General features: G+C 36.6%; 3 protein-coding genes and 1 long non-coding RNA gene across 5 annotated transcripts; 1 reads left to right on the top strand and 3 right to left on the bottom strand.

Annotated features, from left to right (window-relative positions):
• Positions 1-9,915: 9,915 nt before the first annotated feature.
• On the bottom strand, positions 9,916-18,936 carry LOC121382951 (zinc finger protein 2-like). Its single transcript, XM_041512643.1, has 2 exons — positions 18,740-18,936; positions 9,916-15,187 (listed from the first exon to the last, which is right to left on the bottom strand). The coding sequence occupies exons 1-2, from the start codon at positions 18,801-18,803 to the stop codon at positions 13,371-13,373; spliced, it is 1,881 nt and encodes a 626-aa protein (XP_041368577.1). The 5' UTR covers positions 18,804-18,936; the 3' UTR covers positions 9,916-13,370.
• A 7-nt stretch (positions 18,937-18,943) lies between these two features.
• LOC121382934 (zinc finger protein 404-like) lies at positions 18,944-37,315 on the top strand. 2 transcript variants are annotated; one of them, XM_041512630.1, is made up of 3 exons: positions 18,944-19,106; positions 29,334-29,624; positions 33,613-37,315. In XM_041512630.1, exons 2-3 carry the CDS (start codon positions 29,400-29,402, stop codon positions 36,322-36,324), a joined length of 2,937 nt encoding a protein of 978 aa, XP_041368564.1. In that variant the 5' UTR covers positions 18,944-19,106; positions 29,334-29,399; the 3' UTR covers positions 36,325-37,315. The 2 variants fall into 2 exon arrangements, with proteins under 2 accessions (XP_041368564.1, XP_041368557.1); XM_041512623.1 differs by lacking the exon at positions 18,944-19,106 and adding an exon at positions 25,082-26,620.
• A 7,137-nt stretch (positions 37,316-44,452) lies between these two features.
• LOC121382920 (TP53-binding protein 1-like) lies at positions 44,453-68,629 on the bottom strand. The gene is made up of 11 exons (XM_041512603.1): positions 68,446-68,629; positions 67,848-68,048; positions 62,607-62,731; positions 61,907-62,146; positions 60,776-60,910; positions 58,534-58,683; positions 57,162-57,253; positions 56,637-56,762; positions 56,364-56,437; positions 54,814-54,953; positions 44,453-45,571 (listed from the first exon to the last, which is right to left on the bottom strand). The coding sequence occupies exons 1-11, from the start codon at positions 68,508-68,510 to the stop codon at positions 45,390-45,392; spliced, it is 1,530 nt and encodes a 509-aa protein (XP_041368537.1). The 5' UTR covers positions 68,511-68,629; the 3' UTR covers positions 44,453-45,389.
• On the bottom strand, positions 65,240-67,816 carry LOC121382929. The gene is made up of 2 exons (XR_005959237.1): positions 67,303-67,816; positions 65,240-66,073 (listed from the first exon to the last, which is right to left on the bottom strand). It is a non-coding gene; the product is annotated as an uncharacterized LOC121382929 (long non-coding RNA).
• Positions 68,630-72,089: the final 3,460 nt, after the last annotated feature.

The raw sequence follows: 72,089 nt of genomic DNA, 5'->3' as shown, positions 1-72,089 counted from the left end.
AATGTTGCTGTCCAGATTCGGGCATTTTCGTTTAATTCGGGCAATAACAAGCCCGATCCCCTGCAAAAATGGAAGCCCGTACGCCTATGGCCCAGAACTACATGTATGATCACTCCCTTTAATAATGAACATATTTATGAAAAATTAAACACACTACCTTCTTAAAAAGTGTATCATTACGAATCACCGCCAACACACCCATCCCCTGTTAAGAGTAAAGGTGTAGTTGTCCTTAAACGTTTTCAGCAAAAGGTATTGCATAAGATATTGCATCCCATTTCATTTTTGTCAATGATGCGTCGTCATATCATTAAAATGACATCTACATGTTGGCCGTAAAACGTTTTGAAATACTAGGAAATAACCGGCATGATAAAGCAACTTCTATACCAAATTGACTGAAGAATATTGCTTGATATATGTCGAAGCCAGTGTCGACTTGAATATCTATATAAAGATCAAGGCATGAACAGGATTATTTTCTGTTGCTAACATTTTATTTCTAACTTCGGTTGATAAATCAATGGAAGGTGAACTGCTGGTATTGTCATCTAATATTATCGAAGTCTACGAGGTCATCAATATAGCAGAAAATACTATTAAACAATTTTGCTAGATGTAGGTTCCTTTGTTTTGAGTTTGCCCGATTAGTTAGAAATTCTGAATCATGTACACTGCAGCTTTATTGTAACGGAGTGCTAAATGACGAAGACAAGAACCCCCCTTAAATACGGGCCCGTAGTAGTGGTAGTAGTAGTAGTAGTAGTAGTAGTAGTAGTGTAGTCGTAGATGCTCGGTCGGTCTGGGATCGATTCCCGTCGGTGAGCCCATTGGACTACTTTTCATTCACGACTGGTATATCAAAGGCAGAGGTATGTGTTATCCTGTCTGTGAGATGGTACATATAAAAGATCCCTTGCTACTAATGGGAAAATGTAGCGGGTTTCCTCTCTGAGACTATTTGTCAAGATTACCAAATATTTAACAGCCGATGATGAATAAATCAATGTGCCCTAGTGGTGTCGTTAAAGAAAACAAATTTTAAACTTAATTGGGAACAGATACTCCCTCCCCAGTTGTCACTGTAGATAGTAACAGTGAAGCCCCCCCCCCCCCCCCCACACACACACCACACCTCCCACACACACACCAGTTGTGTCATTGTAGATAGGACCGTAGGAATATGAAGAGGCGGGGCAGCACAGGCCTACCCACTTGAAGTCCAAACTGTTTTTTTGTTTCACCCTGCTCTATATAAATAAAAATAAAAATCTAACTTGTGCCCCCCACCCCACCCCCACCCCCTCACAAGTAGAGACTGACCCCAACGTCAGATTTCATTCTTCTCGGCCTGGTTCCATCACTGTATTCGATAGGTCATAGGATCAAATCCCTCAGCAGGCCTATTGTGGTAGAATACCCCCTTTAAATCCGACTTGCGTATAAAGTCGGTCAGTATTATATGCATGCTTTTGTTTCATGTGGGGCGGGACGTGGGCCAGTGGTAAAGCGTTAGCTCGATGCGCGGTCGGTCTGGGATCGATCCCCTTCGGTGGTACCATTGGGCTATTTCTCGTTCCAGCCAGTGCAGCACGATTGGTATATGAAGACCGTGGTATGTGTTATCCTCTCTGTGGGATGGTGCATATATAAGAACCCTTGCTGCTTTAAAAATACATACTCGAAGCGGGACTATAATACGGTAAAAAAAAAAAGATGTAAAGAAAGAAAGAAAAAAAATATATATATAAATTTTTTTTTTAAATAAATCAATCACATTTGGAATATCCTAACAATGACAAAAATGTTTCAAACAAACATTTAAAAAAAAAGAGTAAAATAAATGAAATGACAATAGTAATAAAAATAATATTAAAAAAACCCAACAAACACAACGAAAGAAGGTTGTTCTTTCTTTTGTGTCTGTATGTGTGTATGTGTGTGTGTGTGTGTGTGTGTGTGTGTGTTCTAAGATAAAAAGGTGCCTGCCCTCGCTCCACGCGACAGATTGTGCCTCCCATCAGAGCTGGGGGCTGGACGTAGCTCAGTGGTAAAGCGTTCGCTTGATGAGCGGTCGGTCTAGGATTGATCTCCGTCGGTGGGCCCATTGTGCTATTTCTCGTTCCAGCTAGAGCTCCACAACTGGTGTGACAAAGGCCGTGGTATGTACTATCATGTATGTGGGATGGTGCATGTAAAATATCTCTTGCTGCTAATCGAAAAGAGTAGCCCATGAAGTGGCGACAGAGGGTTTCTTTTCTGAATATCTATGTGTGGTCCTTAATCATATGTCTGACGCCATATAACCGGAAATAAAATGTGTTTAGTGCGTCGTTAAATAAAACATTTCCTTCTTCTTCTCATCAGAGCTTGTGTCCATCTCCCATTCTGATATGACCGGCCTCTGTGGCGTCGTGGTCGGCCATCGGTCTACAGGCTGGTAGGTACTGGATTCGGATCCCAGTCGAGGCATGGGATTTTTAATCAAGATAACGACTCCAAACCCTGAGTGAGTGCTTCGCAAGGCTCAATGGGTAGATGTAAACCACTTGCACCGACCAGTGATCCATAACTGGTTCAACAAAGGCCATGGTTTGTGCTATCCTGCCTGTGGGAAGCACAAATAAAAAATCCTTGCTGCTAATCGGAAGAGTAGCCCATGTAGTGGCGACAGCGGGTTTCCTCTCAAAATCGGTGTGGTCCTTAACCATATGTCTGACGCCATATAACCGTAAATAAAATGTGTTGAGTGCGTCGTTAAATAAAACATTTCTTTCTTTCCCATTCTGATATGATTCCTACGGGCCTGCTCAACGTTCATGCGTGAGGGGTTAGTGCAAATGTCTATAGCGAACTGAGTCACCGTTACTTGATTACTTTACTAGGTGTTTTTTTGGTTTGGGGGGGGGGGTGGGTTGCCGGGGTGGGGGTGGGGGGGGGCGGAGCAGTGTGGGGATGAGGAAGGTTTTTTTATTGTTGTGTTTTATAAATTTATAAATATTTCGAAGATTTTTTTTTATATATAACATGGACGTGGTTAATTATTTCTAAATGTGGAACTCTTTCTTGTTAAATGTGTTTAAATATGGAGAAGTGTTTGAAATGTTTCACATTGTTAAATTTCATAGTTTCGTTTCGCAGCATCAAAGGTATACAGGTGTAAACATGTAAAACCATTTATAAGCTGATAAACATTTATATGAACTCGTCTTCATACTGAATTAATACTCGGTCAGGTTTGTGCTGAAGAAGAAAATCTATGGTGCATATAAAAGATCCCTTGCTACTAATAGACAAATGTAGCGTGTTTCCTCTCTAAGAGGGGCGGGACGTAGTCCAGTGGTAAAGCGTTTGATGCACGGTCGATCTAGGATCGATCCCCGTCGGTAGACCCATTGGGCTATTTCTCGCTCCAGCCAGTGCTCCACAACTGGTGTAACAAAGGCCGTGGTATGTACTACATCATGTCTGGGATGGTGCATATAAAAGATCTCTTGCTGCTAATCGAAAAGAGTAGCCCATGAAGTGGCGACAGCGGGTTTCCTCTCAATACCTGTGTGGGAACCACATGTCTGACGCCATATAACCGTAAATAAAATGTGTTGAGTGCATCGTTAAATAAAACATTTCCTTTCTTCCTCTCTAAGACTGTGTCAAAACCTTATGTTTAACATGCAATAGCCGATGATTAATAAATCAATGTGCTCTAGTGGCGTCGTTAAACAAAACAAAACAAACTTGCTGAACCACTTGACTGCCACGTGACGTGCCCCCATGCCACTTTTTTCTTCAATTTTGTTTTATTAATAATATCGATTTAAAAAGAAAAAAAATAGAAAGATCCCCAGAAAGAAAGAAAAATCGAGGTCTTGTAACCCCGAAATAAACTGTTCCCCAAAAGAGAGATCGTTTTATCGACACTGTGGACCCCCCCGCAAATTAGCCTATTTCTCACTCCAGCTGGTGCACCACGAATGGTATATCCCCCGTGGTATGTGCTGACCCCCACTTGGGATGATGCATATAAACTTGTCCATTGCCTACAAATTAGAATAATATAGCGGGTTTCCTCTCTAAGAATATATGTCAATATTAAATAAATGTTTGACATCCAGTAGCTGATTAATAAATCAATGTGTACCCCTGGTGCCATTAAACAAAACAAACTAACTTTTATTTTAACTTACTGTAATTTTAACATATAGTTAGAGAGGAAACCTGCTACATTTTTTTCCATTAGTAGCAAGGGATCTTTTATATGCACTAACCAACAGACAGGGTAGTACATACCACAGTTCTATCACTGAACATAGATAGGCCCATAGGAACCAGGAAGAGGTGGGGTAGCACAGGCGACCCCCACCCACCCACACTTCAGATATCATTCCTATCAGCAGGTACCCCCCCCCCCCCCTGATCCCCACTTGAGATGTCGTTCATAGTCTGTGACCACCACTTCAGTATTCACATACCGTTGGTATCAGCTTGTAACCTCCTCCACACACACACATACACACACCAACTAGAGGCTATAACCCCTCACTTCAGATATCGTTGTTGTCGGCATGTAACGTCCCCTCCTCCCCCCACAACTATAGACTGTGCCCCCCCCCCTCACACTTGAGATATCGTTGATATCGACTTGTAACCCCCCTCAAATAGACTGATCCCCACTTGAGATATCGTTCATATCGACTTGTAACCCCCCTCAAATAGACTGATCCCCACTTGAGATGTCGTTCATATCGACTTGTAACCCTCCTCAAATAGACTGACCCCCACTTCAGATGCCGTTCCTATTCTGTATACGACCCCCAGTTCCACCACTGTAGATGTTCGATGGATCATAGGATCAAATCTCCCGGCAGACCTATTGGTGCAGGATACCCCGTCTGAATCCGACCTGCGTATAAAGTCAGTCAGTGTTATATGCATACTGCTGTTTTCATGTGTACAACAATTCACAAATAGTGCACAAAATAACAAGACATTTTTAACAATACATATTTATTTGATTACAAGGCATACAAAGTGCTTGATTAATTACTGTTACACAATGCAACAACGTGTAAAAATGTGGTCTGTACATATTTACATATCTCACAGTTGACGTAATTATTTTACCAGGCCCGTCTGACAGATTAAAACAGTAGAGTAGGGGGATCATAAATGTAAATAATGCAGGTCCGTACCTAGTCTAAACTAAGAGGGGTGTCAGTTCAAAAAGAGTCGGTGTATAGTAATAGAGGGTCTGTGCCCAGAAAAGTCGCCTGTTGATTAAAAATAACATCGATTTTTTAGGCGTGCAACCGACTCCATATCCCTTGCCCATAGGTATTGATGCGGGCACTGATTCATTTGATAAGTACCCAGATCAAAAGAGATCAGATAAAAACATTATTGAGCTGTTAGAATTAAGCCGAAAAGGAAATGATTTTGAGTTTGATGGAGAAATGTATCAGCAAGTGTGTGGTTCTGCTATGGGCAAAAGTTTTAGTCCAAATTTTGCATCTATCTATGTCGCCAAATAGGAAGAGGCTGCTTTAAAGAAATCGAGTAAAACATCTCTTTTGTACCTCAGATATCTCGACGATATACTTATCATTTGGCCACATTCTAAACAAGAATTTTGGAACTTTTTTGAGCTATTAAATCAACAGGATGACAATATCAAACCATATCAGACAAATCAGTTGACTTTTTGGATGTAATAATTTATAAAGGTACACAGTTTGAAACATCAGGTTACCTAGACTACAAAGTGTTTTTTTAAACCCACAGACACACACACCAACTTCTCCACCGCAAGTCTTTTCACCCACGCCACACCTTAAAAGGCATTATTAAATCTCAGATTATTAGATTTCACAGAAATTCGAGTAACAAACAGAATTTCAATGAGGCTTGTTCACTTTTATTTAGTGCTTTAAAACCTAGGGATATTCAAAACGGTTTTTAAGAAAAATTAAATCTGAAACTGTTCGAGAATTAGAAAATCCCCTTAGGGCAACTGAAGACTATAAACCATACAAACTTCAGCATAACCAATCACCCTCAAATAAGCACTGGCTCCTCTACTACTTGTGACAAAACAAGGTGTAGACTTCACAACTTCTTTAAAACGCAGTCGACTTTCAAAAGTCAACAGACCAAAATTGAATATCAAATTCGGACAGACATAAACTGTGATTCGAAAAATGTAGTATATCTAATCACCTGTAATTTATGTAAAAAAAAAAAAAAAAAGAAGTACGTAGGACAAACGCAAAACCAACTGAGAATTAGAGCAGTTTGTCACAAGTATGATATTCGGCATGAAGTTGACACCCCTGTAGCCAATCACTTCAATCTACCTGACCATTCGTTAGATGAATTTTTAAAAATAATTCCAATTGAACAATCCCCGATACTTGGTTCAAAAGACGAAACAGACCTATTGAGACTTGAACGAGAGGCCTTCTGGATTCGTACATTACAGACAAAACATCCATTCTGAATCAACGTTGAATATGGTAAAACCGTAGGAAGAGATAAAATAATTTTTCTAATAATTTCACAGTCGACGTAGCGTTGATATTGGTAAACTTATGAAGGAGGAGTTTTTTAATCTGCAAACTGTTATGAAAAACCCTATTACAGCATGTCCGGTTATTGCATAGGATATCAAGGATATCTTAGTCTCCACACGACTACCAGCCGCCTCAGCCTGCGTCTAAGCCTCTAAAACAGTCCATTTTTCAGCGGTTGGTTTGTTGTTATCCCTTTTCCTAAAAAAAAATAAAAAAAAAATACATCGTATCTGGCTGATAAACAAAACATAGTACTAAGCCAAATAAATTTAAAACAAGACTGACCGAAAAAGTTATATTTTGTATATCACAACGGTCAATTTAAAATCAATTTTGAATCCCTACAGCAAAATTAGAAAATAATAATGTTATATATATATATATACATACATATATACATTCATACACGCACAAAAAGTTTGTATTTAATTATAAAATACAAGCCCCATATTTTTTATCGTTCTAGGCTTGGTACCCTCAATTGGCGTAGGCAGGATTTTATATTGGGATTGGGGGCAACCCACACTATGTATATACATGTGTATGTATGATTTTATAAAATTTAAGTGGGTTTTTTTTTTTTTTTTTGATGGGGTGGGAGCGTTTCCGTGGGCCCCCTCCCTATGCCACTGCAGGGACGGCGCATGGCCGCAACACTTTTCAAAGAGGCACTTTTGTGGGTTATGTTTGTTGTATCTGTGAAAATGTCCTTCTCAATTGAATTTGAAAGAAGTCTGGCAACCTCGAGCCGTACAACTATATTTTACACTGCCACCCCTGCTCGAGCCGTACAACTATATTTTACACTGCCACGCCTCACTCTCACCCTTTTGAGCTCCAATTTAGCTCGTGCTCGTCGTTGTTTCTTGTTTGCTGTATCATGCGCAATCGTAGAACACGTGCCGATGGGGATACAGGCTTGGAACAGCTGTTTAAAAAAAAAGAAAAAAAAGAAAGAAAAAAGGTGTCGTATTGATCGACCACCTTAAATAATTGTAATTCCCAGAGATGAAGGAAGGAAATGTTTTATTTAACGACACTCAACACATTTTATGTACGGTTATATGGCGTCGGACATATGGTTAAGGACCACACAGATATTGAGAGGAAACCCGCTGTCGCCACTTCGTGGGCTACTCCTTTCGATAAAGCAGCAAGGGATCTTTTATATGCACCATCCCACAGATAGTATAACACATACTACGGCCTTTGGTATACCAGTCGTGGTGCACTGGTTGAAGCGAGAAATAGCCCAATGGGACCACCGACGGGGATCGATCCCAGACCGACTGCGCATCTAGCGAACGCTTTACCACTGGGCTACGTCCCGCCCTCCCAGAGATGAAGTGGTCACTGCAGATCCTATCCCATCTTGATGGTCCTTTCCATTACGCACGGGTTCTGTTTAAGAACCACTTCCATGCAAACCCTGTGACTGTCGGTTTGTTTAAAGTTCGGAAAAACTGCTGCTTTGATACATCCAAACACTAAACAATGGTTCACCATATTTTACATTTGAAAACTATCTCCAAAAGAATATTCCATCCATACAATTCAATAGGATTGAATTTTCGCGTTTTTTAAAAATACACACATTCCCAGTAAAATGTCTTAAAGGCTGCGAATCACGCTTTCATGTTATGCCGGTTAGCGCGTCACGAGGTCACATGACTTAACTCTTGGGAGTCGACAGGCGTTTTGGCAAGCGATGGAAAAAAACGCGACTTTTTATTGCGAATATATTAGAAACGGGTAAAAAAATATATATATATATTTTATTGATACTTCATATATATTGTAAAAGGTATACGTAGATACCAAATAGTGAATTACGTTTTTGATCAACGTGGATCTTTAAATAACCCCTTTTACTATTTATTAGCGAGATTACCTAGCCATCTGTGAAGCTAGCCATCACTACTCCAAAACTAAATTAGTCAACTCTTCCAAGATAACCCAAATAGAAAAATAACAACATGGAGACATGTCCACACAAAATTGTATTTATAATCTTACATGTCACATGTAAATTATATTCAAAACAGAAATGTGCTTACTACAACAGATTAAATTTGTTTTAATGACAACTGCAAGATTTAGCGACTTGTGTATATTTAACAAAACCATTAAACGACACGTTTACAATATTTCTAAATAAATCACCATATACAAATTACAATACTGCTAAAGTGTTTTATATTCATGTAGATTATCATTAACAAAACATACTGAATAACGTGAAGACAAATTACACTACCTATGTAGGCCTATACATAAAATATTTTAACAGTTTCCTGCATTTAATAAAATTGTTAACACAAATTACACATCCTATGTATACATGAAATGTTTTAACTGTTGCCAGCAATTAATCAAAATGTTAATACAAATTACACGTCTATGTATACGAAACTCTCCGTCTGTTTCTCCGTCTCTCTCTCTTATATAAATATAAACATTTGGCTTGTGCCCCCACCCCCACACTACAAATATAGTTCATTTACACCCACTTAGGCCTTTGGATTGGTATGTATGTATGTATATTCAACGATATATAATGCACATTATTGCTTAATGTCAACAAGTATATTATAATATTTAATTAATAAAACGGTTAAATGTGACGGCTATTAGAATACGCCCTCTGGCGAGCTGGTGGTTACGTAATACTTAACACGTAACGTCAGGAATGAGCCTTAGAACTAGAGAAACACAATCTACCTGGTTTTTGCGGGATGATAGTCATACATTGCAGTGTTCTGTATACATCCCAGTATGCCAGCAATAAGTATATCCAGCAATATATATATATTATTTTTCAATACAAAATAAAACACCATTGTCAAAGTGGCTACACAACAAGTCGAAATAATTAACAATGTTTTGTCCATGCATTAACCTACGTCCTGAAATGATACATGGAGTGTTTTCTTAGTTAATTGGTCTATGCTGTTAGTTGCTTCTACCTGTGATTCCTGATTGGCAGGTGCGTATTTGATTGGTAACCAGACGAGCCAATTAACTGACGCGGTCTAGACACAAAAATACATACCGGTATTACCTGTCGGCCCTAAAATGGTAATGGACATGGTTTATTACTGTAAATAGTTCTGTAAAACTATTGATAAGTAGACTTTTCCATCTAAAACCATGGAACTGACCAATTACGTAGTCCCAAAGAAGAGAAAATTATCACTTGGGTATCGTGGGTTGTCGTTTTTGCTCCAAAGTAGCATATCAATAGACCTAATAGTGTACATTTTTCCTTTTGATTATTTAACAGAGAAACATACTATAACTCCATTTTGTTCCGTTAGTGCAACTTGAAATATATTTAGTTAAATAGTATATTATATTATTACGTCATTTATGCTGTTTTACAAGTTAGATTGATCAAAGAGAAGCACCTTGTCGAAAATTACTGCTTTTGTTTACACTGTACAGGAGATAGTCAGGAGCTGACATCACTTTGCCCCAAACTAGCTGTCCCGGACGCCTCAAAAAGAAAAGAAAATGGCTGCCCCCAGTTAGCAGGAATAATCACGTTTTTTTATTAACACTAAAGTTACTTGTTTTTGATATGGTAAAGTGTCAGTATATGTTGGTGGTCCGGGTATGCATCTTTCCAACACATAAGGCTCATGTTTTAGTTTACTCTCCCTTTAAGGTCGGCTTCGCCCAGACAAATCAACTACAAGCTCCAATACAGATTGTTCCCAACAATACAAATATTTGGAATACTGTAATGTCATTAAAAAACAAAATAGAGCTCAATAGTCAAGCACTCGCTTCAGGTGTGAGAATGGGTCAAAAGACTGATCGTCATTGATGAACTGGTTTTTCTCCCTCCCCAGCTTTTCCCTCATGACTAGTATGTAAGGTTCTGGTATGTACTGTCCTTTTTATGAAAAAGTGCATATAAAAGATTCCTTGATCAAGTGTCGAAATACGCAAGTTAAACACCCAATAGATGCATTTTAAACTGTGCTGAGGTGGCGTTAAACATTTGTCTGCCTTAAAAAAAAAGAGAGAAAAAAAGAGAAAATATTAAAACATTTTTAAGCACAGATTTGACAAATACGCATCTCCTGAGCTCCTGAAATATTGAGCCCTCCACAACAAAGATCAGCTCGAATGCTGTTAAACTAAACAGCCCGTACAATACTGTGCACGTATATGTATCAAAGTACCACAAGACCTAGTGCATTTGCAGGGGTGGGAATTCGGGCGAAACCCTCGATTCTTAAGCAAATTTTCTTTCTTTCATTATTTTTTCCAGATGAACGACTCCCCATAAACTTCGCTTGCCAGAGTCTAGACCCCCAACCCCGCATAAATTGTTGCACAAACACCCGAAGGTATACTGTGCGTGCATATTCTACTACTACTAAAGTACATGGGTGCCAACTATATTAAATATCTTCAAAATAATAATACACACGTACCTGCACAGACACAACTATGTTGAGAATGGTAACAAATCTACTGTTACTCATTTTTGTTAATTTTATATAAACGTACTTAACAGCAACACATATTGTCTACACGTGCATACATATAAACACCTGGTACATTATGTACCGATATATCCAGCGAGTGTCTAAACGTGAAATGTACAGACTTATACTGGATGATACTTACATATGTTGTCTACAAAGGGGTTAATAGGATACATGGTGCAACATATGTCTATCTAATAAAACTTGTGTTTTTGTGGATAGATATAAAATTAACAGTTTGACGTTTAACTGTATATCTTTAGCTCCTGTATCAGTCCTTGTTTTACAGCAGTATGCTCCAGTTAAATTAGACTTTGCCCCAACATTTGTATTTAAATTCCTATACTATATACTAGTATTTTGTTAGAATATGCATAGGAAGCTGTCGTTAATTGATTTTACTTGGGCTTTAACATTGGCATTGCTGAATGCTTATGCGAACTGCATGGACCAGGTGTAGGTTAACCAGATCGGTGCCTAGGGGTCAGCTCTATGTTCCCTCAGGATTAGACAGACATGATCGTGTGCCTAGAACAGTTATCTGAAGTAGTCAAGTTTGATATGGATACAATGAGCCATTATACTTGTATGCCAGGCCTATGAAAATTTATACCTTTTCTTAAAACCATTCATGGGTTATGCATAATTTTAAAATAATAAATACTGTAACATGAGCTGGAATAATATAACAATCCTGTATTGTATAGTGATAAAATGTCCAGGGATACTTGAGTCGATTTAGGGCACCTGTATCATGATAGATACAATTTATACACAGTTTAATAAGTTTGAATACAAAAAAAGATTATGTAAATATGTATATACCTGTGAATGTGCCCAAGGAATAAAACAATTATAATTTGCACACTCAGTCACACACATATTATTCTCTAATGTTTAAAGTAATACTTAAGCAAGGCCTTTGGACTGGTATGTATATTCAACGATATATAATGCACATTATTGTTTAATGTCAACAAGTATATTATTATATTTAATTAATAAAACGGTTAAATATGACAGCTATTACATACAACGGGCTCAGCCATTTTGTTCCATTCCGGTGAATATGCCCTCTCGCGAGCCAGTGGTTACGTAATACTTAACAAGTAACGTCAGGAATGAGTCTTAGAACTAGAGAAACAAATGTACCTGGTTTTTGCGGGATGATAAAATAGACATGCATTGCAATGTTCTGTATTAATATCCAATAAGCATATATTATTTTTCAATACAAAATAAACTACCATTGCCAAAGTGTCCACACAACAAGTCAAAATAATTGTACCTACGTACTGAAATGATAGTGTTTTCTCAGTTAATTGGTCTATTCTGTTAGTTGCCTCTACCTGCGATTCCTGATTGGCATATGTATATTTGATAGGTAACCAGATGAGCCAATTAATTACCCCTGTCTAGACACAAAAATACATACCAGTATTGTGCAATAACCTAAAATGGTAATGGACATGGTTTATTACTGTAAATAGTTCTGTAAAACTATTGATTAAGTACACTTTCCCCGTCTAAAATCACAGAACTGACCAGTTTTCCAAAGAAAAGAAAATTATCACTTGGGTATCGTGGGTGGTTGTTTTTGCTCCAATGTAACAAACCAATAGACCTAATATAGTGTACATTTTTCCTTTGGATTATTTAACAGAGAAAAATACTATAACCCCATTTCGTTCTGTTAATGCAATTTGAATAATATTTAGTTAAATAGTTTATTATATTATTACGTCATTTATATTGTTTTACAAGTCAGGTTGATCAAAGAGAAGTGCCTTGTTGTAAATTGCTTTTGTTTACTCTGTAGGAGCTGACATCACTTCGCCCCAAGCTAGAGTACCAGATGCCTTGAAAACAAAAGAAAATGGCTACCCCCAGTTAGCAGGAATAATCATGTTTTTTTATTACCTCTAAAATTATGCGTTTTTTATTTGTTAAAGTGTCAGGCTCCCACTAGTAGAATAATGTGAATACTACATGAACAAAAAGATATTTTAACCAATATCACATTCATAAACTGATGTAGTAAATGAATTACACTAAACAGGAACTGTGTATAAATTCCAAAATCTTTCTATTATCTTTTTTTAATGGGTGGGAGAATTTTGAAGAATTGTTCTGCGACTGTTGATCAGTAATTTTACAGTGTTTTAACATATATTATCAATCTCCTCTTATTTTAAATGGGACTAGATTCATGATCAATCAATTTTGTTTTGCCACGACTCAACTCAAAATTACATTATCATTCCTCCCCCCATGTTACTATGACACAACCATCAACAAGTAATCAAGTCCTGTGTCGTTTCCCACTGCTGGACATTTTCAGTTTTTCCACTACATAGTTGAGTGTTTTTCGTGAACGACATGTCCTCTGTGGAAGGTTCAACAAATGACCAGGAATGGCTATCTTCCTATCCTGATGCTTGTTGCGGTAAGGTGGGCTACCCTTGTCCATCTTAGCGCTTGACTGGTGTGATGCTTTACCCCCCTTGCGTCGCCGATTACTGGAATTCTTCTTCACATTTTCCATTAGGAGCATCTCAATTTTGGCTTTCTGCCGTTCTTCGTCATGCTTGCGTTTTGTGTGTTCGAGGAGTATTTGATACTTCATGTATTTCTTACTGCAGTGGATGCAGGCAAAGATCTGGTCAGTGTGAATGATCATGTGAGAATTGAACGAACTTCTCTTGCGGAAATATAGATGACATTTCCTGCAGTACAGCGGACTCTCGTCTTCACCACACTGCGTTAACACATGCAGTTGTTTCTGCAGATCTGCAACCATCAGTCGATGTCTAATACCCCCTACATCACTATGAAGAGGAATGTGCTTGGTCAGGGCTCCTCTAGACCAGTATTTCTTGCTACAGTACTGACAAGAATAACGTGGCTTCAAGCAAATCTTGTGTTCTTCCATATGCTTTCCATAAAGAAGACTCAAACTCTTAAAATGTTCCCCACACAGCTTGCACGAGAAGCTGCCATTTTTTAACTGGTTGAGTTTAGACCTCGCTATGCGGCCATCAAGAGTCAAGCAGTGTCTATTGCGGGTCTGTTTTTTCAAAGAGAGGATCTCGCGTTTGGGACAGAACACCTCGTAGTGTACCCTTAAATGCCTGCTGACCTGGAATCTCTTGTCGCAGTTGCAGCACTTCCAGAGATGCATCTTGCCGTGTGTGGCCAGATGTCGGATCATGCTTCGCCAGCAGCGGAAATCCTTGTCACACAGACAACAGTTGTACGGCTTCACCTCAGAGTGCACCAACACATGCCGCTTCAGATTGGCTCTGGTGAAGAAGGAGCGTGAACAGGTGGGACACTTGAAGTTCCTCTGTCCAGCATGCACAAGAAGGTGCTTCTTTAGGTAGACTTTGAACTTGAATCTCTTGCCACACAGATGGCAGCAGAAAGGTCTGTTGTTGGAGTGCTTGCATTGGTAATGTCTGTCGGCCGTCAGCTTGGAGATGAATGTCTCCCCGCACTCATTGCACGTGAAGGGCCGCTCTCCCGTGTGTGTGCGGCGGTGGTACCGTAAGGAACTGTTGTCGGTGAACTTCTTGGGGCAGTAGCAGCACTGGTACTTCTTCTCCCCAGTGTGCGTGGTCATGTGGCGTGTCAGATACTGCTGCACAGCGAATGACTTGGAGCACAGAGAACACTGGTACGGTTTCTCTCCCGAGTGAACACGGAAGTGTTCCTTGAGGATCGAGGGTTTTAGGAAGCGTTTGTGACACACCGGACACACATGGTTAAGCTGTCCATTGTGTTTCTTTGTGTGATTCTTTAACGTGCTCGAGTGTTTGAATGTTTTAGGACACATTGTGCAGCGATACGGTCTTTCGTTTGTGTGTGCCACACTATGCTTGCTTAAACAGTTGGCCGACTTAAAATATTTATCACAAACATCACAAGCGATAACCTGTGAGCTACTTGTCTTTTTACTGTCAGAGGCTTTTGATTTTGCTTTTGTCTGAGGGCGTTGATCAGTATCTAACTGAGGTGTTGGAATCATGGTGGCACCAGGATTTGACATCACACTTGCATTGGAACGTGCATATTCCATAACATAATGCTCATAACTGTCCATTCCAGTGTCACCATAGCCTGAAAGAGAGAAAGAGAGAGAGAAAATTTATCAATCATTGTTTAGCTTGAACATTTATTGATCAATGAAAGATTTTTTATTTAAAGAATAAAAGCATCTTGACACAATGCAATATTATTTAAGTAAAAACTGACCACTTAAGACTTTTTCAGTTTATGAAAGTATAGAACTGAAAAAGCATTGAGCACACATGGAACCGAGTCACAAAATTACTTGGTTCATAATTGCACGAACCTAAAAATATAAGCATGTCAATTTTCACCTAAAGGAAGAATCATCACTACATGTATATTAATATTTACCATTATTAACTAGGGGTCTAACCGCCCTGCGAATTAAAAAAAAGTAGAAATAAGAGGTGGATAAATCCAAAATGGAGTCTGATAAAACACAGCACACTGGGTACTGACACATCAAAAGCAATTTTCAGCTATTTTCCAATCGAATGCACTCTTATGTTTCAATCAAACACACTGGAATGTTTCCTATTCGGAATACTTCAGCTGATTACAATTTTTCCCTTTGTCTCACAGACTCGGCCGAGGAGTTCCGAGTGGCAAACAAACCCACGTGATTTTGATTGATTGACTGACGCTTTAGATAACGACAGTTTAAAAGCGATTGTGGGCAAGGAAACTGCACATTATTATGGGATGCAACTCACCATTTGGTGTAAAAAAGTTAGTCGTCCAACGGGCAACTAGTACAGAATAGAATTAAGTTGCCCGACTGAATGTTCACAGATATAATTCGTACTTGTTGAAAGTACCAAACAAAAATAATAAGGATCGTAGTCGCACTTTTATTTTTGACACAAACCACCGGTGATTTTCAATTGATTTTAAAAATGACTAATTAGGAGTGTAATCAGGGGGGCGGCGGGGGGGTGCAGGGCTAGCTCTGGCAGTCGCCAAATTCGCCAATTGTGAATTTTGAAAATAACTGGTGAAATTTTTTTTGAGTTGGCGAAATAATTTTACTACATTTTATTATAAAATAACTGGTTTTCTGCCATTTTTGAAGTTTAATAAATACCGTAATTTGGCAAAACTTCGTGTTCACCCTGGGGGTGGGTACCTCATGAAGCTGCAAATGGTCATAAAATATGTCAGGCAGGATCCACGAACGTACTGAAAGTGCTAAAATTTTGGAAATAGTCTTGTAAGCCACTATTTTCAAAAGTGATCTGGAATTGGACAAAGTAAACCACAACTGGCGTAAGAACGCCAGCTCACAACACTGTTTTGGGTGTCAAAATTGTTCCCTAAATTTACATTTTATATCACTGTTTATTTATATCCATGGTTGATTGTCTTCATTACCAAGAATTTCTTTTAAAGTCATATGCGCGCATGTTGTTGACAGAATTCACAAGTTTGTGTGAAGTGATCCGGAACTGACGCATCAACTGTATAGCTATTTTAAAAACTAGGTCTCTTTAGCGAAGTTTTATTTGAAATTAAAAACAGATTTTCTGATTAAATATGCCAAATAGCTTTTAATTTGTGGCATCCTGCTTAAACCCTAAATATTCATAATATAAAATAAATTTTTAATAACACAATTTTATAATTATAAAGGAACTCGTGCCAAAATACTTTTGTTTTGGTGGGAGGGGGTTGGTAACTTTGAAAACAACAAACTGGCCAACTACTGGTTGTCTAGTTTCATCAAGATGAACCTCGTGTGCATGCACATGGCGAGGTTAATCTGCCCGAGGCATTCTGCCATTAGCTGTTTCCAACGGTTTTGAGGAATTTTGCTCGGAACGAAATTGCGGTCAAAATAACGATTACCATCACGTTTTCTCACCCTAATCATGTATTGCGATCTATTTCAAGCTCATAGAGACCAAGAAATACTTACTTTGAAAACGATCTTCACTTTGAATTAAAGGAAAAAAAAGTCTGTGTGTTTTGTTTTACCGGGTGGATTCTAGCAGCCAATTTCAGCAGACGTGCATTGCGAAATTCTAAACACCGGACTCATACGCCTTTCGATTGTTATCTGTATTTCCCATACTTTTAAACACACTGTTATGCTAATTATTAGTATTCACTATAACTTTAGAATTTCAGAGTTTAAAAGAGTATGTTTATATAAAAAAAACCCACAGAAAAACAAAATAACAACCAACACTCATTTTCATAGTCTTATATTGTTACTAATATCTGTATAATTTATACAACATAACGGTTTTAAGCACTTTTTTTTAACATCTGAAGTATCACTTTAAAATCATTCTATACTAAGGTAAGATGGGGATGTTCAACTAGTTTTGTAAAGACCACAACCTGTCACACATTATAAAAGGGCCTGCAGATGGATGAAATTAATATTTATAAATAATAAAATTTTCTTTATGTCTATACACTTTACGGCAATCTGATTGGTCCAGAGGTGCTTACTTTTTTTCGTTCATATCTCGATGAACCGAAAATATTTAAGCCACGCCTACTACCCACCTCCCCCACCCCCCACTGACTCGCACTACTTTTGTGCAACAAGCCGGATTATTATGGCAATCATATTTAGATATTTAAAAAAACCCACACGTGAAAGCTACAAAAAATTTATACGATAAATTAATGGAAAATGCTATAGCAGAGTAGACATGTAAATATATACGCATTGATTAAAAAAAAAAAAAAACCCCAAAAACCCCAACCTTTTCGACATGAGACTCGGTCGGTGGCCAAAGAAATCATGTAGGAAACTTCACTTCTGTAACTTACTTGTAAGCGATGTTCTACAGCTGTTGGCGAAAATTAAACGGTTCCACCAACAGCATAAATGTTAGACACGTTCCCTTCGTTCACTTTCATAAAATATAAACTAAACACGAATAGGACAATTCCTTCCAATATAACTAAACGATCTGTAAAAATGCACAGCAGCTAGAGGAAATGACGTCATTTACAAAAAAAATCACCTGATTCATATGATGGTGAATGAACATTCGCATTCTTATGCGACGTAAGTATCAATGAAGTTTACACAAACAATACTACAGGCATATTTAAAGCTAAACAAAATAAATTCAGTTATGTATTGTTAAAGTATGCATATAAATTTAATTATAAGATTTGACCGCAATAATTTTTTGGTTCATGCAAGTATGAACCGAAAAAACTATGTGAACATTGTATGAGCCTGCGTAGAGGGTCATACAAAAGTGTGCACATCGTTTTTTCGGTTCATACTTGCATGAACCAAAAAATAATTGAGGTCAATTCTTAAATAAAAAAAATAAACAGATTTATCGGTCAATCGGGTTATGGTCTTTACATGCAATGTGCATGATACATGATCCTTAACTAGATATAAATTAAACTATGCGGCTATAAAGCTAGGAAGAGGTTTAATGGAATTGTTAATTTTTACGGAAAAAAAACATGATAATGAAGTGTCAAGCAGCGCACTTCCGGTTGTAGCTTTCAAAACATATTTGATGACAGACGTTGAACAGTAGCCTAATCATATCGACTTTTTAAATTAATAAACAAATACTAATTAACTACATAAAAATGTATTGCGGTTTTATGTAATACCTCTTTCAGACATCGCAAATGGTTGATTATTTCTGTAAGGAAATGCTTTGTTCGACATTTCCATCTTTGATCTTCTTTTATTTTACATCCCGTCTTTTCCAGCAGCACCACATTCGTACAACACCTTTTTGAGTTTTTGGCTAGAAAGTATTTCAAGGGAAGTAATCAAAAGCAATTTTGAGTAATTTTATCATGAAATTTGATAGCAAGCAAGAAGAAAGAACTCGATGATTATATGTCTTTGACGATGGAGATTACTTTTCGTAATGTGCGTCGTGTTGTGTAAAATATATGTTGTGTGCGTAAAGAATGGGCTGGCAAATATAAACTGCACGCACTGGTATAAACTTTAAACGTCTCCGGCACGGTATTTATTATTCAATTATTTAGTTCATCAAGATTAACTTTGGCTACAAGTGCAAGCACTACCAAAGCAATGTGCATTTACATTCGAGTTTATTTTTATGAACTATCAATTATTGTGATGTAAAATGTAAAAAAAAAGGACGTAGATGTTTACGTTGGTGAACTAACACTGGTAGTGCCACTGGCACTGGTACGCATGGTTTGACACTAGTTCACCAAGGTAAACATCTGCAGTCCGGTTTTTAAAAAAACATTTTGACATTTATTGGACCTCCAAATATGTGTCGGAACTCTTTGGCAGATCACGGGGTGGGGGTGGGGGGTGGGGGGTGGGGGGGTACGTAGCCCAGTGGTACAGCGTTCGCTCGATGCGCGGTCGGTGCAGCACGACTGGTATATCAAAGGCCGTGGTATGTACTATCCATAATCCTGTCTCTGGGATGGTGCATGTAAAAAATCCCTTGCTTGCTGCTAATCAGAAAGAGTAGCCTATAATTATGAAGTGGCGACAGCAGGTTTCCTCTCTCAATATCTGTGTGGTCTGATGGTCTATTTATTGTAATTTAACCAGGGCCACAGGGTTTACAGTGCTGTTGCTGGTACCTACATATAACCATAAATAAAATGTGTTGAGTGTGTCGTTAAATAAAACATGTCTTTGGCAGATCACAAAGATAAACATTTAATAGTACACTCATGTCACCTTAGTCTGCATGGCACAAAAGTCAGCGCATGTTAATGACATTACATTACGTCTTAAAACAAATGTTAGGGTATGTCTGTAAACAAACAAACAACATTAATTTAATTCATAAAACAAGGGTTAAAACAACACATCTTGATTATGAATAAAACTGATAGATAACAGTTTGATTGAAAAAAACCCTCTGAATTAATGTACTAAATGTATACTTTTGCCAGCCTCGATCAACATGTTTTTGTATCACCTGTCAACACGTGTCTGTCACCACTATAATGATTAACCTTGTATATCAACTTACACAAGTCTACATAGAAGCTTCAGTACATACCTTACTGTAATTTATGAATCCATAAATGAAATAAATGTTTTATTTTATCTGTTACCGTAAACATTCATGCATACTTTCAATTTCCCTCCAAGTGACAACGCAATATGGCTGCCCATGACTTTGAAGCTTGCACTTACAGCATGGCCTATTTTAGCTATAGTCTGTTTCGAAATTATCACTGATTGTCCTATATGTAATGAACACTGTGCTCATTTGACCGGCCTCGGTGGCGTCGTGGTTAGGCCATCAGTCTACAGGCTGGTAGGTACTGGGTTCAGATCCCAGTCGAGGCATGGGATTTTTAATCCAGATACGGACTCCAAACCCCGAGTGAGTGCTCCGCAAGGCTCAATGGGTAGGTGTAAACCACTTACACCGACCAGTGATCCATAACTGGTTCAACAAAGGCCATGGTTTGTGCTATCCTGCCTGTGGGAAGCGCAAATAAAGATCCCTTGCTGCTAATCAGAAAGAGTAGCCCATGTAGTGGCAACAGCGGGTTTCCTCTCAAAATCTGTGTGGTCCTTAACCATATGTCTGATGCCATATAACCGAAAATAAAATGTGTTGAGCGTCGTTAAATAAAACATTTCTTTCTTGTGCTCAGTTACACAGTTAATAACAGACAACTTTTGTTGAATAATGATCAAAATGTTTTTTTTATTTTTTTTTATTTTTTGTTGTTGTTGTTTTTTTAATGATTTTATTGCCCCCAGATCAGATGACAGTGTCAAGGTTGGGGAGCCTTGAATCATTGCCTTACAAAAATACATGTATATAAATCCATCTGAGCCCGGACTTTTTTCGTTCTTCATATTTTTAAGAACATTTAAAACTTCAGAGTATGTTATTTTTCCTTCTAGAGCTTGTGCTTCTTCATTTGTTAACCTGTTAAAATTATAAACTGATAGCTCTTCCACTATATTAGTGTGTAGTTGTTCCGATGACGCAGAATATAGTTTTTGATAAAAACACTTAGTTTCAGTTAGAATATCTTTTTGGTCTATTATTACTGTTCCATTACTTAATTCTAATCTTGATATTAGCTTGCTATGGTAATTTCTAGACTCCATGTTACAAAAATATTTAGTTGGTTTTTCCCCCGTCTTCGATCCATTTTGTCCGTGCTCGGATATAATGTCCTTTGAGTTTTTCTTTTCTTAGCTCTGTTAATTCATGTTTTCTTTCTTCTAATACTTTAAAGTTAGTGTTATCGTTGTCTTCTAATTCTTTTATATCTTCACAAAGTTTAGTTTCTAACTCATTATTTTTCTTCTTTTTAAATGCCGAAAAGGATATTGTTTTCCCTCTTATTTCCATCAGCAGTGTTTCAAGACAAAGTTGCTCATTTATTACAAACTGTATTTCGTCTTTTGGAATAGAGTTTAAGTTATCTGCATTATAAATTAAAACAGCATATTGCGAAATTATATTATTTATTACATCCTTAATAATTTTTGCATAATCTTTGTCCGTCAATAGTGAATTGTTAAATTTCCATAACCCTTTACCTTTTTGGATTGTATTTAGTTTCAAATACAATATTACACCAGAGTGGTCTGACCTGTAGCTATTGTCAGTTAAAACCTTTACAACATGTGGTATTAAATTATTTGAAATGAGAAAAAAATCTAGTCTTGCCAATTTTAATGGGTTTGATTTTCTCCAAGTACATGTATATCTTCTTAGCATTGGATATAAATCCCTAAAAGGGTCTTTCAAATCAAATGCTTCTATATTTTCTCAGAGTTTTTCACGTGCTTTAGGATGATTACAATGTAAATAGTTTTTCGTATCAAGATCTTGATTAAGTACTAAATTGAAATCACCACATATTATATAATACTCATTATCAAATTCTTCTATATTTAATAAAATCTTAGAAAAGAAGTCCGGGTTATCGTTATTTGGTCCATATATATTAATAAGTGTTATTCGCTCTTTGTTCACCGTTATATCCAGTACTATAAAGTTTCCTGAATTATCTGTTTGTATTTTATGTATTTTGTATTCGAATGTATTATTTAACATTATTGCAACTCCCCTAGCTTTACCAGTGAAAGAGTTAAACAGACATTTGTATCCCCATTGAGCTTCTATATAAGGTTCTAAATCCTGAGTAAAGTGTGTATCTTGTAAGCAGTAAATATCAAAATGTTTGCATTTTAGATAGTTCAAAACATCTTTTCGTTTCTCAGGATCTCCGAGTCCCTGACAGTTCAATGTCATGATTTGTAAATATGCCATGTTACATTTTGGTTAATATGATTGTATATATATTTTAATGATGTTGTATCTAGCTTGCTTGAAAATGAAATTTTCAGAGGACAGAAATGAAATAAGTAACTTTTATACCCTTTTGCTTTTGAACAAGGCAGAGATTTAGCGAGAGAAAAATTTGTAAAAAAGGGAATCACAAATAAGAGAGAGGGAATGAAAAGTAAAGGACAAAGAAGTAAATTAAACATTAAAATAACCATGTAGGCCATTTAGAGAGTCTCCTAACCCTTGATCATACTGATAGCAAATAAAAAATTAAAAAAAAGAATAAGTGAACAGTCACCACATATCCATTAATAGCTATAAGCAGATGCAAGACCGTTTTCAGTAGTAATAATATTAATAAAGATAATAATGGAGATGGTCCTAATACTGTCGGATAAAAACAGTAATTTAAGTTATTATACGGAACCATCACCATATCCAACTTTCTCCATTTACATATATATATGTATCAATGTTCCCTTTTGGGGCTGATATTAATAGATTAAGTATATTCTGTGCAAAAAAGTATATAAATTAGTTTTTCTTTTAGCTGATGGGATTACCTCCATTATATTGACCCAAAAGGACACATATTAACACTCGCATGCATGTACGTGCACACACACACTCACCCCACCCCCCACACACACACACCCCACACACACAATGCACATGTCAATAAATAAAAAAAAAAAAAAAAAACACACAAAAAAACCCCACATAATTATAAAGATAGACAAGTGCACATGGGTAAATAACTAGTATACCCTGCAAAGGTACAGGTGCGGGTGCGGACGCATACATACACACCCAAGTCCGCGTATACACAGATATAACAGTATAGTAACATCAGCACACACAATTATCTTACGAGCATTCACCCATGAACATGCATACACACACACACACACACACACACACACACACACACACACCGATATGTACACGAAAATACAGACCTACAAACATACACACAAAGTGTCAATTATTTATATATATATATTGGTGAATAAAGAACTAAGCTAGCTAGTGTTCTGCGATAGGTAGTCCGGGAATACATAGCGTTTACAAAAACATTAAACCATCGTCGAAATGTTGGAAACACGTTCATGAGGCAGGCAGACAATCATTCATTTCCAGTATCTTTTTTTATTCTTTCCTCCGATTTTAGTTTTGCAAAGATCACTCCGTCTTTTGTCCATGCACTTTCTATGTTTTCCTGAGATTTTACTTTCAGCAGTTTTTGATAGTTTTCTTTAGTCAGATCTTCGCTCAGCCCTATACCAATACCTTTTAATTTTCTCCTATTTCTCAAGGCTTCTAATTTCTGCGTTCTCAACACAAATTTTGCAATGATCGGTCTACACCGAGACTGATTAAAGGGGCCTAGTCTGTGTGCAATGCTAATGTCTGCCTCTGCAATTTTTTCCAACACTTTCACGGTTTTTTAAATTGTTTCTGTAACGTTTTCGTCCTTGTTGTCATCTTTCAGTCCAAACAAACGAATGCTGTCTTTACGCGTATGCTGCTCCATATTGTTTATTCGGATAAGTGCTATACCTGCTGATAGGTTTGCAGCTTTTATTTCTTCTTTTAGTTCCACGTTTTCTTTTTTCAACTTCACATTATCCGTTTTTAGTTGATCGTTATTGAGCTGTACCTGAAAAAGTTTTTCTTCCAGTTTATCATGTTTTTCTTGAAGCGTTGAAAGTATGTCCTGTTTTATTTGAGCAAGACTGGTTTGTAAATCATTTTTAGTTATTGTAAGATCAAGTTTTTTGTTTATTTCAGCTTGTTGCTCAGTTATATTGTGTAATTCAGCTAGCACTGGATCCATATCTTTTTGAGTACTTGTCAATGAAGTAGCTGATATATGCGATTTTTTCTTTTTTTTGTCTTGTCTGACTTTAAGTTCTTGGGTTTGTCTTGTATCTGCATTTGGTGGCGACTCACATGAATCACTGCTTATCATTCGTTTTCAGTCATTAATTGAACTCAACCACAGTGAGACATCTAGTTGATTGGGTGAACACTACTCAATGATCAAGGGTTTGGCTTGGGGACTAACACTGATTAATACATGACTGTATATATGTACAAGGCAAGCATATAGAAGATGAATAAAACCAAGAAAATAAAGTTATTTTCAAAAATAAGAGTTCTCTCACCAAATTCCAGCTAGGAACACGAGTCTTCTCATATATAAATTGTCTTTATAATATAGTTTGTTCTTAGCAAAAACAGACTTTTGTGGGAGAGCAACTTCTCATGTGTTTTCACCCAAGCTGTGATCTCTGACCATCGAAATGTTTGACATTGACTTTTTTATATTGTCATTTGGTGTTGTCCAAACTAAGGAGCATGGAACACCATTTATATTTATCTCATTAGCATAATCAAATTTTTTTAAGAAACAGACTATAACAGGAAGTGTTTGTTTAGAATTTACAAAAAGTCGGATCCATTATTTGTTGCTGTTTTTGTAAACATTAGCGAGAGGAGTGGTTGTTTTAATATTAGCTGCGCAGACTTATGTGCTGTCATGCAGGCCAGTAAATACAGGGGGGTCCCACTAACAATGCACTCATTATTTAAGTTTAAAAAAAAATTAAAATTAAAATAACTTTTAGTAGTAATACGTTTATTGTTCCATTGTACTGTGGCGGTGAAACAAATATTTTAAAAGAAAGATTTTAACTTTAAACTATAACACAAATGCTGAGGTGCGCAGACTTAGGTGCCACCAGAGTACTTGTTTCCAGATCTGTGCAATCAGCAAGCAATTATGGACACAGAAAGAAATATTTTATACCAGAACTACCTTTTAACCAAAAATATCTTTCGTTAAATTATTAATTAAGGTTTTATAAACAATTTAGTAATGGCTTAAATTGATTTGTAAAATATATATTTTTTAGTTTCTTTGAGATGATGGCACTCCACCAAAATGTGATGTATTGTCAGAGTACACTGACACTGAGGTGGAAGATCCTTCAAGATAAATGAATGGGTCAAGTATGTATGACTGATGCGATCACCGCTCAATACGTAATCTTTCCTGCACCATTTGTAGGAGGACTGCCACTCCCAGGACTGGTTTGTTCGCAACGGCACCATTCCAATCATCTTGCCAAGTCGAAAGCATATATTGGTTAATATGATATTTAAAATCACTGTAGGGAAGACCAACACTGACATGGAGCAAATTCAAAGCAGATTTGGCAGAAGAATCTGCCTTTTGATTGCCATTAATGCCAACATGGCTCGGTACCCAACAAAATATAACATTTTTATTTGCAATGGTGAATAGATAAAAAGACACACTTTTGTATCAACATCCCAACCAAGCAATGTCCAACTTCATGTATTGAAATGCCTGGAGACATGAAAGTTAAATCAATGTTGGAAACTGAAAAAACAGCTTAATGCAAAGACCAAATGTTCGAATGGCATTCGACCTCGCATCAAACAACTTCATATATTAGTTAAGAGTCATGGTGTGTGCTATCCTGTCTGTTGGATAGTACATATAAAAGATCCCTTGCTACTAAAGGAGATATGTTGCAGGTTTCCTAAGACACAAATGCATTTACCCATATATTCCTCTGTTTATGATTTATGCAGGGTTTGCACAGGTGCTTGAAGTGCTTGAAAGTAATTGAATTTTGTTAATTTATTTTCAAGGCCTTGAAAACCTTGAAAAATCATAATTTTTGAAAAAGTCTTTGAAAAGTCCTTGAATTTTTTATTTTTCCCTCCTGAGAAAATAGGAAACGTGCCTTTTCTAGCTTTAGTGAAAAATTTGAATCGCTTCCGTGGGTTTATTTACACGTGAATCCAAAACTTCTTTGTCATTCCGGGTGCGGGACGTAGCCCAGTGGTACAGTGCTCTTCAAGGCAGGCATACCAGCAGCATTTGAAAAGGGAGAACAAACAACAAAAGAACAGTGATAGAAACTCTGTGAAACGTAAGAACTTGGAAGAATTGACCAGGGAAAAGAAATGATTGTGTGCTGATGTTCAGGCTCTTGAGGCCTCATGTGATGATGTGGCTACTCAAGCTGAAAGATCAAACAACAGGGAATTTATTGTCAAGTTTAACTTGTTTAGAAACGCTATTAAGGAAAAACAAGCGAAGTTGGAAGGGGTTAAGGACTCCATCCAGCAGACCATGAAGGAGTGTCAGTGAACACTTGAAGCAGTGTATAATTATTACTAGGTAAATTTATTTAAAACATTTTCTAAGGTCACCAGGTTTTTTTTACAGTTAAATAATTTATAAAATGTCTATATATTTGGTTTTGATTGACAGAAAGCGGGTAAATAAACAAATTCTGTCATTCTTAAAAAATCATACATGTAAATATATTATGAAACTCATCTCCGATGTCATAAATTTTACACTCAAACAAATGTTCTTCATATAGCGTGAACTTTTTAATTTTATATTTGAGACTAGTTTTCGGAATTAGTTGGAATTTCATCTTCAATGATCGGTTATAATCGGCTTGTACCATATCGGTTAAAATTGAATCAATATAGGGGTTGGACGTAGCCCAGTGGTAAAGCACTCACCTGATGTGCGGTCGGTATGGGATCGATCTCCTGGACCCATTTGGCTATTTCTCATTCCAGCCAGTGCACCATGAAAGGCTGTGGTATGTGTTATCCTGTGTGTGGGATGGTGCATATAAAATATATTTTGCTATTAATGGAAAACTGTAGTGGGTTTCAACTCTAAGACTATATGTCAAATTACCAATTGTGTGACATGCAATAGCCGATGTGCTCTAGTGGTGTCGTTAAACAAAAGAAACTTTAACTAAGAAACATAACAACGCTTTGAGTTAATAGGACCATGCACCTACTGTCATTTTCACCAGGATCTGCACCTTACAAATCAACTTGTGTTTTGTGCCATTTTTATTATAAATTTCGAAAAACAATCAATATACTTCCTTTTGATTGTCATTATATTTTAAGATGGATAAAAAATTTATATTTTCTTCTCCAGATGACAGGAGACCATCTAATTTAAAGCACACACACCACCTCACCCGCTCGAAAAGTAACCAGTATGCACCCTTGGATACTAGCCCCGTTTATAGGGAAAGCGAGTGCTATGTTCGACTAGTTCAAGGAGAGTAATTTTTGGCTCCCCTTAGCATAAGAATGTATTACATTTTTGGATTTACAGAAAAGCTGTTAATCTTATAAAAATTTTGACAAACAAAAGATTTATGACAGCATGCAAGTACAAATGAGTAGCTAGAATGTTCCATAAGTTAAGCATTTTAGAGCAGGTTTTTAACATAAAAATGTCTTCTTTTCTTTCTTTCACCTGCCGCACTTAACACGAAATAAATGAATGAACATTCAAACTTTTGAAGGTCAATAATAAATATTAGTTTGAATATTCACTAAATATTAGTACATTTATTTGTAATTTGTATGATAATGATTTAGGGCTCCAACAATAAAACTTCAAATATTCCTCTAGGACAATCTAACCATTTTTAGCGAGGCCGGTGACTGGTAGCCTACTTTAGGTGCACATTTAACAACATGTACACTCATTCTCAATAAACTGGTGCATTTGATGCTCCCATATGCAAACAAATTAAGCTTGGAAGGAAGGAAGGAAATGTTTTATTTAATGACCTACTCGACACTTTTATTTACAGTTACAGGTATATGGCGTCAGTCATATCCATGGTTAAGGACCACACAGATATCGAGAAGAAACCTGCTGTTGCCACTTCATGGGCTACTCTTTTCGGCCTTTGATATATCATTCGTGGTGCACTGGATGGAGCGAAAAGTAGCTTAATGGGCCCACCAATGAGGATCGACTCCAAACTGACTGCGCATCAAGTCAGTGCTTTACCACTGGGCTTTGTTAAGCTTGGAAAGCAAAATAATTAATCAGAATTTAAATGCTAGGGTTCCCACGATCTGTCATCGGGTGTTCCATTCAGGGCATTATAAAAAAAAGAGCCTTCTCATTCATTCGGGAAAGCAGGATCTGAATTATTGGAAAGTATATGCACGGGGTGGAAGATGTCACAGAACTATTACCGGCAAGGGACCGCTTGCCTACGTGCAAATATGAATCATCCATGTCAAATGGAGTTTAAACCCTTAAGTGACCAACAACTGACCAATACCAAACAAGTCAATAGGGAAAGACTAAGAAATCTAAAACTAACAGTAATACAATAAATACAAGTGACTTACGTGAATACAGAAACACAAGACAAACACAGGGAAAAGGTATGATACAGTACATAAATAAAGACAAGATAACGGACGATTCGGAGCTGCAAGAAAACGTATACACCTCTTTTAAAAATAAAGTTTTATGTACATTTTAAAGATTTGGGGTATGGTGTGTGTGTGTTGGGTTAACTTGGGGTGTCTTGGGGTAAATAGGCTGTGTCATGGAGTAAATAGGCAGTGTCTTGGGTTATCTTGCAGTGTCTTGGGATATCTTGCGGTGTCTTGGGGTAAATAGTTGGACTGTTGGTGAACTAATGTAACACACACACACAACACATACACACACACATTTACATACATCGTACACCACCTTGCCGTAAAAAAAAAAAATGAGGGGAGTGATTAATTGCTCCGTATAGCTTAGATTATGGGGAGCCATTTAAGATATCACCATATTAATACCATAATACATTCTTATGCTAAGGGGAGCCAAAAATTACTCTCCTTGAACTAGTCGAGTGATAACTCCCCTTAAATTGTGAGGTCTGAGAAAGACGGACGGATGGACACACACACACACACAAATAAGCAAAAACAAAAGAAAAAAGGGACTGGTACAATGTTGATTAATATTCAGTAATCGGAAATCAGTCAGTTTGTGATTAATTTATTTTACAATACAAATTTAAAATTTATTAAATTTTTTGTTTCAGAAGCCAATTTTTGAAAGCTGAACCGAAACAATTTTAACCAGCTGAAAGACCAACCCATTCTGTGAAATGTTCCGCTTTGATCACAGTTCCTTGTTGGACCAAGCAGACCATCAGATACCTAACAACATCATGTTCTCTCCACTCACTGGCTCCTCAGCAGACAGCACAACTCAACAAAAGACTCTTGAAGAAATCCACCTCAAAGTGATGATTGTGAGAAAGTTTATAGTCCAAGCACCATCACCATCACTCCATGAATTACAGCCAGCTGAATCCCTATTTTACATCGAGGTCAGTACTGAAGTGATCTAGTTACTACTTTGACCTAGGAACATAAGCCTACAGGCTTCCATTTTTGTAGGGGGCAGGCTTGTTTTTGCCCGAATTAAACGAAAATGCCCAAATCTCAATAACAACATTTATTTATATTAAGGTTGACGACAGTCACTTTTCACACCCATGTTTTGGCTTCCTACACAATAAAAATATAGCATATCTTACCTTAATTTCACTTGAAATCCATATTTCGTAAAAGATACAATTTTTTAATCACAAGATTTTCTTCAATTTGTTCAAACACATTCAGGTGCATTAGTAATGTTTAAACAAAAAAAATTCAATAGCAATTTTGTATTGGAATTTTTCCAGCATTCTTAAAACAAAAAAGTCATGTACCCAGTTTATGGTTATTGTAAGGAGATGCAAAGTGACGTCATTGGAATAATGTCATTCAAATTCAGAATTAGCTATATTATTACAATGCTTCGCCACATTAAAATAAAAGCTGCTCTACTAACCATGACCCCTGTTAAAATTCTATAACAAGCAGACAACACTGTTTAGTAGTCGGTATTTTTTAATTTTTCATAAATCTGGACAAATGATTAATTTTAAGTTTTAAAAGATGAAAGAAATAAAAAGTATCTTTTGTCGAATATATCATATAAAAAATTACCATTGGATATGTTTTACTTATTGTGTACGAAGCCAAAACAAGGGTCTGAAAAGTGACTGTCGTCGACCTTAGCATTACTATCAAACTGTTATATACATGTAGGGTTGCAAATGAATCACATGGATGACATAATTTTAAGGGTAGAATGGTAAAAAATTATCAGGTTACCACATTCTGTCCAAATATCTCCATAATTTTTACCCGAATTTGAGGTTTTGCTCAAGAACTAAGGGGGCAGTTGTCTCCCCCCCCCCCCCCCAGCCCACCTTCCCCTCTGTTTTGTATGCTTACAAGAGCTAGGTGAGTCAGTAAAGGTGTTTGTGTTATACAGTTGGTACGCTTATGTCTAGGGACGAGAGCTAGGTGAGTCAGTAAAGGTGTTTGTGTTATATGATTGGTACGCTTATGTCTGGGGACGAGAGCTAGGTGAGTCAGTAAAGGTGTTTGTGTTATACGATTGGTACGCTTATGTCTAGGGACGAGAGCTAGGTGAGTCAGTAAAGGTGTTTGTGTTATACGATTGGTACGCTTATGTCTGGGGACGAGAGCTAGGTGAGTCAGTAAAGGTGTTTGTGTTATACCGTTGGTACGCTTATGTCTGGGGACGAGAGCTAGGTGAGTCAGTAAAGGTGTTTGTGTTATACCATTGGTACGCTTATGTCTAGGGACGAGAGCTAGGTGAGTCAGTAAAGGTGTTTGTGTTATACCGTTGGTACACTTATGTCTAGGGACGAGAGCTAGGTGAGTCAGTAAAGGTGTTTGTGTTATACAGTAAAGGTGTTTGTGTTATACCATTGGTACGCTTATGTCTGGGGACGAGAGCTAGGTGAGTCAGTAAAGGTGTTTGTGTTATACGATTGGTACGCTTATGTCTGGGGACGAGAGCTAGGCGAGTCAGTAAAGGTGTTTGTGTTATACGATTGGTACGCTTATGTCTGGGGACGAGAGCTAGGCGAGTCAGTAAAGGTGTTTGTGTTATACGATTGGTACGCTTATGTCTGGGGACGAGAGCTAGGCGAGTCAGTAAAGGTGTTTGTGTTATACGATTGGTACGCTTATGTCTGGGGATGAGAGCTAGGCGAGTCAGTAAAGGTGTTTGTGTTATACGATTGGTACGCTTATGTCTGGGGACGAGAGCTAGGTGAGTCAGTAAAGGTGTTTGTGTTATACGATTGGTACGCTTATGTCTAGGGACGAGAGCTAGGTGAGTCAGTAAAGGTGTGTTGTGTAGGTGTTAGTAAAGGTGTTTGGTACGCTAATGGTACGCTTATGTCTGGGGATGAGAGCTAGGCGAGTCAGTGTTTGTGTTATATGATTGGTACGCTTATGTCTGGGGATGAGAGCTAGGCGAGTCGGTAAAGGTGTTTGTGTTATACGATTGGTACGCTTATGTCTGGGGATGAGAGCTAGGCGAGTCGGTAAAGGTGTTTGTGTTATACGATTGGTACGCTTATGTCTGGGGATGAGAGCTAGGCGAGTCGGTAAAGGTGTTTGTGTTATGTCTAGGGATGAGAGCTAGGCGAGTCGGTAAAGGTGTTTGTGTTATGTCTAGGGATGAGAGCTAGGCGAGTCGGTAAAGGTGTTTGTGTTATGTCTAGGGATGAGAGCTAGGCGAGTCGGTAAAGGTGTTTGTGTTATGTCTAGGGATGAGAGCTAGGCGAGTCGGTAAAGGTGTTTGTGTTATGTCTAGGGATGAGAGCTAGGCGAGTCGGTAAAGGTGTTTGTGTTATGTCTAGGGATGAGAGCTAGGCGAGTCGGTAAAGGTGTTTGTGTTATGTCTAGGGATGAGAGCTAGGCGAGTCGGTAAAGGTGTTTGTGTTATGTCTAGGGATGAGAGCTAGGCGAGTCGGTAAAGGTGTTTGTGTTATGTCTAGGGATGAGAGCTAGGTGAGTCGGTAAAGGTGTTTGTGTTATACGATTGAAGCCCTTGGTGGACCCAGTGGGTTTATTACTGTCCTAATCAGTGTTCCTCCCACAGTTGCTATATCAAAGGTTGAGATGTGTTATATTGTTTACAACTAAACACAACATCAAATTCAACAAAATATGCCTGTTATGACATCAAATATACAGTGATCCTACTAAACATTGCTAAGGATGCATGTACATATTAAACTGGAAACTTCAGCATTTGAAATAAGCACTTGTCTGACAAGTTAAAATCTGCTCGAACAAGCAAAATGTACCTCATTGATCAGTGAACAAGCAAAATGTACCTCATTGATCAGTGAACAAGCAAAATGTACCTCATTGATCAGTGAACAAGCAAAATGTACCTCATTGATCAGTGAACAAGTAAAATGTACCTCATTGATCAGTGAACAAGCAAAATGTACCTCATTGATCAGTGAACAAGTAAGATGTACCTCATTGATCAGTGAACAAGTAAAATGTACCTCATTGATCAGTGAACAAGTAAGATGTACCTCATTGATCAGTGAACAAGTAAGATGTACCTCATTGATCAGTGAACAAGTAAGATGTACCTCATTGATCAGTGAACAAGTAAAATGTACCTCATTGATCAGTGAACAAGTAAAATGTACCTCATTGATCAGTGAACAAGTAAGATGTACCTCATTGATCAGTGAACAAGCAAAATGTACCTCATTGATCAGTGAACAAGTAAGATGTACCTCATTGATCAGTGAACAAGCAAAATGTACCTCATTGATCAGTGAACAAGTAAGATGTACCTCATTGATCAGTGAACAAGCAAGATGTACCTCATTGATCAGTGAACAAGTAAAATGTACCTCATTGATCAGTGAACAAGCAAGATGTACCTCATTGATCAGTGAACAAGCAAAATGTACCTCATTGATCAGTGAACAAGTAAGATGTACCTCATTGATCAGTGAACAAGCAAAATGTACCTCATTGATCAGTGAACAAGCAAGATGTACCTCATTGATCAGTGAACAAGTAAGATGTACCTCATTGATCAGTGAACAAGTAAAATGTACCTCATTGATCAGTGAACAAGTAAAAGTGTATAATGTAGTTCAACTTGGAGCAATCAAAAACATTGTCCTTGGTGGACAAGTAGATTTCTAGATGTAATGTCCTTTCTATGGGAGAGTATCGATATAAAAAAATTCTTAGGCATAGTCTAAATGGTGGCAATAGGTTTTCTCTCAACCACATGTTAAAGTAACTACTAGTATATAAATAAATGTATTAGACACCAAATAGCCATTGTTTTAAAATGTGCTCAGGCATTATTAGACACAAAAAAAATCTTTTTTATATACCTCTCTTGAGGTCTTTTAATACAATGCATTACATGAATCTGAAACTAATTTTAGTTGTTTCATTTCTCAGGAGTCAAGACCTGTTTTGATGAAACTTGGAGAGCGAGAAATACACCATGTGCCAGCATCAAGGGATCAGGACTTGACATCATTCTACAAGTATGAAATGAAAGTCAACTCGCACCTCTGTGAAATGATTCCTGTGACAGAATCCATCGGTTTAAGATTCTGCAGCACTTCACCACTCTCTCGTTCACATCAACTGGGACCGGACTCTGTAACTATTGTTTCAGAGTTGGTGTCTCTTCTTCAGAATGATCTGTCAAAAGCTGCACAGATTGGGGAGAACTCTACTTCATGTTGCGAAAACCAAATAGACAAGTCAGAAACAAACCCAATGTGTGTGTCGAGAAGTACACAGACCATTGGTGAAGAGTTTTCTGATAACTCCATCACTTTAACAGTGCCAGGTAGCAACAGCATTACTTCAGTAACACCAAATAACTGTGGCACTTCACTAGAGTCAAATGGCTGCATCTGTTCACCAGCACCAAAGTGCAACTCTTCCTTAGCACCAAATAATATCTGCACTTCAGCACCAAGTAACTGTGTCAGTTCTCTAGTACAAAACAATTGCACTTCACTAGCATCAAATAATGACAGCATAACTTCAGTAACTCCAAATAATTACATCACTTCACCAGCACATGATAATAACAGTATCACTTCAATAACATCAAATAACAACTGCACGACTTCACTGGCACCAAATAAATGTGTGACTTCATTAATGCCAAATATCAACTGCACAACATCACTAGTACCAATTGATGATCAGTATTTTCAACCAACATATTTACCTTTTGCACCATCACAACCTAGTAACAAAGTATTAACATCATCTAGTTCTTTGTGTAATACAAACAACAGTTCTAGATGGTTATCTGATGATAAGAAACAAGTTCATGGAGATGACAAAGTGAATAATCTACCAGATGGTAATGGTGATGATGAAGTTAAACGGAAAAAGATGAACAAGAAGGAAGCCATTAACAGTGAAAAGAGTGATGAAGAATTGAATTCAGCAGCTCCGAGTGATGCTGAACATGACAAAACTGAGTTACAAGTTGTGAAAGTTGTCTCCAATACGGACCCGTTCAAGAAGAAGGATATTTGCACTTCTCTCGTGTCAAGACAACTGCGATCGGGAAAATCCAGACACAAAGCAACATGCAAGTGCAAAACATGCAAACAGTTGGTCTGTTACGTATCTGGACAAGTTAAATCTTGTAATCATAGATGCACAACATGTGACAAGGTTTTCACATCAGAATCACTCTTACACAAGCATCTTTCTGAGCATGAAGTATCCAGTAACCATGACAACTATAATTGTGTTTGTGGACAAGTGTTCAGTAATTACAGTGGTTTCATGAACCATGGCAAAAACTGTGACATATTAAGAAAGCATGGGAATAATGAAGTTGAACAACAGACTGTGATGTTGACCAGTAAAAAGTGTAAAATGAAGCATAACCTCCCTGTGAAAAATCATGCAGGCATGCATCATAGCAAAAGTAGTAAATACACATGTTATTTATGTGAAAATGTGTTTAGGACACATAACGGTCTTGCTAGACACAGGCACACAACATGCGATCCTTTCTTATGCAACATATGTGATTTTAAATGCAAAGATGAGGAGTTAATGAAAAAACATTTAACAACACACACAGAAGCAAGTACAGGACAAACACTTAAGTGTGCTAAATGTAGTAAAATTTTCTTTTCATCATTCCAGCACCAAAACCACAGTTGTGGTAAATATACTGATAGATTGTACCAAGTTGGTGAACCTTGGAAATGTCCGAAATGTAAAAAGAGTTATACATCACAAAGTACAATATATCGCCATAAAGTCAAAGGATGTCTTGGTGAAAAATTGTACAAATGTGATACTTGTAAGAAAGGTTTTCATACCCCACAGGCTGTGGAAGAACATGTTACAATACATAAGAGTATGGATGAACAAGGACGTCATTACTGTTCACTGTGCAATAAATCCTACAGTCGGCGTTCAGGCTATCTCAAACACAAGAGAAAGGGGCTATGCGATATTAACAGTGTCTTTCGCTGTGTGTACTGTCCGAAAGTGTTCATGAAAGAATCACGGCGGGATTGGCACCAACGAATGCACCCAGCGTCGGAAAACCAACAGACCCATGTGTGTACAAATTGTCACAAAGAATATTTCTCGGCTAAATCTCTTCAGAAGCATATTCAAAGAAACACATGCAAGAAGGCATCGTCTTTCACAGAGAGACACGCAGATCGGAAATTTGTGTGTGAAGAGTGCGGTAAAGTTTATGGGAGCAGTTCAGCCCTGTTTAAACACAAACAGAACCACAGAGGCTTTCGGCCGTATGTTTGTAAGTTCTGTGGTAAGTCATTCTGTCGGCCGTTCATACTGGCGCAGCACACCAAAATACACACGGGTGACAGACAGTGGTTGTGTTCGCGGTGTGGGAAGTCATTTTACACCAAGTCTCACCTGAAGAGACATCAGATCTCACACGACAAGACTCAGAATAATGTATGTGAGGTCTGCAACAAGCGCTATGCATACAAACATGATCTGAACAAACACAGGAAAACAGTCCATGTTAACCGTGTTAAAGAGAGTGTGAATTTATTGTTCCCTCCCAGTGATATGGTTGATGAGGTTGTTGCCAGTACGTTGAATATTCAGAATGAACTGATCACATCCAGCAATTTCATGTAGTGTGTGTGTTACCAGTATGTCAAATATTCAGAATGAACTGATCACAGCCAGCAATTTCATGTAGTGTGTGTGCTGCCAGTACGTTGAATATTCAGAATGAACTGATCACATCCAGAAATTTCATGTAGTGTGTGTGTTGCCATTTCGTCAAATATTCAGAATGAACTGATGACATCCAGCAATTTCATGTAGTGTGTGTGTTGCCACTTCATCAAATATTCAGAATGAACTGATGACATCCAGCAATTTCATGTAGTGTGTGTGTTACCAGTACGTCAAATATTCAGAATGAACTGATCACATCCAGCAATTTCATGTAGTGTGTGTGTTGCCAGTACGTCAAATATTCAGAATGAACTGATCACATCCAGCAATTTCATGTAGTGTGTGTGTTCCACATCGTCAAATATTCAGAATGAACTGATGACATCCAGCAATTTCATGTAGTGTGTGTGTTACCAGTACGTCAAATATTCAGAATGAACTGATGACATCCAGCAATTTCATGTAGTGTGTGTGTTCCACATCGTCAAATATTCAGAATGAACTGATGACATCCAGCAATTTCATATAGTGTGCGTGTTCCACATCGTCAAATATTCAGAATGAACTGATGACATCCAGCAATTTCATGTAGTATGTGGTTGAGTGCATGAGTATGTCAGGGGCAAATCTAGAAAATTGGGGGCTGGGGGAAGGGGGGAGACTAAAGAAAAAGAGCACATGGACTAAATTGGCAACCCAAATAAAAACAACTTAAAAGAAAAAGAAAAAAAGTCACTTGCATCTTTTGTTTTTGGGGGGGTGTGTGTGTGTTTTTCCATGGTCGCCCTTTGAACCGCCTTTGTTTGTGTGTGTTGAAATCTGCTTCACTGAATCTAGTACAGGTAGGCCAGTAAAATTAGACCTTTTGACTAGTTATATTGAGTGGCCCATAAAACAAATTTATGATGTAATGTACCAGTATTAAAAATTAAAATCTAAAATAACTTGCTCATTAATTTTTTGCATGTGGTTGCTTCTACTTCTTTGTGTGACAATATACAAATTTTGAGGGATACCTTTTCATGGCTAAGCAAACAAATGGACATATTGAAGATTGTTATCACAGATATAAAACAAAATTATAAGTACCTGGAGTCTTACTTAAAAAGGAAGGACAGAAAGGGCGTTTTATTTAAAACACACTCAACAGATGGAGAAACCCGCTGTCGCCACACAATGAACTACTCTTTCCGATTAGCAGCAAAGGATCTTTTAGATGCAGCATCCACCTGACAGGATAGTACATACCATGGCCTTTGTTACACCAGTTGTGGAGCACTGGCTGGAACAAGAAACAGCCCAATGGGCTTACCAACAGGGATCGATCCTAGACCGACTGTGCATCAGCCAAGCACTTTACCATCTCGCCCCACCTACTTGACAAGATAATCAATAGCTCCATTATCTTCATCACAAATGGCACAGACATTTTATTCATAAATTCATCTGTAGTATGAAGTCCAAACTATGATGAGTTCCAATTTTGAATGTAGTGATAATGTAATTCATAATTTTACGGCCTGCGGTGTATTTGAAAGTGAGAGGGGTGGGGGGTGAGGAGGCTTATCAGTAAGCTGACCAGAAGGTTAGAAATATATGTATTTGAGGGCCCAAACCCGTTGGGTAGTGTTTAGAAGCATGCTTCCCCAAGAAAAATTGAATTTCAGGTGTACAAATATGGCAATTCTAGCAATACCATTTTCAATTTTATTGACACATAACCTGAATAACTATTCTCAATTTATTTTAATTCCTGGAGAGAAAAAAAACCCAGACCAAAAACATTTTCTTAAATGGTATATTTAATTAAAAAATCAACAAATCATTAATACAACTGATACAAAACAAAGTTAATGTTAAAACATTATTTTAACACTGTCAAGATATTTATATACATAGTTTGTATACATAGTTTGTATTTTTACTATGTGTCAGCAATAATGTACCATATATATGCTATATAGCACAGCCAATGGAAAACTGATATTGGATTCTAATCACATCAATTGAAACTGCATCTAGATATAAAAAGAACCCAGGTCAAATCTATTTGCCTATATTGCATATAAAAAATAATGTAGGTTAGCTAGTGTCTCTGCCCTATGACATCATGGAGTTTTAAAACTGCATGATGACATATTAGCAGTGGCCTATTTTGTTTCCAAAATAGAATTAAAAAATATATTTACTTGCATACAGGTCTAGTTTGATTCACCTTCTTTATTACCTGTATTTTTTCTTTAGTTTATTGTTTATATTTTTTAGTTTTTACACAATTTTAACGTATTATTAGAAGTGGATGTAAATAAATAGCTGTTGTGACCTCTATAGTGGAGTCAAGACAATACAATATAACCCGGGACCATAAAACCAGACAAATCTGAAAAATAAACTACCATCCATGATCAAAGAAAGAAAGAAATGTTTTATTTAACGACACAACACATTTTATTTACAATTATAGGTGTCAGACATGGTTATGGACCACACAGATATTGAGAGAGGAAACCCACTGTCGCCACTTATGGGCTATCCTTTTTGATTAGCTGCAAGGGATCTTTTATATGCACCATCCCACAGACAGGGTAGTACATACCACAGCCTTTGATATACCAGTCGTGGTGCACTGGCTGGAATGAGTAAAAGCACAATAGAGCCACCGACGGGATCGATTCCAGATTGACTGTGCATCGAGCGAGCATTTTACAACTGGGCTCCATCCCGCATCTTTGCACAATGCAGTGGAATGGAATTTGGAAAAATACTGGTTGGTTCCATGAATGTCCATCTAGTGCCTTGTCTATAGGAGGACTGCCACTCCTGAGGATATCCTTTACTGGACAATACATCCTTTTGACCAATACAAAGGACAGCCACTGCCAGACTAGTTTACTAAATCAAAAACTATCACTGCACTAAATACAGCTATGATGACATGCACTCATGAATCACTGTCAAAACCGTGATGATATCACGTGTTAAAATTTACCCAGGTAAAAGCAGTCCGACTCTGATACAACTGCCGAGTTGAAATAATTCAGGTTCAATTTTACCTCTACAATTTAGGTCCTTTTTTACCATGTAGACATTTAACCAGGTTAAAAAGCTTTATGTAGATGGACCTAAAGTTCTTACAAAAGAAAAATCAACAGTTATGTATAATATAAACTGAAAATTTTACAGGGCTCACATTGGAACAAATTTTGGTTTAGCCAATTTTCAGAAATGTAGAGTATTTCCTTGAAATTCATTAAAATGATGTTAATTTGAGGAATATTTTATTAGTCAAAAACTAAATTTTGTAGCCATTTGTATACAATTAGCTAATTTGGCAACGTACAGGGTGAGCCCGGGTTCAGACATGGATCCAGAGCGATTGTTAAAGGTGTGCACACCGTAGTACAAAGTTTTAAATATCTCTACTTGTGTGCAGGTGGTGAAAGACCTGCATTTATCATAAATTAAGGTATAAAAATTTTAAAGAACCGTTTCCACTGAAACCTAAGTTAAAGGTATAATCGATGTTTCGTCGGTACAAAAACCAACATTTTCAGGAGAAGAAATAAACAACATGGTTGGTAAGTAAGCCAGTAACGCACAAAAAAAGGAGAAAAAACTAGTTTAAAGTTATAAATAATATTAGACGGGAGTTAAAACTGACCCATGGTGTAACAATAAAAGTGAATGATGCTGGGGTATAAAAAAAAGTATTAGGTATTAAAACCAGTTGGGCTGTACTCATTTAAGCCACATGGGTTAACAGTGTTCAGTTTGTGTATCCACATGGGATTCTTCAAGGTCTAACTTAGCTTGGTCCCTGTTAACTTGCTGTAATAGAACATAATTGTAATCAAGGTGATGTAGATGTAAGTGAGGGGCCACATGGGGAGCTACTTCCTTTTTCTTATATTTAATGTTATGTCTGTGACCAGTGAGTCTCTTACTGAATGTCTGAAAGGTCTGCCCAACATGTTGCATATGGCAAAGTGTACATGTGAGACAGTATATACATGCATTAAATATACATTGCTGTTCAGTAGTCATACGTCACCTGGGCCCATATTTTTGATGCTATTGTAGCACTACGATATCGTAAAACCATTGTAGGCTATGACATCATAGCCCATGATGGTTTTATGATACCATAACGCTAAGATAGCCTCGAAAATTTGTAGCCTGGTGATAAATACCTTTGTAAATTTGTTTACAATGGAAGATTATTTAACACTGGTATCCATGACAATGTGCAAGATAGCAGTAGTAAACCGTACATCCCAATAATCAAAATAATGACTAGATGCAATAAGAACCGATCTATAAACATGTCACAAATATATCTTTGTAAAGAAAACAAAAACATATATGCTAGTCTTAAATTGATATGGTACCAATTCCCTTATTATTTTACCTCCATTGAGCAAATTAATAATGATGCTTACAGTTAAACGACACCACTAGAGCAATTGATTTCATCAGCTATTGATTGTCAAATATTTGATAATTCCAACATATAGTAACCGTCTACATTTTTACATTGTTAGTAGCAAGGGATCTTTTATATGCACCATCCCAAAGACAGGATAGCACATACCAAGGGCTTGAAATACCAGTCATGGTGTGTGTGTGTCTCTATATACTCTGTTAAAAAAGAAACGCATAGGCGAAATATTCATGGAATTATCTCTTTAATACAAAGTGGCATAATTTTCGTTATTTATGATAGTACCACAGTCAAATTTGACATGAGTATGTGACAATGTTCTTGCTATGGACTGATGGCAGTGGAGGCGTTTTCATCACCAAACAGCATCGCACGAGGGTGCTGAAATCAGTACCTTGTATGGCCACCAGCAGCAGGAATCAATGTGCGACATCTGCTTGGCACTGGCTGAATGAGTCTCTGAATCCGGGCATGTGGAATCCTAACCCATTCTTCCTGCAGTGTATGTGACAGTTGCGGAAGCGTCTGAGGCTCCAGGTCACGCTGGCGTACACGTCTGTCCAGTTCGTCCCATAGATGTTCAATGGGGTTGAGATCTCGTGATCTTGATGGCCATGGCAGCACATTATGTTCTCATTCTGTAGGAAATCCATTGTTACACGTGCTGTATGCAGCCTGGAATTGTCCTGCTGAAAGAGTTATCTCTGTCGATCCAAAAAGGGGAGCATGTGACAGTGAAGAATTTCATTCCGGTAGCGTACAGCTGTCAGGTTGCCTTGTACGAAAACAAGTTCACTTCTGCCAGTGTATGAGATGGCTCCCCACATCATAACACTCCCTCCACTGAATCTGTCAACTTGGGCGACGCAGTTGTGGGCAAAACGTTCATCGCTGTAGAAGGAAACGTGACTCGTCGCTGAACCATACTTGATGCCAGTTTCCCAAGTTCCACCCCTGTACAGCGAACACTTAAATGTCGACAGGCCAACATACTGTCTCCTAGACCAGAAACCAGCTTCTCGAGGTCGGTTCTAAATGATTTGTGCACACCCTTCTCAAACCAGTGTTCGTTGCTGTGGCAATTCGGTGACACAAGTGCAGAACCCAGATGTAGCGATCTTGTGCTGCAGTTGTTATGCGAGATTTTCCACTTTTGGGCCGATCTTCAGCTGATTGAAATTGCGGGTACCTGTCCCAGAGATGTGAAATGGTGCTCTGATGGATGTTCATATAGTGTGCGACTGCTGACTGCGATTCACCTAACTGGAGGTGGCCTATTGCAATGTTTCGATTCGGCAGGCTTAGTCTTGGCATTTTGTAACTCATCTACGTCGAAATGGAAAAGAGGCATCATTGCAGCTTTAAATAACCATCACTACCCCAATGTTCCCCCCCCCCCCCCCCCCACCCCGAGTTTCACATGCATTCGCCAAAATCTGACCATTTCACGCCGATTTCCTGCAATTGTTGCACAATGTGTGTTAAATTTGTTTTAGGGTGCATTTGGGCATGCTGTCCCATTCCAGGAACATTAAGAGACATAGTCACTCAGCAACATTGTACAAAAAACAACGATATTTTGTAAAATCAAACACTTTTCTTCTTTCCCTATCACCTATGCGTTTCTTTTTTGACAGAATATATATATATATATATATATACATATATACAGTCAGACCTTGTTACAACAACCATGTTCATCCCTAGGTCACTTTGTCGTCGTATCGAAATTGCTGTTGTATCGAATTAATTTGTCATGGGTTATATCCTTTACCAAAATGACGCAAGAAAAAATACTAATTAATATTAACTGAAGACTGAATAGCATTAAATAATTAATGTATTGCCAATGTATAAATATGCATTTGAAAATATTATTAATTATATTAATCAAGGCCAGTAATTTTAAATTGGGGGGGGGAGGGGCGACATTATATGTATGTATGATGTTATAGAATTTAATAGTTTTAAAGGTTTGATTCTGGGATATGGTCCTCCCCCTTCCCCCCTATGCCACTGATCAAGGCACATTCACTGTCAGTCTAATTATTCCTTAGTTAAAGACATCTATTATTAATACCTACTTTGTTTACGAAATATCTTCAAAATAAAACACTTTATTGTTCGAAGTTAATCCTTTAATTGATTGACTCAAGGCTTGTTCAAAAGTAATCCACGTCTACAGATTTAGCATACATCGGTAACTCGGACATTGTGTGACACTGTCGGCTCGCAATGTGATCAAGGATGCCAAATGGCTGTGTGTACTGCCAACGTGCTATGGTATCTGTGATTATGTATTGTCATTGTAAAGAGGTATTTTCAGGCGTCAGATGCACATTTGTTCCCAATTTGCTCTATCGGTGTCGGAAGGTGTGAATTCTGGTGCAATGAACAGAATAACATTGATGGACGTTTGTTCCTGACAATTTGTGGTCGGATGGTGTAAATGTCATAGTAACGACGGTCGTTGTAACGAGGTCTGACTGTATATACACACATATATATATACACATATACAATAGAATCTCATTGGCTCGAATGCCCAACGGTCGAACCTACCGGTATTCTCGAACCAAGAACAATGTCCCAATTTTTCTCTCTATTAAACCCTTTTATTTTGGTGCTGATTGGTCAAATACCCCTGGGGTCGAACAGAAGCTTTCTCTCGAACAAGTTTATTGGTCCGAACTGTAAAATGAAACATATTTAGCTCGAACAAATAAGTTTATCCGAAGAAATACAAAACATTATTATTTACAAATTTTTCATTGACCCTTTCACGTCATTCACAAAGTAAGTTATTATAAATTCGGAAGTGGAATGAATTAATCCTAAATGATATGCTGGCTTATCATGTTGTTTATTTAGCACCTATCAGTAATTATCTTTCTAGTACAGACAATTGGACTATGATAATCGTTAGTTGAATGAACCTTGCATGTAACACCAATTAACTGGTGAGCCTAGGCAGGCCTGGCTGGTTTACTTTAATCATTTTAATCGCTACTCTATGCATGAGCGTCGGCATATTTAGTTTTTAACTTGAAACACAGGAGAGATCAATGTAATGTAGTGATTGCAACAATAACAGGTAAAGGGCATCTGCCTGTGCTTCATGCACTTTTATTTTTTCTCAACGTTGTCAATATGTCGCAAAAGATTCTACAACAGCATAATAAAGAACGATTTTTTAAATTAATAAATATTTATAAATACAGACTACCAGTGTGCTTGTTATTTATTTATTTAACAGTGATAAATAATAGTTACAAATATGTATCTCATCAGACATTTGACTGCGACTTCGTTACTCATGAGTCAATCGGACCATCTCGCCCAAGCCAGTTTTACGGAAATATGCGAGGTGTTCCGATTGATTGTTGTGTTACAGAAGCACCCGACAACGGCCAAATGCATGGTTCGACCTACCTGATGGGTCAAACAGACTTTGATACACCGACAGTGTTCGAGCCAATGAGATTCTACTGTATATACATATACACATACACATACACACACACACACATACATATAGTGATTTCCCTAGAAATTTGGCAAGGCATGGTAGACCAAACATTTTTGGGGCATTTTCACCATTTTCGGGGCACTTGTATTTCATTGAAAATAGACAAAAATTAATTGAAATAAACACATGTAATTTATGTGTTTGTTTTAATAAATGAAATGCAAAAGATATAAAAGGCATATTTTATTAATTAATAATACCTTTTTTTCTGTTTTATAAAGGCAATTTTAGAACTAATTACTGAAACAGGCTTCTTTAATCTCAGGGCATCATGGTGCTGATTAAGGCAAGATGGCACTAGACTATTGAGGCATGGTTTCGCACCATGCTAAAACAAGCTAGGGAAAACACTATACATACATACATATATAGTAAAATAATACTTTAATATGTGACTTTAGTTAATAAAACTATCCTTTTTGTAAAAATAATAGGCATTAAAATATATGGGACTTTTCAAAGATCACTCTTAAAAAAAATTAAAAATAGGTGTAGTATATTTTTAGTATTAAATAAAATTGAAACCTTTTGTTAAAATAAAAAGGTCCTTTTTAAAAGTATATTGATAAAACTGATATAGAAATCACTTGGTAAAAATTTGCATACTGTATATAGAACTTATTTCTTGACTGGGGATTTCTATACTGGTGATATTAGCACCAAAAAACATTAGATAAAATTGCTTTCATGCTGCTGTTTTTTTCTTCATAAAATAACATCCATGTTAATTAGATACACTAATACAAAGATATAAAAAGAGATTTCTTTCTACTTAAATATCACAAATGATGTATACTGCTTTCTCCAATACTTGCATATGTAACAAAAACTGAAACCCAGTAATTGAAATTTCTACCTCATCACTGGGTCAAAATGTCCACCACCTCAAGTCTATGTTTTATATTTGCGAAACCTACTAATTAACAGTTCACCATAACCATTAACTGACTGGCAGTTCGCACAATTGTATCTCAGTGAACGTAATGATGGTTCCTGTTGAATGCGTCCTTCATTTGCATTGGACGTATTTTGTAGTAATTTTTCTTGAGTTTATTTTTCAACGAAGTCATGTCTGTATCGAGGATGCATATCGTATCCCACTTGGTGTCCATTGATGAGACACTGTATGACCCACTCCGTGGAGATGACCGGTATTCCCAGTTTCTCAGCTCGTCTCTTAATGTTTGTGGGACATGTGTTGTCGGTGACAACCACATCAAGCATCATCTCTTCTGAAAAAAAGAAAGAAAGAAAAAGACAACTGTACTGAATTAAAATACTGTAAATGCTAATTCTTGTTTATGCATAGCTGATATCTTAAATATTTTTTAAATAATAATTTATGCTGAATTTGCGAAGCCTGTTTTTCTTAAACACAGGTGTTTAAGCATTGTAAATGTATGTAGTTACAAAAGTATAAGACAAACAGGCTGTGTCAATTCTGCCCTTCATGTTTTACTCTAACACAGGTTGACTTAAAACAAATGTATAAATGTTTCACAAGTTCATGGCTTATACTTGATATTATTACTATTTCTATGAGGTTAAAGTTTGTTTTGTTTTTTAACACCTCTAGAGCACATTGATTGATTAATTATTGGCTTTTGAATGTCAAACATTTGGTAATATTGACATATAGTCTTAGAGAGAAAACCCGCTACATTGTTCCATTAGTAGCAAAGGATCTTTTATATGCACCATCCCAGACAGGATAGCACATACCACAGCCTTTGATATACCAGTTGTGGTGCACTGGCTGGAATGAGAAATAGCCCAATGGGCCCACCAATGGTATTTCTATAAATTAAGAAAGTAAGAAATGTTTTATTTAAAGACGCACTCAACACATTGCATTTACGGTTATATGGCATCAGACATATGGTTACGGCCCACACAGATATTGAGAGAGGAAACCTGCTGTCGCCACTTCATGGGTTACTGTTTTTGATTAGCAGCAAGGGATCTTTTATATGCACCATCCCACAGACAGGGTAGTACATACCACAGCCTTTGATATACCAGTTGTGGTGCACTGGCTGGAACGAGAAATAGCTGAATGTGCCCACCGACGGGGATCGATCCCAGACCGACCACGCATCAAGCGAGTGCTGTATTTCTATGAATGCATGTCAATGCAATAATATACTACTGAAAACAAGTTAAGTGAAAATAACTCCAATATGTGAAAGTGCCATGACGGCCAAACCTGACTATAACTGGAAAGCACATTCAAATTGCCTGATACAACACAGAAGCATGCAACAGAATGTGAAAGTAATGAGTTATGACAATGTAAGTAACACATGCCTATTTTACATTTAATAGTGAGTACGACTACCTCTTGCTTGTAAAGACTCAACAGAGCAGTCACAAAAAATTTCAAAAAGGTGTGTGCAGAGGTAGGACATTACATTTCTTAGTGACAAACCCTAGTTTATAAACACTACAACATATTTTTCACTGTTAATGCTATTTATGATCAGTTAAATTAGAAGTTCCTCCCATTTTATTGTTTAGAATATTCATTTTCATACATCCAAAGTGATTCTGGTCCTCCTGGTTTTTGTAATTCTCCCAAATACATTTTCATAATTCTAAAAATGCACATACTGCTCAGAAGTGGGTCATTCTACAGAAAGTGTCACTTTTATGTCCCTACACAATTAATTTTTTACTTATATATAAAAAACTAAGTTTGTTGTCTTTAACGATACCTTAATAATAATATCATCCTGTCATAGCATTTTGATCTCTCTGCTAATCAGCTTTGATAGAGATTGTATTCAGGATTAGTGGAAAATGTCATTGGTGTTACCTGTCCCTAGCACAACACTATACATGACATGCACTTTTAAGATATATAACAAAAACTTGTCCCTGAAGTTTTATGTCATTGGTGTTACTGTATGAACTTATGAAAAACAAAAGAAACTGAATGCTCTCTAGATGAAACATTGCACAAGTAGATATCAGCCATAAAACTTATTTGTCAAAAACAGGAAATGTATGAACAATTGTGAATGGTTTAGTTTAAATGTCATGAATGTGTTGTCAAAATATAAAAGTTGGTTATGCACAGTCATTGGGTGTTACAATCATATTTATGTAATGGTTAATAATTTTAAGAAATTTTGTGTATGTTATTATAGACATCTTATGTTTGCTACAACATGCACTTCTTCAGTTTTCTCAATTGTTTCTTTAGAAAGCATGAATGAATTATTTACTAATTTTGTCATTGGTGTTACAGGTACTAAGTAACACCAATGACAGGTAACACCAATGACAATGCATTTTACGAAGATGTTGTATTCCTCGCGTAGCATATTTTTGAAGATGATTTGAAAATTAAAGGGATTTGTGCAGCATCATACATGTAGTTGCATAATGGCACTTTGGGTAAAATAAATGTTTTGTTGGAATGTATATCAATAACGTCCCTAACTGCATTGTGCTTCCAACTCCATTCGGTTTGTTTTCTTGTGCATGGTCCGCGCAATCAATATCCGATTTGTTGTTGTCTGCTTGTCATTCATTTGTAAGGCTTTTCTTCACAGTTCGTCAACATTTTCATTAACAATAAAGTTCACACAAGTAAGTGTCTAAATACAAAACTTTACAACAATTGTAAATAATTTAGAGTGTATAAATTATGTTAAGTAAGAATTAATTCATTAGAAAATTGATATTTTACAGTCTATTCATTGGTATGAACATACATTGTAATTCCTATATCTGTATTGACATCAAGTTTTAGTGATGGGTGTTGGTAAAATGCGGACCGGACCAGAACACTGGACAAACTGAATTTGTCCTTTTAAACAAATATTAACCAAATTGTTCATCCACTGTGCATATTTGAGAAACATATATTTTATCATGTAGTTGCTTTGAAAATTGAAAATGACAAACCGCACAAGGCTATTTTTTCAAATGCATATGTGCCTGAACGCAGTTAGAAACTACCAACCTTTCCTGTTTAAGTGTTAAAGGGTAACTTTATGATAATTAAAGGAAAGTTGAAATCATATTGAAAATGTATTACCAAGTTGAAGGCAAATATAAAAAATAACATTTCGTATGTATTCATTTTCAATAAAGGCTATTTAAATTTTATTTTTTTAAATATTGAAAATCCTGCATTAAAATAAAAAAATTTAGTTAAAAGGAGAAAAAAGACCCAACTCTTTTGAATAATGACTAGTTCGTATGTTTTATTTCTTGAATGGTGACATACTTTGTTTGATTTGCTGTATAGAGTATGTACACTGAAAACATTAGAAGAAGAAGTTTGTTTTGTTTAACGACACCATTGGAGCACATTGATTAATTAATCATCGGCTATTGGATGTCAAACATTTGTAATTCAGACACATAGTCATCAGAGGAAACCCGCTAGCCTACATTTTTCCTAATGCAGCAAGGGATTTTTATATGCACTTTCCCACAGACAGGAAAGCCTTTGTCCAGTTGTGGTGCACTGTTTGGAATGAGAAAAAACCAACAATCAATTGAATGGATCCACTGAGGTGGTTCAACCCTGCGACGCAAGCACCTCACGCGAGCACTCAACCAATTGAGCTAAATCCCACCCCAAAAACATTAGAATGACGTCACATATTTATACGGCGTCCTCGTTTTTGGAAAACATTTAGCATAAATGTTTAGTGGTTATGTGAAAGCAAAAGTAGAATTAACACTTCTTACTAGTTATGGGGAATACAAAGTATACAGTAAAATAAATTTTTGAGCCTTAATATAAGCATGAAAATAACTACATAAATGAATGACTAAATCTTTAATTTAATATTATTAAAAAAATAATTAAAATTCAGTCTCTGCATTTAGTATATTTTTTAAACTGTCTGAAAGATGTTTAATTTAATGGTACTTTGTAAAGAAACATGTTTATTTATACTGGATTTCTTTTTCAATTTTTATTTTTTTATTTGAGTTCGTATGGGTTTAAAACTTAAAGGAGAGGACAATTAAGGCATTTGGCCTGGTATGCATATTCAACGATATATAATGCACATTATTGCTTAATATCAACACGTATAATCGTATAGTTAATTAATAAAACGGTTAAATGTGATGGCTATTATATATAACGGGCGCAGCCATTTTGTACCATCTGTGAGTACGCCCTCTGGCGAGCTGGTGGTTACGTAATACTTAACGCATCACGTCAGGAATGAGCCTTAGAACTAGAGAAACACAATCTACCTGGTTTTTGCGGGATGATAAATAGTCATATATTGCAATGTTCTGTAATAATACACATCCCAGTAAGCCAGCAATAAGTATATCCAGCACTATATATATATTATTTTTCAATACAAAATAAAATACCATTGTCAAAGTGGCTACACAACAAGTCGAAATAATTAACAATGTTTTGCCCATGCATTAGCCTACGTACTGAAATGATACACGGAGTGTTTTCTTAGTTAATTGGTCTATGCTGTTAGTTGCTTCTACCTGTGATTCCTGATTGGCAGGTGTGTATTTGATTGGTAACCAGACGAGCCAATTAATTGACGCTGTCTAGACACAAAAATACATACCGGTATTGTGGAATATTACCTGTCGCCCCTAAAATTGTACTGGACATGGTTTATTACTGTAAATAGTTCTGTAAAACTATTGATTAAGTAGAAGTAGACTTTTCCATCTAAAACAACAGAACTGACCAATTACGTAGTCGCAAAGAAAAGAAAATTATCACTTGGGTATTGTGTGTTGTCGTTTTTGCTCCAACGTAGCATATCAATAGGCCTATAGTGTACATTTTTCCTTTGGATTATTAAACAGAAAAAAATACTATAACCCCATTTTGTTCCGTTAATGCAACTTGAAATATATTTAGTTAAATAGTTTATTATATTATTACATCATTTATGCTGTTTTACAAGTCAGGTTGATCAAAGAGAAGCGCCTTGTCGAAAATTACTGCTTTTGTTTACACTGTACATACAGGACATGGTCAGGAACTGACGTCACTTCGCCCCAAGCTATCCCACCGGACGTCACAAAAACGAAACAAAATGGCTGCCCCCAGTTAGCAGGAATAACCATGGTTTTTTATTAACTCTAAAATTACGCATTTTTCATTTGCTAAAGTGTCAGTATGTGTTGGTGGTCCGGATATGCATCTTTCCAACACATAAGGCTCTTCTTTGAGTTGACCCTACCTTTAACAACATATTTTTACAGAAATTTTTATTTATTCATTATGAAGTTAAACGTCAATTCATCAGTTTTCTTTAACGCATATGGTTATTATTCAACAAAAAACACTATAGTTTTAATTTTACCTGTGCAGTTAAATTCCAATGTGATATTTGGAAGGCTAGTTGAATTTGACAAGGGCCAGTAAGATATTTCGTCAACTGGCCCTGGTGGTGACCTTGGTTTTCATGTTAATTTTCAACCCTGGTCTTGAACGTCATTGGTGTTACACACTGTCATTGGTGTTACTTTTTTGTCATTGGTGTGACTCAAAAATATATTAACTGTCATTTCTCTAGAAACTTTGTTTGCAGTCCTTGGCTTTTGAAAAACAAAGGCGAGTGAAAAATCACACTCATCAAACTGCTAAGGCAAGTGAAAACCAAGCATTATTAATTTATGAAGTAATTGGTACATGTAAATGCAGAGACATGTTGCTAAAATGAACCAATAAACCAATGTTTTCTTCTAATTTTATGTTGTTTGGTTCATTAGTGTAGTCTGACTTCTTTTTCCTTTCAAGAATGGAGTTATAATTTATTAAACAGTTTCAGTAGTAGTACTATAGAAATATAATTATAACATGTATACACTGATGCAGACAATTTGATTTTTTAAATCACAATATGTACTATTCAGATAATTTGATGCACAGAGTTATATATACTCTTCAAAAGAAGAAACGCAAAACCACATTGTCGTAACATTTGGAGAATTGATTTAATTATTGAATAGTGAGTCCGATAATTACCAAATGTTGCAGGATTGTTCACAATTCACTCTAGTCCATTGTGAGTAAGTGATAGGACACACCACCAAGGTCAAGGTCATATGGAGTCAATACCGGGTGTGGCCTCCGCGTGTGTTGACAACTGCCTGGCACCGCCTGCCCATTGAAGCAACCAGAGTACGGATGACGTCCCGGGGGATGGTGGCCCACTCGGCCTGCAAGACTGCTGCCAGCTCGGGCAGGGTCTGGGGCTGTGGTTGTCGCTGTCGGAGGCGTCGGTCCAACTCGTCCCATAGATTCTCAATTGGGTTCAAATCCGGTGATATCGATGGCCAAGGAAGGACATTAATGTTGTTGTTCTGTAGGAAAGCCGTTGTGAGACGTGCTGTGTGAGACCTGGCGTTGTCATGTTGGAACACTGCGTTGGCGTTGGCCATAACTGGAACGATGTGTGGCCGGAGGATCTGGTCAATGTAGCCCTGTACATTCAGGTTGCCCTGCACGTGGACCAGGTCAGTTCTGCCAGTGTGTGAGATGGCTGCCCACACCATGACACTACCCCCGCCGAATCTGTCCACTTCCTGCACGCAGTTTGCCGCATAACGTTCACCACGACGCCTATACACGCGACATCTTCCATCATGACGTCGGAGCAGAAATCGGGACTCGTCACTGAACCACACCTGTCTCCATCGCAGTTGAGGCCATTGTCGATGAATCTGGCACCACTGCAGTCGGAGTCGACGGTGTTGTGGTGTTAAGATGACACCTCGAACTGGACGTCTGGCACAAATTCCTACCTCACGTAGGCGGTTCCGTACGGTCTGGTCGGATATCCTGTGCAAACCTGGTATTGCTGCGGCTGTGGAGGTGGCAGTAGTCAATCGTTCCCGAAGGTGGCGTACCCGGATGTAGCGGTCCTGCCCGGGGGTAGTGACCCGTGGTCGACCGGATCTAGGGAGGTCACGTGTTGATCCATGTTGCTGGTAACGGTCCCACAGTCTGGAGATGGTGCTTGGGGACACATGGAATGCCCTGGCAACGGCCGTTCTGGATTCGCCTGCGTCTAGTCGGCCGATGGCATTGTTTCTCTGCGGTTCACTGAGACGTGGCATGTCCTGGATTGTCAACTGTCGGCCAGATACAGAGGCCAGGCAAGCGAACGCCCTGCACTTTTATACTGTCGGTGTTCATGTTGCACGTGCAGACAACGCACGTGCAGTGGTGACATGGTTTGCACGTGGCTGCGTTTTTGCGAATATTCACATTTTGGAACTTTATTGTACAGTAGCTGCGTTTTATCGAATGTAACCGTGGGAATGTGTTTGGGACATGCAATGACCTTATATTCACAAAGCATGAACCGGTAGGAAACATAAAATCGGAGTTATAACCCATTTGTATATATATACCTTTTCAGTGTTAGATGGTTTGATGAATGTGCAGGTAAACATATATAGGAATCAACTTGTCTTGACTTTCATTATTATGCACAACGGACATGATTAGGATAGTTGGGATGGCAAAACCCCACTGGTTCCAAGGAGGTGGTTCATGAACTACAACCCAAGCATCTCAGGTGTGCACTACCGACTCGTATTAAAACATTGTTTTAAATAACTCATGAAATATAGGCCTACAATTACTTCAAATGATAGTGTTGGTTGGGACATTGACATTCACGTGGCATTTTTAATTCAACAATTACGCAACCAGTCTCCCTCCCTCAACATTCTGTAACACATCATTTGACCTACCGCTACAAGATATGAACGGCGCTGACAGCGTTTACGTCATTGATCTAGAACGGCCCCAGTGTTGTTGATAAAAAAATATACAAACTCTGACAAAATCTGTCATTACAAAAGATTTTATTCCAAACGTTGGATGCCATAATAAAGATAATAAAAAAACCCATAATTTTAGACAACATCATCAATGCGTAATACGTTGTCAAGTAGACCAGCGTGTGTGCGTGCAGAATTCCAAGAGTAAAAATAACCTGCCCCCGATAGCTATGATTGGTCAATATGCCACAGAGTACTGCACATAAAATCATGTTCCAGTCACATGGTATGTGACTTTCTAACAAACGAAACAAAAATTAAATAGTCGGCAATGATCATTATTACTGTTACTATAGTGTGTACATATATACATATATAAATAACATGCACATTCATAAACCTCTGGCTGAAATACAAATATTTAAATGAAGTTTAATTTGACTGGGGGGTTTTAAAGATAAAAAAGAAAAATAATAGACGTAAAAAAAATACATAGGCTTATTCCTACATTATCATTTCATTTCCTTCTTTTTATTATTCCGTCTAAATTTCTTTTTTTTAAAGTATAAAATTACACGATTGCCAATGAACAGTATAAATGAGTTATCCTTATCAGACGTGATCTTTTACCTTACAAAAGTGGACTGTTTCCAATTAATAATAAATTAAATAGGCAAAGAAGTTTTGATCGGATGTCTATTAAACCTGTGTTTTCCAATTTGTGTAGCAAAGATAAGTACCAGTCATATTTTAAAATCTTGCATGGACGCTACCGTTCTCGTAACATGTTTTTCTGGTATTATTAAACGGATCTTTCTATCAGCTACATAAGGTAAATAGTGGCAATCAATATACAAAATTATTTTACGTGCGCCGTTTTCTAAGTGTAACGTGCGTTATTTTTCACACTCGCCAGATTGAAATTACATGTGCTGTACGAGCGTGACCGCACCCGCGCACTTTAAAAGGCACGGTCTGTTTGAAATTTAAATTGTTTATTAAGGACTCTATATTTTTAAATAATTAAAACTGCCACTGCGTATTAAGTCACATATAGAATATGTGTGTGAAAATGCAAAATTACACCTTTGGATAGTTTTTAAGGCTAAAATTATTTCAAATATGTTATTAGGGACACCCAAATAACACATCCATGTGATCTTGATCACTATAAACCAATTGGATCACACTGCTGAATTATTCCACTTGTCCGGTAACACCAATGACATGAGCTTGTTCACGGAGCAGGATGTGTCTGCACGTGCAGGCCGATTACAGTGCTGTGTGGCCAGATATGATTTTACATTTCTTCATCTAGTTTCCAAAAATTAACAATAAATCTTTATATCTTTTGTTTTATCTTGAATTTGTATTTTGAAAAGTGATGCTTTCTGTAGAATGATCCACATAGGAGTGTTTGTGCCAAGCTCTAGTCTATTTCTAGAAGGTATATCCCTGTCTAAACATCATCGACTTTATTATCACTCTATTATCACTTTATTCAGATGTGTTACAGGTTTGTAGATTAACCACAATTGGTGTGCATTTTCACGGGCCAAAACTAGCGCCTTTGATAGTTTTGTCATTTCCTAAACACCTTTAAATAGTTTTGTCTAGTGCTTTTAATAGATTTGTCATTTTGTAACTACTTTTCTTCTATCATATTGATTGAATTATTGACAAAAACATGCTGAGTAAAAGCTGGGACATGGTTTGGTGATGTTACCTGCAGCCCCAGGTCCTGGCAGCCTGTTGAAGAGTCGACACCTGCAGATAGTGAGTGTTTCCACCCAGGCATCAATGAACTTGGTGTTGGTTGATGCAACCATCACTTTATAGTCCTCCAGGCAGTTTGCATCTTGTCTCCTGTCAGTAAACTATGTATTACACATATCGTTAAAAATATCTTGGTACATATCAAAGTGATACGTCCCACTAGAATGCCAAGTGGCACGTAACACTTTGATGTCATCAAGTGGCGCACAACAACCTTACAGGAACATAAAAGGAACATCGACCAAACAAGTTAAGGGATATAAATGAAGATAGATTATGGGTAATAAATAGGATATTTAACTTACTACCATTTTGTATCATGTTTCTGTCCCTCATAAAATAATTTTCATTATCACTTGCTAAAGCTCGTGACAACTGAAAATTATTTCACTCAGAACATAAGCATGATACAAAATGGAAGCTTGTTTAATATCCTATAAGTATGTAGTTATAGTAAACTCATATTATATATCTCAAATATGACAATGTCATAGGTTATTACCAAGTCGAAAATAATAGTAACTTCAATATGTCTCAAAGAATCGAACAATGTCATATATTATTGTGCTCCGATTTCAAATACCTAGGAGAGTAACAATAGTACAATTAGTAAACTCATGTTTCAAAGCATCTAACAATGTCTTGTTACTGTTACAGGAGTTAAGCTGTCATTTGAAAATCCCCAAATGCTATTTAAAGTTGAATCTGGCGAATATCTGTCGTTATCTATTCATCAAAAAACTCATTCGAAAACCATGTGTTGTTTGTATGTGTATGGCTATTAAAAAAACAATAATAATTCTGTTTAGCTAATTTGGCTACAGGTGGGTTTTTAAAATCAAATTTACCAAATTGCTATTTTTTTGGTGTCAGCTTAAATTCTAGTTAGTCAAGTTTAAAATAACCAGATTAGTAAACTATAGTTTTGTTCAACTGGTTAGACCCTAACTGTTTTGCAAATGTTACGTTTAATTCCTATTCAATACTTGTTTTCTGAACAAAACAAACCCAAACCCTGACATATTTCATATACAATTCATCATCTAACATGCACGAAGTTGACTTATTTCCATTTTACAAAAATCTCCATATGTTGGTAAGATTATCAAAGCCTTGAATATAGACTTCCTGGACAGAAGTGCTGGCAGTAGTCCAAACTTGCGCCCATGAAAGACTTGCTTTGAATGTGCACATTTAACTACTTGAAATTGAACTTACTATTATAAGAACAGAGCCTCATGGGAAAAGATAGGTCCATGAGATGATGTTCAAGCTACTAATACATATTCTGAAAACTACTATTGACAACAATTACAAAGGTGAGTACAGAGAAACCTGTGAAAAGTGGTCAACTTTCAAGGCCTTGAATGTTCTATATTCTAAAACGCGGCCCTCTAAACACTGGATCCCGTCTAAATCAGATAAATATTAGGTCCCCGGCAAGATCCGGTTTAGACAGGATCTGGTATTTACAGGGTAGAGTTCTATAAAAACATTTACCATTCCATCAACTTTCTTCTCTGTAAACTGATTCCAGCAGGTAGGAGGTAGGCTTTGATATCAAGTGCTTTACCCTGAAGAAAACAATCAGCAATTTTCATTAAACAAACACAAAGAAGAAAAAATTCAGAAATGTTTAAAAAAAATATCAAGGAAAAAATAATCAAATATGTTTGTTAAAAATATTCAAGGAAAAACAAATCGGGGAAAACAACATCAAAGAAAAAAAAAACATCGAAGGAAAAAAACAAAAAGGCTTAACTCCAACATTACCTGTTTACATGATTCCCTGACCCACAGGTGAGATACACAGGGAATACCAGCCGCTAAACACTGGATGTACTTGATAGTTCGCTGGTAGGTGTCTGATATCAGATAACATGCTATCGCTCCATCAGCCTGAAAATAAACAAACCAGTAGTAGCCCATGTAATGTAGATTGCATAACAAAACCATAACATGCTGCATTCAAGGGTGTTCATAATTAGCATTTTGATCAAATGGAGTTTGTATTTACAAGTCATTATGAAAAAAACTACACAAGTGACCTTTGGAATTTAAAACAAAAATGATGATGAAATGTTTCACTGAGTTCCATTTTGATGATAAAAATAAAGCATACACTTTAAGTGTGCCACTGATCATACTTTCTCACGCCATTACAATTGGAAAAATTGACTTTATTCATAATTTACAAAACATTTCAAACATTCGAGTCATTAAAAAAAAAAAAAATTGGAGATGCAGCCAAATTGTTTTTTAAAAGTGTCTTTAAACAGCCAAATAAAATCTGTGTACCTTTAACTTGTTGTACTTATCAATGACCAACCCCGATCGTCGTTCTATCTCCATCCTGAGGTACTCCTTGTCAAAACCAAACAACTGTTCCTCTGAAAAATAGTAATTCATTACATACTCAGACCTTGACCATAACTTTTTTTCAGTGGTAGGCAACACGACTAATACCACCTAATCAAATCTGACATCCCTTCGGTGAAAACTGGTAACCCTACAATTTCATAAACAAGAATTCCATAGAATTAAAGGTCTCACCTACCATAAACTGATTCAGTTAATCAAGAAATAAAATAAAAGGTACAGATGGCCACAAAAGACAAGCATGTCACAGTTAGAGAGTCAAGGATTAAGTGTGGATGTGGACAACAAAATAAGTTAAAAGATAGAAGCTGTGAGATTGGGAAGAAATAAAATGGAATCAAGAATAGAAAGGAAAGAAGGGAAGTGAGATAAATAAGCATTCTGAGAGAACTGTTAAAGCAATACATGTCCCCTACTGGGCCCCAACAAATTTTCGTATCTCCTAAATTCAAAGGCCATAACTATGTAAAAAATGGGTATATTGAATTAAAGTGCAACTTGACCTGTAACAGTACATAATAAAGCTATACACAAAATGTCAGCTCAATATCATGAGGAATTGTGAAAACCCCCATCCGGAAAACTATGTTGGACAGACGGACAGACAAGGCAGGACAGAAATGAAGGATGGCTGGACCAATAGGGGACGAATAAAAGACAATGACTAGATGACAAGAGTGATATGTGGCTCAGTGGGGTCATTGGGTCAAAAGATTGATAACCCTCGGTAAACCCACTGGGCTTATTTCACATTAGTTAGTGTGCTGTTACTGATGCATCACAAATCATGCTATCAACAAACATATGTAGAGAGAGGGAGGGAGATAGAGAGAGGGACGGAGGGAGGGAGGGAGATAGAGTGAGGAAGGTAGAAATAAAAAAGTTTATTTTGTTTAAAAACACTACTAGAGCACGTTGATTAATTAATCATCGGCTATTGGATGTCAAACATTTGGTAAATTTGACATATACTCTTAGAGAGGAAACCTGCTACCTTTTTCCATTAGTAGCAATCTTTTACATGCACTTTTCCACAGACAGGAAAGGACATACCATAGCCTTCAACCAGTTGTGTTGCACTGGATGGATCCATCGAGGTGGTTCGATCCTGCAATGCACATACCTTAGCCGAGCACTCAATCGAATGAGCTAAATCCTGCCCCAGAGAAGGATGAGGTCGGGAGGGAGGGATTAGGGAAGGACTGAGAACTTGTTACTGCCACATTATATATAGGCTACTCCTAGCGACAAACAGAAAAGTAATGTGTTTTCAAAAGTAAAATCCATGTACCATCCGTAATGTTCTCATCTGCAGATGTTTCCAGCGACGAGTCCTCCAGCAACTTCTTCTCTTGTTCTCGCTGAACCAGGGACTTGTCGGCGTGACTCAGAAGAAAAACCATCCCTGCGAAAATCTTCATCAGGGGGTTAGACGATTCCACTGAGCAACAGATAAAAAAGAAGAAAGAAGAGGTTTACTTAATGACGCACTGAACACATTTCAATTATGGTTATATGGCATCAGAATAAGGACCACAGAGATAAGTTTAGATGAAACCCTCTGCTGCCTTCTTTTATATGCACTCAGGGGTTCTAGAATAAAAAAAATTAAATTCACTTGTTTTGGGGCCAGTGGATTTAAAAATTCACTGGCCATGGTGAAAAATTCACTTGCCCACTTTTAACTGTTGATAAAACAAAACAAACAAAACAATATATTAAAATAATTAACTTTTTAATGTACATTTTTGCATACTGAGATCATGTTTAATCAATTTGTCAATTTGCACAACATATAGGCTCATTAGGCATACTTTATGGTTTGTTTAGAAAAACATGCAAACAATTTTCAGCAGTTTGGAATAAAGTTACTTATTAAAATTTTTAAATAATTGTTTCTACTTAAAACCACCTAAGTTATATAAAAAAAATCCATCTTACGTATTACAATTAACAGTATTAAAAACAAATGAATATTTTATCACTTACGAATGAGTATATATTTATATATTTATGAATGGGAACTACTCCTCCCCACCGCTCTCCAAAAATAAAATTCAGAAACCCCCCACGAACCTTTATGAGCATAAAGTGTACATGTATTACAGTTTAAGGCTTACAACCCCAACCCACCCCAACACAAAATCAGTAATTTTTTAATGTAGGTACGATATTGTGTACTTAATTGTTTTTTGATTTGTGATATTTTATAAATTAAATTAATAATTTACACATTTAAAGTTTCGCAAACGTAAATGGTGGATTGCAACCTTTAAAACTAATAAAAGACTGGTTACCATTTTGCATATTATGCTTGCACTGTACTATTAATATTAGAGTAACACACCTTTGGATTCCAGTGTAAAAAAGAAAATGGCGGCAAACAATAAACTTTAGTTTTTTTCAGTGTTTACACTTTATAACTTGAATAAAGTTACATCGGTAGGTATACTGATGTCATGGATGGGTCAAAGATTACTGGTGGCCAACTATTTGTTAGTGAAATATTGCATGTGATAGCAAATCGAAAGAAGTGACTTGTACGTGTTTCTTTTGTTTTCGTAGGATTCTAGCAATTTGGTTTTTTTATTGAATTTTTGGGGGGGATCACTTTGCCATCGGGATCGCACAAAGTACCTTTTACTGGCCCGAATCCAAAAACCACTGGCCTCAGACCTCGGGCTACCGTATTCTAGAACCCATGAATGCACTATCCCATAGACAGGAGAGTATATACCACAACCTTTGCTACACCAATTCTGAAGCAATTCTAGGCCAACCATCAGGTGAGTGGGCTATGTCCCACCACAAAGAACCAGAAATGTTCAATAAAAAAAACTACTTTCTGTCAAACATGATTTAAATCTTAAAGTCTGTAATCAGACACTGTATGAACGGCGCTGCATGCTAGCACAAAGCCATTCTTACATAAAGGTGTAAAGTCAAACATCATATTGATGCAGGGTTGTAGAAAGTACTCACCTGCTCGCCAAATGCAAGTAAAAATTGTGAAGGACGAGTTAAAAAATGACTTTTCTTTATTTTAATTTTTTGCATCAAATCCAAGACTCCACATCAGCGATGCCAGAATTCCAAACCATTCAAACGGATCAAAATGATGACGAAATACAAAAACAGTGCATGTACCACACTGACAATAGACGACAAGCGCGACATTCCAAAAATAGAGCTGGTTTGAAGTGAAGACAGTGTATACCATATTATAATATTGTTCTATAGAATGGCAGACTAATAGAAATTCTGGCGGGCTAGTAAATAGTTGGTTTTGGTCTGGTAGGCTTGTGAAATATTTCCCATTTTTGCACCCCCGTTGATGGGACATAATTTTCAGTGAAATAACAGTTCCTAATGTGAAGATGGCAACTTGCGATTGTTAATTTTATTGGTGACAGACAGCACTATTATTTCACTGATATATTTAGATATTTCCCTGAATGTTACATCATAAAAATGTATGTTTTATAAATGATATTAAATCATTCTCAACACAGTTACTCAAACAATTTTCAAACCTGTTCCTTTTCGAGGGGATCTGCGTACAGACACTGGCGACTGCACAGCCCCACCCAGTGGACTGGACGACCGTGAATCAAGCGGATGTTTCCGCTTCCTGGGTGTTTTCTCTGCTGGTTTCTTCGGAGTTCTTCCTGTAATTAATAATCACAGTGTATTAGATGGGTCATTTCAATATGGAGAATTCAAACACCTATAGGTATACAGAGATCAGTCCTCTGCCGCTAATAAAGATGGTCTGACCCACAGCACTAACGACCGCTGGTAGATGGGGAGCATAGTAGGTGGTTACAAGTGCCTCTTAAAAATGCCAGAAGTAACTACTGAACACTCTTCGAAGTAGTCAGACTAAGCCCACGTCAGCTAAAAGCTAATGGGGAATAACAGATGTGTGGCACAGATAACCACAAAAGACAAGCACCTGTTGTGGTTGGAGAAACAAGGACTGGAATGATGAGGTGGACAGTGAAATAAGTTGAAAGATACGAGTTGTCAGATCGGGAAGAAATGAGATGGAATTCAAAGGAGTAAAAGGAAAGGGGGCAGTGGAATAAAAATAAAATTAATAGAGATTATACATCACAAACAGTAATACACAATGATATAAACTGGACTCAATGGTTCCGGTTTAGAGTCTAGTTTCAGAGGTATGTGTCTTTTTCATTTCTCGTAAACTTTTGAGCTCTTATTTATGGATGTTTGTCAAAATGGATAAAAACTAAAATTTCAAACATTTTGAAAACCATAAGTTATGATGTCAATTGTCGTAAAACATGAGTTATGCCGTCACACGTATGTAGAAATCATCCAGCACTGGGAAGGAAGGAAATGTTTTATTTAACGATGCACTCAACACAATTTATTTATGGTTATATGGCGTCGGACATATGGTTAAGTACCACACAGATATAGAGAGAGGAAACCCGCTGTCGCCACTTCATGGGCTACTCTTTTCGATTAGCAGTTAGGGATCTTTTATATGCACCATCCCACAGACAGGATAACACATACCACGGCCTTTGTTATACCAATCGTGGTGCACTGGGTGGACATCCAGCACTGGGATGCTAGACAGATTTATTTAGCACCGTGCAAAAACTGGCTAATTCTGTCCATTGGGTAAGAAATACCTGTCTCTCTAACAGTCAGCTGTTTGCGTCTGTCAGGTGTCGGAGTGCTGGCTGCCTTTAGGGACCTTCCTCTTTTGCTAGTCAGTCTCTCCGTCGATCGTGGGACATCGTCTTCTGCTCCATCTAAATCCCTCATCTTTTTCAATCCCTTCCGTTTACCAGTTGAATGTGTCACATCATCAGTCTTGTCTTGCACTTTAGGTTTTGTGGCCGATCTGCGAGGCCCTTCTATTAAATTGTCTGTGAAGTAGAAGAATGTCTTTTCAAAATTAGTTTTTAAATATGTATGTCTTGTTGATATGACTGCAATATATTTAGCACGTCCGCAACAAACTTTAGTTTTTGTCAGACCTATGACTGATGTTTTTGAAAAAGACAAAAAGAAAAAAGATTTCAAGAAAATGTCATATGTCATAAGTGAATAAAACTTTGGTGAATTTAAAAGTTTCACCAACGTATGTCCTAACTTTGGTTAGGAGTTTCATTTTAATTCACATTTTAATCCGACATGGCTGGCTGAAAAAACATTCAACAAGCAATTACTAAAGAAACGTAAACCAATCAATATAAGGAATGAAGCAGTCGCACACACTGGTATAGCTATACAGTGGTTTGTATCTGACATTTTTTTCAAATCCAAATGGGTAAAATAAAATTCCAACAATCATATGACTTTTTCATTTAAAAAGTAGCAACTAACCAAGGGAGACAATTGCAGGTTTTCTTATCACATGTCCTGGGGTGGAGACAGTGATTCGCAGTTCTTCATCGCTCATTAAACACGATGCCTGATCTTCACTGAGAATGATCTCACTTCTTAAACATCTACAAGCACATTACAGTGGAAAGAAAATGACATAGATTAAAAATAAACTAATACGACAAATAATTCAGGCCTGGCGCTTATAAACTTTTACAGTCTAGGCTTAAGTCACCATACAAATTGTATACATGTGATGTCATTAAAGATTTGTGTCTTGACTCTACAGTTTTATAAGCACTTGCTAAAAGTAAAAACCAGTTACACATGAAAAATAGGTACACAAATTATATCAGCTGTTTAATCTGTTTCAGAAATGTTAAAGTTTGTTTTGTTTATCGACACTACTAGAGCACAGATTTATTAATCACCGGCTATTGGATGTAAAACATTTGGCAATTTTGACATATACTATAGTCTTAGGAAACCCGCTAAATGTTTCTATTAGTAGTAAGGGATCTTTTATATGCACCATCCCAGACAGGATAGCACATACCATGGCCTTTGATGTAAACAATTATGCTTGAAAACAATTTTCTATTAATTTTAACAAAATCTGCAATCTCCAATATTAAAATATTACATATAAATTACATCATTACATCATAAAATATTAGAGATAAATGACATCATCACATCATCATTCCCTAGCATGAAAGTATATTGGCTATGAGGTTTCGAGGTGAAGTCAACGCCACGTGACGCCACACGAAATAAGGGTCCTACGTGAAACAGGAAACCAGTCTACCAAGTCGTTTTCGTACACAATTAAAAATAAACAAATAACATCGAAATACGGTGTATTCAACTTGCCTTAACTAATGAAACAAAATAAAAATAAGTAGAAACTGATGTGCAGATCGAAATTTTGTTTTATTTCTTGTTTGTTGTACCATAGGCCTAATATACATGTACGTAGGTAGGGAGTGTACGTATTGTATGTTTTTTCGTAACTAACATTAATTCGGACTAACTGCAAAATGGAGTAAAAGTATTACTTTTTATTAATTGTTTTTTTAGAAGTGATAATCTTTGTGAAGTACAATGTCTGGGAATTTACATAAAACTTTATTGTGACTTTTTTAAACAAAAATATTTTGAAAATTATCGTCAATGGTTTGGGTACCAGACATTTCCTCTCCAAGCCAGTTCGCCCCCAACTATTTGTCAGTTCGCCCCTCCTCCCAATATTATGTTAGGCAGTAAAAATTACACTGAATAATATACATGGGTGTTAGTGATCACATGACTTATTTTACCTATAAATGTAGTAATATTTCATAATTTAGATTTTTGTTTTTTCCTTATCGATATTAAAAAATAAACAACGCACCAAAACCCAAGTGTGAGCAAACAGGATGTTTTTGTTGGGGACGAACTGACATATTCGAGGTGTGGGGGCAAATTTTATTATCAGTCTTCAAACTTACCTGGATGCTGTGAGTTAAAATGTCTTTTTGCTTTATGACACCACTAGAGCACATTGATAAATAAATCATCAGCTATTGGATGTCAACCATTTGGTAATTGACATTTTCCCATTAGCAGCATTATTATTAAACACTTCTCCACACAGGACAGCACACATCATGGAGTTTTATATACTAGTCATGGGGCACTGTTTAGGACAATATTCAGTTATATTAAGTACTTATAGGCCTATATTCACACCACTAATAACTATACTTTAATGTTTTATCTCAATATTTTATTTTTTACACATTTTGTTGGACTGAATATAAAATTTTTCAAAGGAACAGTAAAGTCACCTTTCCTTTTCTCCATTTAATAAATAAAATGTTCCACTTAATGGTTTTCGGAATACAGATTGCACTATATAGGCCAATTCATGGTATGGTAAACTGAGATGTCATGTTAAGAAAACAATACCCAGGGCTTTAGATTACAACAAAGCCAAGGCATTAAATGCTGTGCCCAAAATAAACATACCAAATTAAATACACTCATGCTAACCTCAAAACATTTTACCTCAAAAACATTGAAATATTTTTCTTGAATTAGATTAAAGTAACTTTAATCCAATATAACCCTTCAGCAGTAGTTAATGATATTATTGTGCTAAAAAGACCTCTCTGTACGCCGAAAACAAAATATATATATTGTGCCCAAATTAGTGAGATCTAAAATCCCGAGTACCTGTGCCACTAATGCAACAGCTGTGAAGGGTGAACTATTTTTAGATTAATTCTATTTACCATAGTCATCAACATATTTTGGTGTTTTTTTTACATCGGTCATCATATTATGTTATATATACAGTACACAACAGAAAAAAACAAAAGTCGACAAGCAATCCATAGTTTCGCAGTGTATTTATCCCCACCAATAAGTATCCAGGTCTTCCCTCTGCTCACCCTCCCCTCTCTCTTTCCTTCTTCTCGATCTCCCTCCCCCAGATCAAAGCCAATTAATGTTTATTAATTTGTGTGTTTGTTTGGGGTAGGGTTTTTTTGGGGGGGTGGGAGGGGGGGGGGTTTATGAACTCAAATGTATGTACACAGAAAGCATTTATAAATGTCTAAAAATATAAAACCAACAACATGCAAAGCATCGTAATTTTTTTTTTTTTTAATAATAATAATGATACAAATTATCTATCCATTTTTTTCTCTCTTTAAAAATGAGTAAATTAGACATTATTAACAATGTCCTTGTTTATAAGGTTTATTAAACAAACAAAACCTGTGATTTTTCACTATGACAATTATGTAAAAAAAAAAAAAAAAATATTAAAAGGTTCAAACACATATGATGCACTTCACTTTCTCTATTGCAGAACATTGGAAATGTACATTTTTATATTATAGAAAGTTCTGTATCTACTTGATTTTCATTCATGACACATCCTTACAATATGTATTATCATTGTAAGGCAATGATTCAAGGATCCCCACCCATGACATTGACCGTTTGATCTGGGGCAAGTATTCAGAACGCAATTTCATGTAGGCTTTAATCATACAAATAACAGGTGAAATGGTACTGAATAAAAGTCCAGGTGGAAAACCCCTGTTTCATATCAATTTTATTACCATTATTAAAAGATTTTCATGGCTTACATTGGATGACAACTTTCAATGGACTAACTTTTAGTAATTCAAAGCATTTCAAAAATTTCAGTATTCAATGTTCCAAGTACAGTCTGATATTCACTTGTATCTCACAACTTCAATATCTGACACATTGACACTTATTACTTCTTTTCTTTTTCACCAAGGAAAAACTGTTTCATCATCTGAATACAAATCTGGCATTTTTCTTATTGTTTCCATTTTGTAATCTGTTTGTCCTGTCCCAACAAGACAATAAATCAGGCTCTGTCCATAAAAAACAAGCATGGAATGGCTTCTAGCTTCAGTCTTTAAGGAACCGTACTAGTTCTGTACCTGAAATGCAAAATTCAATTATAATACAAATGTATTCATGTAGCTAAGCTTAATATATTTTGCACTTATTTTTAAATCAACAAATAGGAAAGAACAGGATTGTCTGTTTAAAGATGCCTCCGCAGATCCTATAGAATAGGTACTTTAGTACTTAGTATTTGACATATGGTATTTTTGGGAGAAAAACCCCCCCTGCAGCTATTACACAGCCAAACATCTTATCAAATATCAATAAAATAATATTAAAATAATATTTGGGTGGAGGGACTGTTCCTTTTCTTTCCTTATTTATAAATGTTAATAAAAAATGTGAAATGACTCGGGCAAACTGGTAACAAGGACAAAACAACATCATAAAACATGTTATTAAAATATAACATTATATATTTAGTATAATACTATTACTGGAATAAGAATAAAAATGCTGGGGGGGGGGGGGGGGGGGGGGATGATTTTGTGCAAAATTATTCAGGGTGTGAACAAGGCTTTAGAGCGACACAACCTGGATTCCAATATGTATTTTATCCTACCAGTAATTTGAAAAAACAACAACAATAACAAACCCTCCTCCTAAATATTATTTTAAAAATTGTATTATTATATGCATGGTACACATGTATGTAAGGTTATATGGTTAAGGACCACACAGATAATGAGAGAGGAAACCTACTTGCGCCACACAATGGGCTATTTTTTCTGATTAGCAGCAAGCAATCTTTTATATATGCAGCATCCCACACAGGATAGTACATATCACAGCCTTTGTTACACCAGTTGTGGAGCACTGGATAGAATGAAAAATAGCCCAATGGACCCATTGCGGAAATCGATCTTAAATCTACCGCACATTAGGTGATTGTCTTACCACTGGGCTATGTCCTAGCTCTATATATAACATTGAGAAGCTTCATATTACAATTTGATTGGCTGCACATTACAATTTGATTGGCTGCACATTACAATTTGATATTCTTGCGTTAATTATGCAAAGATTAATTGTAGGATTGATTAATTAAATTTGTACTTATTTTTCACAAGTAGGCCAGACCTAAATCATGTAAAAGTGGTGAAGAGATAGCACATGCAAACTGATAGTGATAGTGTGCCTTTAAGCAAAAAGACAAATTTCAAATCATCATGTTAACATATGATATTTTAGCATTACTTAAACTATATGCTAACAGAATCTACAGGAGAAAATAGTAAAAGAAAAATTCAGTAGGACTTACATGTTTTATAATCTTCTGGTCACATGATATGCAGTCTGTAAAAACAAACAACACTGATGGTCGACTTTCAGTGACATTTGTCTTATCTCATGGCAACAATCTGTCTTTTTAACAATATCTTGTCACTTGGAAAACGGTTTCCTTCTTCCGTGGTATTGAGGAACACAAAAACACAAAGAAGGCATTATTTATAGAACTTTTACAAAATGTTAGAGATGCAAAGTCGTTTACTTCCTTGTTTTTGATAGTGTCACGTGGAACCCTGATGTCACGTAGCGCCACCTATTGAGAAGTTGGCGCAACTGCATTCGCCATTGGGTGTTGAACAGAATTAAGTATGTGTATATCTAAGAATGGACATCCAGAGATATTTTACAAAAAGTCCGATAAATTACATCATGGTGAAAAACTACAAAAATCATCATATTTCGTTTGCACCTATCCACACTAATTACTTTTAGTATTGTTGTTATTATGATAATGGTGCCATTATAATTATTATCAATATTATTGCTGGTTTTGTAATGATCATTAAGAAAACTAACTTTTTATTTGAGCCGTTATCACATTCTACTTTGTACATCAGTTTATCTGCTTGATACACATGTTCAACAATAAGCCCACAGTCGAAGTAGCCATCTTGTGACATCACCATCACACTCTGGCCAATCGGAAGCTGCTCTATCAGTAAGATGTCCTTCACCTTGACTAGCATACTGTCTCCATCATCAAACAGAATCTGGTATCTAGAAACGAAAAACAGAAATCACTTTTTAAAATATTTAGGGAAACAAGTACCAAAAACATCCTTATACTTGTAAGCTACTCCAATAGTGGAATGATGTTATTATTAATATAAATAATAGTAAAAGAAAAAAGAAACATTTATCATATTTATTTTAAATTTATTTTAGGCTTAAAAAAAAGAAGATATAATTAACTAACCAATGGCATTTTCCCCTATTACAATAAACTGGTCCAATAAAATGACTGAAAATCTTCCACTGTGAGCTCTATGCTTCCTGTTATGATCACATGACAGTAACTTCCTCCCCCCACCCCCCCCCCCCCCCCCACCCCCACCCCCACCTGCTTTTATGCCTTAAACTGACACAAAATTTCAGTTTCAAATGGAAAACTTACTTTGTGATTTCATCCATGCTGATAATTTTTCCAGGATAATAAAATCCATCTCTCCATCTGGCCATGACTACTGCTCCTAAAATTAAACACAACAGATCTGCTTTTGAAAGTAGCACGGTTCAGTCATTTTTGTGCACATACATTATCTTATGGACTATACATCCATAAATAAATTTAAATGTGTAACATTCATTACAACCATACATTTTAACATTAAGAAAACAGTGTATTTATCAAAAGTTATAAAGTCTAAATATATATCAGATTTCAACTTTTTTTTTTTTTTAAGTACTAAATTAATGTGTAGTACATATAGAATTGATTAAAGGAGACCGGACACCAAAAGACATGTAGTGTGTAATGGATTAAGTTAGCATCAAAGACCGCATTACTCTAACGCCCGGCTAGCTGCGAGGCACCGGTCAGCTGCGCGTCTTAGGTTTGGGGTAAAAACAGAAGTGGGCGGGATTATGCATAGATCTGAACGAAAGCGAGGCAATACGTCATCGGTGAGAGTTACCAAGCAATACCGGTACACGTGTTGATTCTTTGGTTGTGCCTTTCAGTCGTCTTTTATTTTCTTCTCTTTTTTTGTCTCCAGGTTTATCGGAAATTTAATTTACAAGATAATTAGTGTTATTATATACTGTCGACGTAATTATATCATGGTTAACTGCAACAGTAACAACAATGCATCCCAAGAAACGGCTAAATTCATGGTTTCGATTTCCAAAAAAACTAAAGTTGTTTTAGGTAGTACTAAACCAAATAACTTCCGGCTGGGTCAAAGTTCGAGGTGCACCGAACTTTTGATAGAGAAGTGAACACCACAAGTTCTGTGATTGGTTATAAATGTGAGTGTGTTGGTTGTAAAAAATAATAGTTTCATCTGGGTAAAAAAAATGTGCAATTTTATTTCATCTAGTACCAATGTGTCAAGTAGCCTTGTGCCTGAAACATGTATGGGGTACCTGTAAAAAAAAGTACTCGAATTTTGTGCGAAACTAGGGTAGTTATAGACGCTACCCGTTATCTCAGAAACGAGCAGCTTGACCCCCATTTTTTTCTGATTCACTTTAAGTGTAAGGGGTGGTAGTATTTATATCCGTGGCGTTTATGTCGGTTGATATGTTGCAGGTAGGAGTTTTAGCCACATATGTTACTATTGTCGTCTATGGGATTTGATTTGGTAGTATACACCCTATAGCACATATTCAGTGCATAATAAAAAATATTATGATTTTGTCATTTTATTTAATTAAACTATACTGGTTGATTAATTAGCCATCACTCGATCATGCAAGTTCACAATGACCTTGACCTTGACAATAATCTCTGTACATGGCTCAGAATGGAGTTTGAATCAAAGTTATCACTGAAGAAAAGTTGGTTTTGGGCCTATAATTCGTACTGTAAAGATTTCAATAATTTTCTTTTTACATGGTATTTGACTTGCCATATACAACTGCTCTTAAATATGGTATTATATATAGGCAACCTGAACTAAGATTTTAATAGCAATTTATTTTTATATTAAAAATAGCATGTGCCAATAGTGGGTTAATGTCTTTAGTTTCCATTAACATTGTTAATTGTTTTTGTATGAAATTCTGAAAACTCAAATTTGTAAAGAAGTTGATTTTTATTGTCATTTTGACATATTTATAGGGTGCTAAGTTATATTTTAGACAAATTTGTAGTTTTATGCAAAATTTAAAGTAAATTTGAAGAAAAGCTTGACCAAAAACATAATTAAATTTGTTGTCACTATTGTGCCTTCTGTTTTTATTTGTACATAACAATAAGGTTGTTAAACATATACTTTAGATCTCCAGATCATTTTTTTTTCTTAATAATCACTTAGTTAGCTCTCATGAAAAGCATTTTGAGTTTATACTAGATTCAGAACCAATTTTTTTCAGATTTGATTATCTGCCTTGGATTAAGTTGATAATTTATTTTATTGTTAAAGCTGTATTACCTAATGTTACTAGCTAAATAAAATGCTGGATTACAGATTGTAGGAATACATCTAATGTACATATTGTATTCATCCGGATAAGAAAATAATGCAAGAAAATAGATGTTCGGGTAATTTTGTCATTTAAAAATAGTTTTTTTCAGTAATTAATCAAAAATAAATGTGTTAAAGCTGCATGATTATTCCAGATATCACAACTATTAAAACCTCCAACTACAGTAGGCTATAAATAAAATATAGTCAGGAATATTGGTGGCTGCCAATAGTTTTGATGGTTCATTATGAAATCAGCATGGCCGATGGATTTGAAATTCCCACACCTGGTAACTTGAAGACACCCACACCCAGCATACAGGATTTCCGCCCAACACTAATGTACAGGACATTAAGTCATTACTTCATACAGGTACAGTCATGTTTGTGTTTCCTTCTTCAGACAGTGTAGTTTTTTAATACTGATATTTCTTTGATGTGCCTGTTAAGGTCTTCAAAATGTAGGGGCCAATCAAGTGCATGTGTTTTAATGGAATGCTTTAAAGGGGTAGAGGTACTCTGACTATCTTTGTTGTCTCTACATATATACCTGAGTACACACACCCAACTGAAAGTAAATATCTTCAGGAGTTTTATTTTTTAAACATTTTGTTGTTTAATATGACATATTGCATTTGTACAAAACTGTGTGCAATATATAAGCCTTATGAGGTGTACATTATATTAGGTTGCACTGTAGAAACAACAGTTTCAGTGAGGTTGTCAGTTTATGTCAGAATACACCAGACCCTGGTTGTCATAAAGACACATAGCTGGACACTTTTTGAAAAATGTATGTTATCAGTATAGGTAGTACTAAACCAAATAACTTCCAGCTGGGTCAAAGTTCGAGGTGCACCGAACTTTTGAGAGAAGTGAACACCACAAGTCCTGTGATTGGTTATAAATGTGAGTGTGTTGGTTGTAAAAAATAATAGTTTCATCTGGGTAAAAAAAAAATGTGCCATTTTATTTCATCTAGTACCCAATGTATCAAGTAGCCTTGTGCTTGAAACATGTATGGGGTACCTGTAAAAAAAAGTACTCGAATTTTGTGCGAAACTAGGGTAGTCATAGACGCTACCCGTTATCTCAGAAACGAGCAGCTTGACCCCCATTTTTTTCTGATTCACTTTAAGTGTAAGGGGTGGTAGTATTTATATCCGTGGCGTTTATGTCGGTTGATACGTTGCAGGTAGGAGTTTTAGCCACATATGTTACTATTGTCGTCTATGGGATTTGATTTGGTAGTATACACACCTTTAAAACATGGACGCATTATTGTCGTCGAACAGGCTTTACACTAACTAAATACAGCAGGTTATGGTACATTTACAATGTGAAAATTAAAACAAGTATGTACTTAAGATATACATTAAATAAAGGTATTGCAATTTGTTCACATACGAATATTTAAACTTCACATTTATTTACATATAGGCTAAGTCAGACCTGTCAACCCTCCCGGATTCCGCGGGAGTCTCCCGGTATTTGATCAAATCTCCTTTGACCTGTGCGGGAGACAGTTTCTCCCTGTTAAATGACATTTTTGTAAGCATAAAAAAAAAAAAAAATCGATCCTCTTTCGTCAAAATAACAGAAGGGAAGTAACTCTGCCTTTTTTTTTCTC

Source organism: Gigantopelta aegis, chromosome 2, assembly GCF_016097555.1.
Source record: "Gigantopelta aegis isolate Gae_Host chromosome 2, Gae_host_genome, whole genome shotgun sequence".
In the NCBI taxonomy this organism is placed as follows: domain Eukaryota; kingdom Metazoa; phylum Mollusca; class Gastropoda; order Neomphalida; family Peltospiridae; genus Gigantopelta; species Gigantopelta aegis.
Note: the sequence above shows the minus strand (reverse complement) of the source record. Positions and strands in the feature narration are given on the sequence as shown.

Coding starts and splice junctions, on each gene's coding strand:
- LOC121382951 (XM_041512643.1), bottom strand. CDS start 18,803: ATGGAAATGTCGAACAAAGCATTTCCTTACAGAAATAATCAACCATTT. Junction 15,188..18,739: donor ATTTGCGATGTCTGAAAGAG/GTATTACATAAA, acceptor TCTCTCTTTCAG/GCTATGGTGACACTGGAATG.
- LOC121382934 (XM_041512630.1), top strand. CDS start 29,400: ATGTTCCGCTTTGATCACAGTTCCTTGTTGGACCAAGCAGACCATCAG. Junction 29,625..33,612: donor AATCCCTATTTTACATCGAG/GTCAGTACTGAA, acceptor TTCATTTCTCAG/GAGTCAAGACCTGTTTTGAT.
- LOC121382920 (XM_041512603.1), bottom strand. CDS start 68,510: ATGGCCAGATGGAGAGATGGATTTTATTATCCTGGAAAAATTATCAGC. Junction 68,049..68,445: donor AGCATGGATGAAATCACAAA/GTAAGTTTTCCA, acceptor TTTCGTTTCTAG/ATACCAGATTCTGTTTGATG. Junction 58,684..60,775: donor ATCCCCTCGAAAAGGAACAG/GTTTGAAAATTG, acceptor TCTGTTGCTCAG/TGGAATCGTCTAACCCCCTG.